We start from the raw sequence: 72,089 nt of genomic DNA, 5'->3' as shown, positions 1-72,089 counted from the left end.
ATGAATAAATTTGTTTTTGCCAATTTGTGTGTGTACTGAACCATGTAAGTATTATAAAGACTTTTTTTTTTTCTTTTTCCTCTTAGCTTTCTCTCTATATAACTAGTCCCTTTACACAAATAAAGCACTGTCTGGATGTGAAGCATGGACACCTTTTAATGCTACATTTTCTCAGATTGCTAATGGGTCTATTTTTTTTTTAATGTGTTCTATGTATTTTAGTCAGTTAGAAGTCACATCTTTAAATTTAACTGCTGTGACTTAAATCCTTTAATATTCAAATGGAAAACAGTGTATAAAAAGTAGTCCAAAATTCATAAGAAAATAAAGCGTTCTTAAAAATGAACGTTGTCTTTGGCTAGGGAGATGAAATACACGTGATGGAACAGAGCTCCTTTGCATCCTAACATTTCTGTGATTCTGTGCTGCAGGTTCTGCTCTGATTGAAATTAATGTTTTTCCTATCTAGGACTGTATTTGTAGAAATACTTCTGAGTAAGGGAATTAGTCTTCCATGATTATATTTGATTGATTCTTTCTTACCATCATCATCACCATCATCATCATCTTCACCATCATCATCACCTTCATTTAACTTGGATTCAGGAGGCTTTTGGCATTTTCTCTTTATTGAACAGAAACAGCTAATAAAGATGGAAAGCATTTCTGAAATATAAGTGGACATAAACAATAGTATCTAGGCAGATGGGAAAGCTGCAAGTCTATTGATAGTGGGCTGCAGCTGTCTAATGTAGGCAAAGTTGCCATAGATTAGCTTTAAAAGTTCTATTTGTATAATCCTGAACACTTTCAAAGGCATTGAACTAATGGATCAAGGTTTATCTAAATTAAACCAAACATATCTAAGAATATCCGTTGTCTTGTTTCTATTTAGCTACAGCTCAAAGATTTAGTGGTACATCCTTTACCTTTATCTTAATCCTAACTCAGATGTTTTTGTCTTTTCTTGTATTCTGACCTCTTTAAATCAAAGATTCTGAAAAAAACATTGTTCGCTTTGATTTAGGCAAAACACTGTATGGAGGTGTTTTCTTTGTGGAACTACTTGAAGTGAGAAGGGAAAGCCCTGATTTATTCCCTGCAATACACCACATTGAAGGTACTCTGCAAATGGTACGAGTTCATTGCTTCTGTCCCAGGAGCATCCAGGCAATATCCATGGAATGAATGCTCTAATACATCCATACTCTTGCCTTAAGAGGCAAATTCATTTATCATAAGAATTGAATACTGTTACAATGCTTTTTGCTCTGATTGAACTCAGTACTTTCATATTTCACCTTATAAGATTATTATGCCAGACCACTTTGGAACAAGTCTGTCAAGGTAACAAGGACCAGATCAGGTTAGTACTTAGCTAGAACTTTCATAAGGCCTTGTTGATTTAGATTTTAAGCTAGACCCTAAATTCCTATTTAGGCCTGATTCAAATTAAAACCAATCAGATTGAGTTCAGACCTCTAAGTAGCAATGATGGTGTTTTTGTAATTAGGATATAAAATCTGTAATCTGACAAGGTAGGTTTCAAGGGCCCTTTTACAGTGAGACAAATAAGACAATTATTTTTGTCCTTAAATTGATAATGGGGATCATCATAATGCAATGCTTTCATCTAATTACAAACTCAAATGCTCAATTCCAAGTCTAAATATAATAAGAATAATAGGTAAAATAATTTCTCTGTATAAATTTGCAAAATAAATCTAAATTTGAAAATCAAGTTTAGAAAAGCAGGGGTTTTTTAGGATCACTTGCTTTGCATGGACTGCAGTTTTGTTTTGGCCTTTCCCTCAGAATATTTTACTTGATACTAAACTAATTTGTATTTCTTTTTTTCTTCAAAACATAACTTTCATATTAGCTCTGGTGGCCTTTTAATGTCAGTAGTAAAAACTAATACTCTCTTCTTAGCTTCCATGCTCCATTACCTCCTGCACTAGACAGAAATATTACATAGCCTTATGTCAGTGTCTACCCAAGGAGCTGATCCCTGCTCAGCAGGGACTGCAACAGACACCTCTTTGGCAGAGGCTTTGGCAAGCTTCCACATGTGAAGGACCCAAGAAGCTGAAACTGCCCGTCCTGAAACTTGACTGACTCCTACTTCCCATAGCTGAGGATGTCCCATAGTTTGAGTGCCAGCATGCTCAAAAATACTCTCTTTTCCCTGGTTTACCTGTTGGTAAAATCATGAATTTCCTTTCCCAGAATCCAAATCACATTGCTTATCATCCTCTGCTTATCATTCTACCTCAAGGCAAGATATGAGTTTCAGTTATACCGGAGAGATGTATCCCCTATAATCTTTAAAAATCCCAGGTGGCTACACAGACTCCCAAGGAAATAAAACTCTATACTGCACATCCTCACCACTGAAAAGCAAACCTGTATCCTACGTGTTGTGTTTGATTTTAATATCCCTACAAAGGGGTCACTAGATTATAACATGGTATTTCAGATGAGCTTTCACCAGTGCCTTTTACATCATTAGTTCTTTTCTTTTGCTCCAAAGAACCTCTTTCTCAAATCATGTAACAGCACATGCCTCCCCCTTTCCATTGTTACTGTTTGTGCTCACAGTCCTCTTTAACCAAGCAAATATACAGGCCACTCTCATTCTTCTGTTTCTTCTTGCCTATTTCCACATTGCCTTTATTCACAGCTTCTCACATTTTATTGTCAGCATTGTCCATCGGGACTTTTTCTGATAATCTTGTTAATGGAAATAGTAAAGTCTGTCTAAATGCAAGCTCCTGAGTAACCCCTTTAGCAATTTCTTTCCAACTCTCATTTCCCTTTAAGGATCATTCAGTACTCTTTTTAAAATTCCATTCTAAACATTGTCTTTTGTAGTTAATTACATTTGTATGTGCTGCCATATCAGGTGCTTTCAAATTAATTACATGTTTAACTTAATTCAAAAAACACATCAGATTGTATTGCTTTACACTTAACTGCATGGTTTTCAGTATTCATGAAATCTTTACATATTATACATGTTTGATCAGGTGGTCTGTGATTTCTTGGATTTTTTTTTCCCTTTTCTGAAAAATTTATGGTACATTTCTTACCCGTCATAGGTTATCACCACAGACATGTTGAAAACCTCATATTATCATCCGTGGGCCAGTTCTATTTTGGAACAGATGTCACTCAGACTTTTAAAATTCTTTTAAATAACATTAAACTTTGAATAGTGCATCTGTTTCTAGTCTCCATGTCTTGATAAGGATATGACCGAATGAAAGAGGTTATGGAGTAGGCCCAAGAGCATGGAAAAATTAAAAAACCTCTGCATAGTCTCTGCAGGTTTCATAACCAAGCCTGCTCTATTTTTACTTCTTATTACAGCAAAATAGCTGGGTGTTCAGTTACACCTGTTCTTTCCTCTATTATTTTTAGAATATCTCTTTCCACATGGTGTTCCAGTAGTTCTGTTCCTGCACACTGTTGTGCAGGGCTCTGTTGTGCAATGCATCATTTATTTCTCACTGTTATCACACAATCTGTGCACTAAGCATAAACTCCTTTCACTTATTGCATTATCTGCCAGTCTGAATCTCTGTATCTGAACTTGCATTCATTTTCTCCTCCACACATCAGTCTCATGCTCTTCAATATCAAACTATCCTGATTTGTTTTTCCACCTCTGCTTTTCTATTAAAATGGCAGGAAACATTGAGCTATTGTCTCAACTTCTTCTCCCATTTTCTAGTCTGAATCTCTTTCTGAATTAGTCAGTGAAACTTGTTATCCTGATTAGCCATTGTGTGCTGTATCTATCTACTGAGAAATCTTTTTGGCTGAAAACACAGGTGGTAAAACATATCAAAGTTTTGTTTATCAGGTACTAGATAAGCCTCAGGCCAATCCTTTACTGAGCAATTTTGTAGAGGCAACGCCTTAAAGACACAGAGTTAATGATGATTAGTAATTCCATTTAGTCTTCTGCTTTCTTTAAAGCAATCTTGGATGAACAGAATTGATAAGTGCAAACATATCAGAACTTATTTCATATAATTTTGTATTAATTTTAATGCTTTTTGGCTTTTAAAATCCTGTTTTATGTTAAATAAAGCATGCTATTCCAGAACAAGTTAATTAAATATTTTGGCAATATGTGTTTGATCCACCATTAAATTTTACTTAACATAAGCAATGGAGTCACTTTCATGTCATCAAAACTTTTAAATATAATTTGTATGCTTTATATATATATTAATCATATGCAGCTGTGAGATTAATACAGTACAAAATGTCATGTTTCTTAGGCCTTCTCTGGAGAGACAATTTGATATGAGATGCTGTAGTAACTTAATGAAATATTTTTATTCTGCAGAGCTTGATTTCTGTGGTATTTTTAGTAGGCTAGATACTAAATAGTCAGTTCTAATTTGGTTTTCTTCACCTCTTTCTCACAGTATAGTGGTTATTTATATTACAGAAACATAGTAACTTGAAAGTTCAAAAGGAAAAGCATTATCCAAAGAATATTGAAATAGTCCTAAAAATCAAAAGAAAGTGCAAAATACTATTTAGTTTGTACAAGAACAAATTAGGACGTCTCCATTTTGGTTTGTGAGGTGTGATGTAGCAAGTGCATAAAATACGCTGTAAAGAGTATTTTGCTAAGATCTTTATACTTTCAATGTGAATATAGAGAAATAGTTTTCCATTAGTGAAAAGACTGAAACAATTTAACAGTTAGAGAAACTTTCCAGTAGCTGGCTAAATATGCTACTGGTCCTTACTTCAGATTCCCTTCTGTTTTTCATGCTTTCTGCTAGATAGCAAGCAGATGACACTTCTGAGAAATAGAGTTTTTATCCCATTGTAAGAAAAGTCTACCTTCCTACAATTAAATAAACTGAAAGTTCTGAAGAATTGACTAGAAATATGCCTATAATCTTCAATAAAAAGAGAAGAATTATTCCTTTGGTGCACAAGATGATGGATTTTCCAGACAGAAAGTTTGGAAAACGCTTTTAGTTACTGGTAAAGCTTTCTCTTTCCAATGAAGCCATCTTGGTCTGCCTGTACTACTGTATAGTAAAAGGAAAGGCTACATCACCTGCAGAGGACTCCTTCTCTCTTACATTTCATAACCTCTGAAACCCCTTCCATCAATAGCAGTGGCAAAAAATGCTCGGTGAGCTGCTAACAGCCACTGGGGATCCAGGGAATCCTGCCAGCCTCAACAAACAAAGATAACCCAAACCAAGTACTGAAAATCCTGCTGGAAGTTTGTGCAGCAGTGGCTATGATGTCAACATTGAGACAGGCAGAACCCACCAACAAGGGAAATGCCAACTCTACAAAAGGGAAGAAAGCCTTAAACACCTTTGCATACTGAATGCTAATGCTGTGACTTAAAGGTCTATCCCAAAGAAAGGCTACCATTGCCAGCTCAAAGTATGATTCAGGATAGTCATAACCAAGTAGCTCAAATCCTGCTTTTTTCTGCCAAGAGCATAATGCTGAGTCTGTCTTTTGGAATGAAGTCATTCTGCAGTCTGTGCAGACTTTGTCAAATGGCGTAACGTGAGCCAACAGGAGAAGATGATTTCATTCAGAACACTTGTTCTGCATCATACATGGATTTCTGGTTTGATGTATTAGTTTTGCACTACTTCTTAATAATGACGGGAGCTTAAATTCCAGCTTTGTCTTGTAATACTTACACAAGGAGCTGTAGAAGTATAGAAGTATAGAAATATAGAAGTAGATATAGAAGAATATTTAAAATATTACTGCATATAGGACATGTTATATTGTAATTGATGGAGATATCCCCTATATGTAAATGCAGTAAAAAGTGATGGAAAGTATGGTGTAAGAAATGGATGATGTATAAAATATATACAATTTTTTCATCCTCAACATAGAATGCTGAAGAAATTTCCTTTTTCAAATAAAGAAGCATTCTAAACATTTTGAATGTAAATATTATTTATTAATGCCACTTAAATTCCACATTTTTTCCTTTTTTTTTTTGGCCATAGTTGTATGCAGTAATGGAATTCACTGTCTTTGGTGCAACAGTGGTTTGACATATGTAGTAAGAAAGTGCTAACAACTGAGGGATTTTCACTCTTGCAATAGGTCTTATGTAAGTTGACGTAGTAATATTAATATTTTTAAAATGTGTACAGTTTGTTTTGTTTACATAAATAGAACACGTATGTTTTTAAGAAATAATGATTTATCATCATATTGGTAAAATATTTTAGGTCATACCACTTAGGACTACTTGATTTTTAAGGTCTTTAGAATATCTGCTAGGCTAATATTATTATACAAGTATTTGAATCACAAAGCTATTTGAATACAAAAGTAGAGGTATTTTGCATACTTAGTCCTTTGCTGACAGAGCTCAGTTCTCTCCACAAGGGCTGATGTAAGGAGCCTGTACTGGGGTTTTCATCCACCTGCCCATTCAGTCCTTGGTTAAGAGGATTAGAGTGAGCAGCTCACAGTGTACCTGAAAGGTCACAAATGATGCCATGTAGCCTCCGACGCAAAAACATCCTTAAGACTTTCTTTCAAGGTTAATTTCAATATCACTACTGACCAACTGTTAACTTCTTCCCAAAGAATGTAACATTCCACTTGGGTCAGTCATCTGTCCATCTTTAAGAGACCATGTTGAGCACAAGACTTTTGGTCTTACCTGAAGAAAACAGTCACACACCATGATACTTTTCTTGACACTCATCTTCTTTACTTTGTAAGACTGCTCAGAATTACTAAGCGGTTGACTCAATGCATTCCTTGTCATCATCATTCACCAAGGGCCTTATTTAAGTTGGTGTTCACTAGTGGCCTCATGTTTAAAATCCTATTTGTTTAGTATTCACAAATTGCTTAGTTTTTAATAAATATTACAGAGTTTGTAATCTTTTTCCACCTCTTTTCTTTTTTTTCCATCGAGTTCATATGTAACAATGAGCTAGGTGTGAAAGTCATTTGTGCTGGTTTTGGCTGGGGTAGAATTAATTTTCTTCACAGTGGCAGTTATGGGCCTATGTTGTAGATTTGTGCTGAAGGGTTGACAATATAGAGATGTTTTTGTTGTTGCTGAGCACGGTTTACACAGAGCCAAGATCTTCTCTGCTTTTTGTACTGCCATGCTGGGGAGGAGACTGGGAGTGCTTGGGAGATTGGGAGGAGACACAGCCAGGACAGCTGACCCCAACTGACCAAAGGGATGTTCCAGACTGTATGACATCATGCTCAGATATAAAGTGGGGGAAGAAGTGGGGGGGACATTTGGAGTGAATGGTGTTTGTGTTCCCAAGTCACCATTATGTGTGATGGGGCCCAGCTCTCCCGGAGATGGCTGAACAGCTGCCCGACCATGGGAAGGAGTGAATTAATTCCTTGTTTTGCTTTGCCTGTGCGTGTGGTTTTTGCTTTCCCTATTAAATTGTCTTTATCTCAACCCACATGTTTTCTAGCTTTTACTTTTCTGATTCTCTTCCTGATCCTGCTGGTGGGGCAGTGAGCACATGGCTGCACAGGCCTTGGTTGCTGGCTGGGGTGAAACCATGACACCATTTTCACCTCTTTGTCCAATCTGGAAAATGAGGTTTTCAGGTATTTGTTTTTTCAAGCACAAATATGGACCACAGAGGTAAACATGTGTCTTCAGAAACTCTACTCTGACAAAAGGACTAAAAAGAAATACTGTCCTACATCTAAGAAATAATTTCTCAATATGATGCATTATCTTAGGATACTATACTGTAAGATTCCCACTAATATCTTGTTAACGTGACACAGCCTGTCAAGCTCCAAAGATATCTCGATTTGAAGGATACCAAACTGAAAACAGTACATTTGAAAGTAACTACCTAGACTGTATTATTTGCCTTTCCGGTTTGAATTAAGTATATATGAAGTTTTGTGTATAACACATATGCAACTAAGGCACTTGGAAGAAAATGGAAAGCAGGCATCATTAGCATTCTCCAGAGTTACACTGTTAACTGCTCAAACATCAGTACAAATGGCATAACTAGCAGAATATATAAAATAGCTCTTTCTATGAAATGCCATTTGAAAATAAAGAGCTGGGAAAGAAGCTTACAAAATGTGTGGCAGTTAAGAAATTGAACTCTCTTTTACTGCAACCCTTAGAACGACTAAAGGCCACCTATTCCTAATTCTCTTGTGGTAACCAGCATTCAAGAGCCCACTGGGTTGTTAGGTTAGGCTGAAGCACTGCATGCCTACGTTATCTCCACGACTTCCCACTCACGACAGCATTAAATTAGCTAGCATTCATTTCAATTAGCAGTGGCTAACGCAACAGCACAATATGCAGTACTGCTTTTGTGAAAATACAGACTTTGATTTTGTTAAAACCTGTACCAATACAGTACACGGACCTTACTGTGGCAGGGATAGCAAACTACTTTGAGAATTACCCTCTAAAAGGGATGTAGCTTTTTAAGGAAATACCCACCCAGGTTAAGCAACATTTGGACATTTTTATAATTTGCCTTCCTTTACATCAGAAATGGAAAGCTCTGGTTGTCAGACGATTTCATCCATTAAAGGCATTTATAGATTTGCATCTATACTTTGAGGGACAATAACAAAGCTAATATATTTTTCCCTGGGGTATTATACACACCAGAATGTTGCATTTTTCTCCATGCACACATTTACAGATTTTAGCAGAGTATAGAAACAGTGGGATTTGGTCCTCCTGATAGGGGAAATTCACTTTGTTTCACAAAGTTTGCACACCTTTCAGGACTTACTGGAAAAAGTAAAGTAAATGATTATAAAGGTTTGTCTTTAATACTGCCTACTATGAACAAAGGCACTTTACACCAGGATTTGTGAATGTTCCCTCTCATTCACTGACCGTAGTCAAGTACAAAGACTTAATTACTTCTACCTGTGGAAGAAATCCTGATCTCAGTTAACAGTATTAACCCGGGTTTCTGAAATACTCTTGGTTTATGCTGAATTAGCCAAGAAAAGAATTTTTTCCTATTACTGATAATTTAATATTCCATATCATTATTTCCACTTCTCTGTAACTAATAGTTTGGAGTTTTCCTGCATTTCTTTTAAAGGCATATAAAATTAATAAATAAATAAATAACACACTAGGCTGTGCTTATTTTTTTGTCTGCTATGGAAGTTGTTTAATGTGACATTTCAACAGACTGAAAATTTTCATTTTCAGTGTGGTTGAGCCTAAATACATTTTCAAAGGAAAGAAGATTTTGGGAAGGAGTGGCAGTCATCTCAAAACTGAACAAGTTATGTACTTTCTGAACTAGTACTTACTTTAACCAAAAAGTGATGAAAAATTTGAATTCTTGGATAGTCAGAAAATAGTTTGTGATATTCAGTTCAGTGCTGTCTCCCCAGTTTGAGTTTGGTTTTTAGTGCAGCAGGAGGTAGTATTTTTGCAGAGAGAAACCCCGAGCTGACACAGGCTGTGAAGAAAACTCATTGCCTGATAAGGGGAATAAATGCAGCATTTAATTGGATTGCATTACATTCTTAAATAATGTGTGCCTTTAAAAGCCTCCTATGTATCACAAAGCTATCATAATTTAGGTATTAAAAGTTACTGTCAAAAGTCACATCAAATACTTTACAAGCACGACAGTACAGTTCCCCATTAGAAGAGGTGTTTTCCAAAGTGAGGGAACCTTTCATCATATCTTTTTCTTTCTTAGTTGTATTAAAGACTTTAATTCAGTGTCATTTGAACCTGGCTTTCAATTTTGCACTTCTGGAGATCATCCTGTCCAACACCTTGTTGAATGCAAGTTCAGCTACAGCAGGCTGCTAAGGGCTGTGTCCAGTCGCCATCCTCAAAGATGGAGACTCCAAAACATCTCTGGGCAACATCCTCCAGTATTCATTCACCTTTACTGTATGATTTTTTTTCATCACCAACTAGAATTTCCTGTATTTCAATTTGTGCCCAAATACTTTTCTCATTTACTTTTCTTATCATATTCTGTGAAAATCTATGTTTTTCTTTTTTTGAACATTCCTATTGTAATGCTCAGCTCATCTGTCTCTCATATTTCCTCTTTTTCCCCTTTTCCCTTTTAAAACTCACATAATATTTAAGTGAATATCAGCTGCTCCATTTTTGTGGCTTAAATGAGTAGTATAGAGAAGCCTACTGCACACTAACTGGGCAATTTTATAATTACCTGAAACCATCTAGAATGTAATCTCTTCAGGCACCTGCTTACCCAGGTTGGAAGACAAATTCATGTATAATGCACTCCTACAGAAACAGACTGTTTTGATTTCAACTGGGAAATAAGCAGAAGCAAGTGAAGCAGAAGCAGAAATCTCATATTCATGCCAATGCAGCTACATGTGAACATCTGAGAAGAATATTCATTATCCAAGCAACAGACCTTCGAATACAAAATTATTCATGAGCTATCAGTGTGTCTGGAAATACAGCTTTAATAGACACAACCCACCTGCAAAGCTGAAGGACTCCTCTTGTGCAGGATGAATAATCCTGTTTGCACTGAAGCAAAAACCAGCTGAGTATCTAGGCTTCAGTAGGGAAGACAATATTCTCTGGAGTTCAGTTCACTGGAAGTGATGCAGAAAGCTTTTGCCTTATTTTTTAAGGTTACATATGAACAGGTATATTACATAACCAAAGCGTAACATTTAGATTAGTACATGTGGCCACCACAGCAGTTCTGCAGTGGTTTTTTATTGCTTTGAGATTAAATTAGTTTAAAGGCAAATGGTTCCCAAATGCATTCCATAATGGCTAACTTTAAATATTTTAATTTCCACATTTTCATTATCAACTCCAATTACAAGAAAGTTTTAAGCCTGTCTGTGTGAAGTGACATTACGCATCAGGCTGCAAACGTCAGCACCCCAGCTCTGCTGCCAAAGGCCCACATGCTGCTTGGTCCAGTCACTGGCTGGAGTCTGGCTTTTGGGGTCTTTTGGTGTGTTTGCCTCTGTGCCTGTGTGGGGTTGCTGGTGGAATCACCGTGTGCTGGGATGGAGTTACTCTCCATAATAGGCAGTAGGGTGCTGTGGTTTAGACTTGTGACCAAAGCAATGCTGAGACACGTGTTTTGGCTGTTGCTGAATAGGGTGGGCACAGTGCCAAGGTCTTCTCTGCTTTTCACTCATCCCCTTCGAGTAGAACGGGGGCACTAAAGAGCTTGGCAGGGCTCACAACCAGCAGGTGACCTGAACTAAATAACCAAAGAGATGTTCCATGCCATATAGTGCTCTGCTCAGCAGTAAAAAGGAGAGGAACGAGGTTAAGTTGGCTATCTTTCGCTTGGGAACTGGCCATCCACTGGCCTGCCCATGGGAGGTGGTGAGTGACAGCCACTGCCACACTTCGTTTCTTCTTTCTTCTTTCCTGTCTCTCTTTATTGAATTCTTTTCACCTTGACCTGTGAGTTCTCTTGCTTTTACTCTTCCTTTCTTTTCCCTTGTTCCACTTGTGTGGGTAGCTGGGGCGTGAGTGGCTGTGGGGTGCTTAGCTCCCTACTGGGGCTATCCCACAGCACACTGTATACAAACTGGGCAAGACTGGCGAGATCTGCCCTGAAAGATCACTCAGCCCATGTCCCCATCTCAGAGATAACCAAAGAGCTCTCATGTGATAATACTACAGGACAAAGCTGAATGTGGCCAGTGATCTAAGCATAAAGAAGGTCAAAAACTCTGCATAACTTCTACATCACTCCATAAAAATAAAAAAAAATCTAAAAATATCTGAAGTTTGCTTCTCAAAAAAAAAAAAATCTCAAAATATAATCTCTTTAAGAAAACACCCACAGTGCTGAATGTCAAGATGAACATGCCTGGGCAATTTCACATGCAATTGAAAGGACCATCCTATTACTAGAGTAAAAATGGCACTAATACATTGGTACCAGGACTGAAAGACAGAAAAATATTTTTGTAAAAATGTGCAATAGAAAATATTTATAAAAGCTACACTACAAGCTAACCCTTTGATTTTGTACTCACTACTTCAACAAAAAGAACTGCCTAAGAGAGCAGAAATTCGCCTAGGAAATGGCATAAGGCTTAACAAGAGCCTTCAGTGAGGGAGAAGCAAAGTGTGACTAGTCTGAGGTGAGATTTCCAAAAACGGACTCATTATGGCCATACACTGAAAGACACAAACAGTGAGTTTCTCACCATTCACTGAAAACACACGCGTCTCTTAGAGACACCAAGCAGCCTACCCAGAAAGCCAATCCCACGCTGAGTTGCAAGTTCACCTTCCCTTCTCAAGTTTCATGGCTGATTCCTACATGGGTACTTCCACTTGTCTGAGAAGCCAGGCATGGAAGACCACTGGCACTCATGGCACTCTCTCAGAGCTGTGCAGACACTTGATTTCAGTAAGCAGAAGCCCATGTAGCCATGAGGCATGGGTCTGATTGACTTAGGAGTTAGCTTTCTGCCATATGACTACGATTCTTATAAAATGGATATATATACTTTATCGCAAGTTTTAGACAAAACATACATCCTTTACTCCCAAATAACTCACAGGGATAGAAATATGCTCAAAATAAGGACATGAGGTGATAACTGGGATCCACTGAAGTCACTGGCAAAAGTCCCTTAGTGTTCAGAAGCAGCAGAAAGTCTTATTTTGTATGGATGTAAAGCTGGTAACCAGGTTACACCACAGGAGAAATTAGCAAAGAGTAAGTGGGAATTTAAGCAACAGTCTTTTGGTTTCAGATATTGATTCATCAAATCTTCCCTCCAGCAAAAGCTTAAAAGCAAATCCATGTTTCTTGAGCCGCTGCCCTAACAGGTATTCAAAGCTGACATATTGTTGGATTTCGTGATAAACTAAACTAAAACTGAAATGAATTTAAGCAAAGGCTGTGGGTGGCTGAAGCAGGGAGATGTGATTCACCTCACATGTAGTCAGGCTCAGACTATGTACTAGAAATCCTCTGATGGATTCAAAGATGGAGTTTTAAACCTTTCACTTTAATAGAGTGTCACAGACCCTGTACACACTGCCAAACAAAATGCTGAGCCACGTTCAAACAAGGTGGCAGGAGCAGGGTCTAGGGAATGGTGCAGCTACTAACCAGCTCTCCTACCCACAATTTAGCAATGTGGAGCCACATCACTGAAGGCTTGTTTGGCTGCTGTAGCCCTCCCAAGCTGCACTTCTCCATATCCATTATGCATCACATTAATGATGCTCTGCGGTTACTTACCATCATTTCCACCAGCTTGGTGATGCCATATTATATCAAAGAGATATTTGTCCCTCTGATAAATTTATGTCTGAAATGAATATTAAGAATCAAATTTGTCTCAATAAATATCTATAGCAGCAGCTATGAGAGACCAGTTTCATAACACTGCTCCAAGTTGTCTTGGCTGTGGAGCAGGAGACAGGAGCACAAATAAAACTAAGATATGGAGCTGACCCACCTCTACATTACAGCAAATTTATGTTCATAAAAGAACACATGTTCTCTGAAAGCAAATTCTACTTCTCTTTTTTCCAAAACTGAGAATGTCAAAGTTATGTCATGTGCTATCTCTTGTCTGCCCCAATAAACTCAAAATAAGCAAAAAACCCCAAACCCAAAACAGAACCAAAAAAAAACACACAAGAAAACCCTCGTATAGTGAAACTGGAACAGAAATGTAATGTTTTAGCCATGGCACATGTATACAAGAAGAGAGGCAATGATACTTCAATCTGTAATGTCTATATAAAACATTTATTTTTAAGCTCTATAATGGTATTATAGAAATACATAGAATATTTTATAGTGTATTTTAGTGTACTCACTGTGAAAATAACACATTTAAGACAGGTATTCTTATGTCCAAACGTTTTAAATATATGCACTTCTTTGCTTTGCAGTATTATGTTACTCTGAAAAACAAAATATCAGTATTTTATTCTTTGCTCCTTGCCAGAATCTTCTCATTAGGATTTCCCTGGGTCATCTCGGGTGCTCTCTGCTGTGGGATATTTTATAAAAACCACGAGAAGTCCGTAGATATGTAGATTTCCTATATTTGCTTGCATTCATGTCTAGTGCACATCGCTTGCCGTTCAATCCTCCAAGTGCCTTCTTCGTAAGTACAGTGACATATAGTGCATTCATCAGTTTTCACCTCCCGGCCTGCTGGAATGACAAGGGTTTCTGCAAAGCAGTTCGGGCCTAAAAGAAGGAGAGAGTTCATTATGTGACACCCACAGCACACTGCAATCCATCCTAGCACAATCCTAGACCTGGGCATGGAAAACCTCCCACAGAGTGAGTAACGCTGGGCACACTGAACAAACATGGGCATCGTGTACGAGGCATAAAAGCAGCCAAGAATGCAAGGACCCTGCCCTCCAAAGTGGCTGGAGGTTTCTGGTATGGATTGTCCCTGCCTTCCACATGGGAAGGTGCAATAAAACCTTTTGCAACCTGCAACTGTGCCAGAGACCTGGGCACACACTGATGGTGCAGATGAACACAGATTGAAGCTAGAGAAAATGCCAGCTGTTGATAATTCAACAGTCCTACTGTAAGCTACTAGAGAACCACTTACACATTTTATTACTTTTTTCCCACAGGAAACAAGCATTTTAGTTTTTGTAGTAATCATAGTATCACATTAGCTCCCTTTCTTTTTCCAGCAGAGTGGAATAGCTTTAGCCTCTTCTGAGTGAGCACACTTTCCATGTATAAAATGAAATATTCCATTTTATGTAAGTCAGTAAGTCTACAAACGCCCCTTTTCATAGCACACTGAAATCACTTCATTTCCAAGGATGAGACAGGAGAAAAACCCACCAGCACAACATTCCGAAGACCAGTCTGGTTCTTTCAAAAAGCAGAAGGCTGTGAGGGCTGTTTTATCTATATTTATGTCAAAAAAGAAGTCTATTTCTGCCTTGAAAATCCACATGCACTTGCGGAGCAGCATTAAACCCTCCAACCATGTATCTATCTGCTGATATGCCCCCAGTGGAACTCAGCCCTTCCATTTAATGAGCACACACAGCAGCTGCTCAGGCACAGCCTAGCCACTCCACAGCACTTTGACACCACTGTCATCAGGGCAGGATTTGTAGCAGGGGCCAGGAGACACTGATCTGATACTGCTGAAATTCTTCAAGGCTATGGATGCACAAAGCACTTGTTGACTGCCTGCCTGTTTACCATACGAATAAATATATCCCACATAGGCTCAGTCTTCCACTGCTAAGGGTTTACTCCAAGACCAGCACCAAAGAGCATGGCTGCTTCTTCTACAGAAATGTAGCCCACCTCCTGGGCCACGCATTTTAAAGCACAAACCAAATAGTTCAGAAATCAGTTTCAATAGTTGTCTCTTTGAAACAGGTTATGTCTTTGTGTGCACACAACAGCCTGAGAATTAGATGCCAAATTTGCCATAAAGAAAGCCTTTCCTCACTGAAGAGTTATCTCTAGAAGAGACCTGCAAGACTTGCAGAAATTTGCTTCCCCAAGTGGTACCCCTTAATGCTCTGAATATTTAAGCCCATACTTTGTTTTCATAGAATCACAGACTGTACAATCATTAAGGTTGGAAAAGACCTCTAAGGGCATTGAGTCCAACTGTTAACCCAGCACCACCATGTTCACCACTAAACCATATCCCCATGTGCCACATCCACATACCTTTTCAACACTTCCAGGGATAGTGATTCCACCATTTCCCTGGGCAGACTATTCCAGTTTTGGAACTGACTTGACAATTATCTTCAACACGTGGCTTCTTGCACAATTTTGGGTGACTTCCTGCCCATTTGGATACAGAATGTGCAGCAAAATAGAGCATATCTCATGTAAAATCACCGACTTTACTGTCCTAATGTTACTGTGATACTACTGTGTTTTCAGTCCCTCCATCTGTCCATGCAAAGTATTACTGAGCTGGAAACACTGGAAGGAGGACTTTTGGGGTGGAAGCAATGCTCCTGAGTCCCCACTGCACACTGGGAGGTGCCCTGGGTTTCAACCAAGATAAAGCAGAGCTCACTATGCTGTCCTCAGTGTTTAAAATATTTGAATGTTGATCTGTATAGTTCTGTTTCAGTGAAATACATATTCTTCTTGCACCTAATAAAGTTTTATCCCAAGATGAGTTCACCTGCACATTAGGTAAAGATACCTGGATGTTTTGCATGCTGGACTGTAACAGCCCCATGATTTACAAAGCTGTATGATATAAAGAGTTAAAATATTAAAAGCAGAATCTACTTTCCATAGAAAATTTGTATGAAACCTGCAAGACCACTTGAAATTTAAACACTATTTGAAAGAAACCGGAGGAACAAAAGTGATGTCAATCTCCTGTACAGGATTTATTTCATTCTGGAAAAGCAAATGTTATAGGTTATACTTGGTTATAAAAACCAACCAGGGAATGAAGTAAAAAGGGTGCAACACACATAATATAATTCACTCGGATTCAGCATGTAAATGCCTCCAGTCACAATTAGCAACACTTTAATGTCATGCGTGACGAGTCCTTTTTACATCAGATAATTATTTAATATAAAGATTCAACAAGTTAGACCTCAACTGCTAAACTATTTTATATGGGGGAAAGTCATTGCTTTGGTAAATCCACAGAAGAGCAATAACCATCTACCTGGGAAAGGGACCTGAAAAAAATAAATGGCAGCAACAAATGCTGTTTTAGTACCATGGAACTTTTCCTTAGAAAATTGTCCATTTTCTGATTCTGCTTTTGCACCCATCATTACAGTAACTGCAAATCTTGCATCGTACTTAAGCTGACAACAGTCAAGTGGCATCCTTGCCCTCACCTTTTTCTCTGCAATATCATGCACAACATTGTGGGTAATGTTACAGAAAAGGTCATCAATGAAAAGGCTGAACTGACTGGATTACTGCAACATCATGCACATAAATGTCAGTGCAATATAGTGTCCAAACACGGGAAAATAATTCCACAACTCTCCTTTTATTATTTCTCCAAACTCTCAGACTTCTAGGGAAAATAGCTCTGAGGTTCACCCCAAACCCTCACTCAATTTTGAAGCTGCATGAGCTTGTCCTGGCTCTTGGTGTCCTGTGCCTCCCTTCCCACCAAGCAGGGAATGCTTGTCCCTTTCCTCTTCCTCTGAGGAGCAGTCACAGAACCCAGACTTACATGGCTGGACTGATGTGCAGTGATGGGGTATATGTGGGATAGCACTGGTGGGACCCTTGGTGAAGGGCTGCTCTGGCTCCCCTGTGCCTCCAGCAGCCCTGCCCTGGCCCCTGCCTGTCACACAGTCACAGAATACTCTCAGCTGGAAGAGACCCACAAGGATCATCAAGTCCAGTTGGAGGGACAGTGATGATGAAGCTGCTAATGATTCTCTGCCAGTCTAAAAGGACAGTAGGGAAACTGAGGAATGGATGATTTTGAACAGACAGTGGGAAGGCCAGGAGGCACAGCAGGCACACAAAGCCTGGTTCTAAAAGCCACTGAATGCCATTTCCTCAGTCTCCCTTAGAAGAGGGAGGCAGAAATGTGTTTCCTCCACATTCAGAGTGGACGAGTTGCCCCAATGGCAAGGCATTTGCTGAAACTACTGCTTTACTTAAAACTGGGCATTTTATATTGATATAGCAAGATTTTCAAAAGGTGAGCCATTTTTGAGTTTCCAAGTTTGCAAAATGACCTGGCTTAGCACATGAAAAGCATTTCCGAGTGAATCGTGGCTGTTCCAACCCCACAGCAGCAGTGGCCTTTCTCACTAGATGCTGCTGCTGCAGGAGCAGTGAATTTGTTCACCTTAGTCTACAAAGGAGGTTGCCTGCTTTCTGAGCTCCTTGACAACATCACTACTCTGCCCAACTTCAGCACCTGGTACTTGCTCAGTGCAGCACTGGCTTGTTTGCTGTGCAGTATAAACCTCCTGGCCCCATCCCCAACTGCGTACACTTATATAGCTCTAAGGCAGTCAGTGGTGCTGCACTTCTTCACAGCAGATGAAGATCTTGCTCTATCACTCTTAAACCTGGCAGAAAATTCATTATGACATATTGTATCAATTCTGAGTACAGCTTGAAATTTACCACGACATCGTTTGTTTTCCTGAAGTATACAGCTGGTGCTGTCAGACTCCACTCGAGCCATACCATGCTGGTATCAGCATAGATTTCTTTCCCAGGGCTAAGGCACAGTTGCTGCCATTGCAGCGATGTCTCAAAGCAGCAAGTTCAGTGTAAATCTTCGGTTCTCACACTGAGCACCAGACTGGCATGCAGCTCTTGGCTTCCCTGCATCTGAAACACTGAATCCTAGCTTCCAAAAGCAATGTTTTTACTGGGATCTAAAGAAGGAGGAAGGCAGATTGAATGGTTAATTCACTGAGCAATTATAAAGAGATCCTCATCTTAGAAACACTTAAAAAATGAAAAAAGTTTCAAAATATTATTGGGGTAAACACTGCTGTTGTAATTTTTTTTTTTTTAAATACTTACACTGGTCCTGTGGAAAGTTTCCAACAACTTATACACTATGCTTCAGTGTTGACAAAGGCAACAATCTAATTAAAATGCAAATTTTGTTATCTCAGAAGGAAACAGCTGATGCCAATTCTCAGTAGAGAATGCCCAAGCCACTCACCTACAGAAGCACCTGTAACCTTGACAACCTCAGAAGCGCCTCTCTGAAACTCCTCCTCCCCTCCTTCCACAAAATCACAGCTGTATGTCACGGAGCTGTTCCTGTTTCCTCTTCCTCCTGCCCTTGCTTTTGTATGGGCACATGTTCTAATCAGTTAAAAAAATATGAGATACAGCAATTTGGTAAATCACAATTTAATCAACTGTTTTCATCATGCGTTAAACCAAATCATGGACAAAGAAATCTGTTCAACTGCAAGTTAATGTGCTTGCCTGGAGAATAAGTCACAGCAGATTTTTGCCAATTAAAACTACAGTGACAACCTCTGTAATTCAACACTTTGATGTAAGACTGCTTTGGGCTCTAGTTTGTACTAAACTTCCTCACAGCTGCCCCTCTAATAGCTCCTTGCAGCAGTCAAACAGGCCACTTCCAAGGCACCTGACAGCAGCCCCATCTACCCTGACAGTTTTCTGGCACTCATCACTGGCATCACTCATTCTGGCATCATTCATGTGGTATTAGAGCACTTTGTAAACTGCATAACTTCAATATTTAGCTTACCCCCCTGGCTTTATTTACACTTTTTTTTCATTTTTCATGGAGACAGTTCCAACAGTTAAAATGTGGAAAGACAGATTTCCACTTTGCCCTGGAAGTGTTGAGAACCGTGACAATATACAAGAAGGAGCTGTGCTGGGTGAGATCAGAGGTCCACCTGCAACAGCAGCAGCCAGAAGGAGATGCAGGGGGAGGTATACAGGGACAGAGCAAGCACACATAACCAGCTTCCAGCACTGTCTGAATCAGAAATTTGGTAAACAGCTCCTCCTTGCTGAGTTAGTGGAGTTAATGGATGGAGTTAAAACGTTACTTTATGATTAACCTCTCCTGTACAGTAGCACAGTGATATTTCCTGTTTCCCTTCCTATTTTCCTCCTACTTCCTGACATTCACTTTTCTGTTGTGACCACAGATGAAAAAGTTGAGTTGATGTTTTCATTACAGTTACGAGTTTTACATCAGATAGAAATTTTATAGAAAAAAACGTATCACTGCACTCAAGTAAAATCTGCTGCTGCCTCTGTTACATAAAAGTTTCGCTGTCCAGAAATGCTACTTGACAGTCTTCCATGTACAGCAAGAGTGTTTCTGTTGCTCAGTAATTCCAGGAACATGCTGGGGAAAGCAAAGCCTTCCCTCCCATCTCTCAGATCTTTCTTCTTTCTGATGTTTCAAGACTTCCTCCATTGCAGATGCCAGGGAGACTAATGAAACACTGAGCTGGAAAACGTAGCCAAGCTACCTGCCTTCATTTCAAGCTGTCTACTGCTGCCAGTGACCTGGGATGCCACAATACAAAGCCAAGGACATTTTGGCAGTTACACTGGGGAGCTAGGACAGCCAAGGGCCAAACCATGGACAGATGTTGGCTGTGCCTGCTTCCCAGTGCACAGGGACACAAAGCCCCTTCTCACCTGCTTAGATATTTGAGATAGGTTTTTGAAACATTCTAACGTGGCATGGTGAGACACTAAAACAAGGCTGCTGTGCCACGTAGCACCACAACAGAAAGATTTTTGAGATACAGGCATTATCTCCTCGTCCCTCTCAAATCTAATCACTTTCTCCAGAGATGGTATCGGTACCTACTTTGTGTCCTGTCAATCTCTAATCTCTTCTAAAGAGTCTGTATCTCCCTGACTTGATTTTGTTTCCCTCTCACATGGATGTGTGTATATACATAATACATCTAGCTCCTGCGAAATGTCAGGTCAGAAGATAAAGCACAAAGAACAGCTGGCAAAAGGAGTCTGTGACCAGGATTACAGCAGACTCTCATTCTCTCACAAAAGTAAGTTCATCATCCCTGCTACTGTCATGATGCTGGTTTCTCCCAGTCTATCCCAAACTTTTACTTGCCTCAGTACCTCTGAACATAACTGAACCAAGTCCAGTTTCAATTTTCAATTACAGAAGAAGGATTCTGGTAGACCCAATTTTAAAAGCAATTTGAGACCCTGAAAAACCATGTAATATTTCCATAGTTTATCAATGCTTTAAGATACTGGCAGCCAAAGAACCATGGCAGATATCCTAACAGACTTCCAATAAATGTATGTGTATATGACAAGGAAAAGCAAAAGTATTCATCTGTTTTGTGATATTTCCTAGCTGCTTTGGGAAGTAACGAAAAAACAGTGGGTGCAATATGCAACCTTCCATGAAAGCATCATATTTTTCATTCTATACAGAACTTTGGTGATTTTAAGAATAATAAAACCCCTCCCTCTGTTAGGGCCATATTTTTTAGATGCATAGGGAGCTGACAGATTGGAAGAAACAATCAGCATTTTGCCATCTAATTTAGAAGGATGTGTATAGCAGTGTCTGCTGTGAGTGGACAGACAGAAGAGAGCCCAAGGAAGCTCTTCCGTAACTAAAGAGGGTGACCATGTCATCAGTGGCACTGCTGTGACAAAGTGGGTATCAAAGCTATGGCACTTGCTGTAGCCTACGTGTGCCTCTGTGCGTGCATGTGCTTTAATCCAGAACATAAACCAGCTCTAATCTACTTAAGAGCTGGGTTTTAATGTTCTGCTGATGAGACTCGCAAGCCCTGTTTACAACCATGTTCCGTTGTTTTACTTTTTCATTTACCATGTGTGACAGCAGTACTGATGAGTGTTTTATTCTGCCTCCAGTCCTAGAAATTGGAGTAGTGTCCAAAAAGACCCACAGAATATGAAACAATGCCACCACAGCCACTGGACTGGTCCTTTTCACTACTGCTTCTTCCCAGCTCTGATTCTCCATCACCTTGCACTTGGTGGTGATGTTAGCATCCCTGGAATGACAATGCCAAATTCTACCGAAACCACTGACAACGCCAGTGCTACCACTACCAAAAAGGGCTGCAGAGTTTTGCACAGATAGAAATGGCCTGCAGGAAGGGAACAGTCTGCAACCTGCCACTGCTGCTGTCTCCTTAGATTTTCAGGTGTATCCAGTGAGCTGCATTTCAGATATCTGCTTTTTGTGTACTGAATACAAAGAAGCAAAGGAGCATCGAACACTACACAATCCAATACCACATGAGCCAAACAGAAAGCCTTGAAGCATAAAGGGCTCAATTAAACATGAGGCTTGACTGCCATAAAAATAAACTGCATCAAACAACGTCCTTTATCAGAGAAAATACAGAAATACTCAAATAGGCTACTTAAAATGGTTTTCAAGGTTCCTGGGACTTGTAAAGGGACACTGTATTCTATCCAGAAATGGCAACAATTAGACATGAGCTGAACACTGTGGATATCTCACAGAAAATTACATAAGCACTTAGAAGCCAGCAAGCTGTGCATCGATTTTAGGCTCAGCTTTCTTGCAGATCTGTCACAACCCTGATGATTAGGAAATTAGAGACATCGGGCTTGAATGTATGGAGAAAAACCATGTCAGATGCCTGAGATAGCAAAGAATCACAGAATTTTTTATGTTGGAGAAGATCTTTAAGATCATTGAGTCCATACGTTAACCCAGTACTGCCAAGTCTGCAACTAAACCGTGTCCCCAAGTGCCACATCCACAGGCCTATTGAATGCTTTCAGGCATGGTGACTCCCCTGTTTCCCTGGGCAGCCTGTTCCAATGCCTGACCACCCTTTCATTAAGCAATTTTTCTTAATATCCAATCTAAACCCCCCCTTACACAACTTGAGGCCACTTCCTCTCATCCTGTCACTTGTTACTTGGGAGAAGTGACCCGCACCTGGCTACAGGCTCCTTTCAGGTAGTTTTAGAGAGTAATAAGGTCACCCCTGAGCCTCCTTCTCCCCAGACTAAGCAACCCCATCTCCCTCAGCTGCTCTTCATAGGACATGCACTCTATACACCAGCTCCATTGCCCTTCTCTGGACACACTCCAGCACATCAATGTCCTTGTAGTGAGGGGCCCAGAACTGGACACAGGATTTGAGGTGTGGCCCCAATGCTGAGCCCTGGGGAACACCAGTAGTGACCGGCTGCCAGCTGGATGGAACTCCATTCACCACCACTCACTGGGTCCAGTCATCCAGATGCTTTTTTACCAAGTGAACAGGGAACCAGTCCAAGCCATGAGCAGCCAATTTCTCCAGGAGAATGCTGTGGGAGAAACAGTAAATCTTGAGGGCTGGCACTCCTTACCCTGCTTAGCACCGTCCCTGCCTGCTGGGACCAGGTTACACTTGCAGAAAGCTGCCTGCCTGCACTCCCTGCAGCTCTCTCTCTGCTCCACCCTGCACCATCCAGACTGGACTGTGAACCAGCCTGGGCTAAAGCCAGTCTGGAAGAGAGCCTGGTGGTTTGGTCTGGGACATGACCTGTGTGCAGCATTCTGCAGAGGTGCTTGCAATGGAGTGGGGCCCAGGGAGTGCATGGGAGTAGCACTGGCTACTTGGAAATTACTTCTGAAGCCCAGAGAGGGCAGTCACATCTAAGAAAACAAACCGAATCATTGCTGGTTTTTCCCCCTGTTACAGAAACTGCAGAAGAACTGCCACGCACTGTGGTGACTGGCAACAGTGATGGGGCAGTCTGTGGCTGCAGCAGGGTGAGATGCCTGCCTGCCCCAGCACTTCTAGCATTGGAGCTTGAAAACCCTGCTGTTGAGGTTAATGGGGCTAATCCTTCCCTTTCTTAAGCTGTTTATTCATCCCAGTGACCCTGCTGTGCTTGGCAGGATAACTGCGGACCTGCTCAGCACTAAGACATCTTTGCACTGGGAACATCAGCTTACTCTTCAGATTAAGCAAGCCATGCCTTTGTTGAAAGATCCTCCACAAGTTATCCTAAAAAACTGTTATGCAAGTTTAAACAGATTCTGCTCTTCTAAAAGCACATGATACAGGCCAGTAACTGAATGCCTCAGAGATTTGCTGCAAACACTGTAACTAAAAGCACATTTTAATTAGCCAAAACACTGCAGCACTGGTGGGCTGTAGTGTCTATCAGACAGGTTAATTAGGTCGCTGAGAAGCGGTCAGTAACTTAGGCAAAAATGCACATACAGTCAGGATTTTATATGTCCTGAAACACAGGCTAAATGCAGGATAATGAAGGATAAGATTTAGAGAATTATTTTTGGAAAATCCCTAAAGACTTCAACTAAATCAAAAGCTAAAGTGGTACCAAAGTACAGTAGGAAGAAGAATCTAAATCAGTATATTTTTTAGTCACTATAAATCACTGGCTAGCAAGAATACAATATGAGAGGATGGCCAGTGGCTACCTACTACTACAAGGAATTATTCAATCAAACCAACAAAACATCATCAGTCAAGCATCAGCCATTTTTCACTACATTTTAGAATAAACACACTGAATACAGTTAAACCAGAGGTTATCTTTCTTACTGAGAATGATTTATAACAAAATCCTGAATGTAGTATCCTTCAAGTCCTGATACACTGTCACAGCAGACAGTGACAACTCTCCCAAATAAACAGTCCCCTTGCAAGTTTAGGTGTTGTATAAAAGCTTGGTTTGGCTTTTTTGTTGTTATTTTAGGTTTTGTGTCATCATTACTGATCCTTTCGGGCTTCTTTGTTTTAGTTGTGATCTTAGGGGCTTGTATGCACAGACAGATTTCTAGCCTCTCTTCACTAGAGCTGGTTTGCTCTGGTTGTAGGGGTACAGATGTACCTAACGTGCCTCCCTCTAGGTAATCTGCTGCTGAAGTGATACACGCCAACGAGCAAGAGGTGTCATCACTGAAGGAGCTGCAGTTTGGGATCTCAGACACCTGTGTAACCCTCTCATACAGGCGAGCTGTGAGCAAAGCTGACAGCTGCAGAAAGAGGAAGCAGAGGTTAAGACTCTTAAAGGGAATAAAGTTTGTGCAGTAACAGAAATAAGTGGTCTGTCCCATCTGAACTGCTCAGCTTTCTACTTGAAGACTTTGGCCCTGTGGCAGTTTCTTGACTGTATCTGTGATTTTTGTGCTTATTTTATCCATTTCCTTTAAGTTATAAAAGGTAAATACCCAGCCAAGATGAACCCCAGCACAACTGTTATTTAAAACATTAAAAAACCCAAACAGTTCCACAAAGGACTTTCTTCAGTATGGTCAGAAGACTGACCACCTTCTTTCCCCTCTTCTACCTTTCTCATTTAGAATGTTTCCAGTAATCTTCCTCCTAAAACCAGAAAAACAGTACCCTTTCTTACAGGAATAGAAGTGTCAGGGATTGGTGCCAAAGAATGAATTACAACTGTTGGCATGTCACGCATCATTTTAAAATACAATGAATTCTAACAATGTCCTTTGCTGTGCATTGTTAGCTCCATTGACTGAAATAAAAAGCTGTCCTTGTATAAAACAGCTGTAATGCATGGGAACCAGAACAGGAGAATGAAGAACCTGTTTAGTCACCAGTATTAACAAATTATTTCTCTCTTTGGGTGTGAAAATTTACAAAATATACAGTTGTACTTGCTAGTTGTTTTAATGTCATATTTTTACTGTGTGAATATACCTGTAAAGAACTGAGTTTTTAAGGAAAAATTCCGTATCGGCTAGTTTTAATATGTACCTAAGTTACTCGACAACAGAGAAAAATCACAGTATTTTTATGAGCAAAAGAAAGGTTATACTTTGCCCTCCATGCTACTCAATCAATAATTCTACCTTTTCATCCCCTGTAACGATTTTCCCCTGGTGGTTATGAAACACAGCCCTGACACAGCTTGCTTTGGAAAGACTGCATTTTGTACCTGTGGAGGAAGCTGAATTTAAAATCACAGGAAAATCTCTCTGTGAGAACACACTCTTCCTGCCCCTGGTAGCCCAAGCAGGGTACCCTGAGCAGCCCTGCTCCCACAGCTCCATGGCCCAGATGCGATCTGGGAAAAGTCTGGCAGTGGTCCCTGCTCCAGCACACTGCTTCTGGACAGACACAGTTCTGGGGATAGGGACCCAGCTTTGCCACCTAAAAACCAGGGATCTGGTGCAAGCCAGCCACCTACAGACCCCGTACATGGAGGAAAAGGAAGAGGCAAGTCCTTGCTCAATCCTGCAGACAGATGCTGCCATAGCTGCTCACTAGTCTGGTCTGCAGGTTGAGCCCTTCACCAGCACACAGGCATCCTCCTCACATTTCAGCCCCGTTTCTCACATGGGCTCCTAGTACCACTCCCTTACCTCATTAAGGTCTTGCACAGCATACTGAGTGAGATGCTAAAACACCACCATTTGGATGAAAGAAATACTCTGGATGGGAAGGGGTGCATTAAATAATAGTTATTTTTCTGTTGATCAGAAACTCAACAAGTCAGAGCTGAAAATTTGAGACGCCATTCCTGAGGAGATTTCACATACTCCACTTAGGACCGTGTCTAAAGCCAGCTTTTTAGAAGTACAACCAGGTACTATGCAAATCTAAATATATTAAGTTGCAACATGAAAATCCATCACTACCTGAAGTTGATTTCCTCTTATTTCCATTTGCATCACCCTCACACAACTCATCAATCAAAAACTAGCATACAGGGATGCTTTGGAGAAGGAAGAGTGGGAAACCAGAAGACGGAAGGGTGATTCATTGCAAAAGAAAAAGATTAGGAAGCCACTGGTGTTGAAGAAACCAAATTAGTGGGATTTCAAGCAGGAAGGAAAAAGGCAAGAAAGCAGGCAAGGTGACTGGCAAAATTATTTTAAGGAATCACCTTTTTATTGAGATGGAAAGACAGATGGTTTGAAGTGAGAGACATGAATCATAAAAGATATGAGAACCGGCTTTGTTAAATGTAAGGATTGCCTCTGTGAGTTATACAAATCCTTTCATCCAAGAGAAGTGCAGCCACACAGAAATTGCATGTCACTCACAGGGGCACGCATAAAAGGACACGTACTACCCAAAAGAAATCTTCCACGTAATATCACTCAACTTCTTCACTTTTAGAGTCTTAAAGAGCATTTATTTTCCCATGTGCTGCAAAGCCAGGAGCATCATTTGATAGTGCAGTACTCTTCTCCCATGATGATGTTAGTGCAGGCTCTTTCATTCCATTGCACAGATGTGAGAAATTGGGCAGAGCCCAGTGGAGAGCACAACCCCCTTGGAGCAGCCAGATCTGTGGCTACCTGGACAGATTACAGCTGGACCAGGGGCTAGTCAAAGAAACACAAAGTGAGGATAACAAGCTCATTCCCTTCAACATTCCCATGGCAACTTGTTAAGAGGTATCAATGGATCGAGTCTGCATATTTAGCCACCAACACTAACATCACAGGGTGAGCTATTTTGGCTAGGAAGATTCAGCAGTTCATCCCAGTCACACCGCAGGATACAGACACCTTCAAAAAACACCAGGGCTCATGTAGAGCCCTCTGGTTTTAGCCAGTGCAAACTCACAAATCTAAGAAGCCAAAATTCATATGATGGAGGTTGCAAAGATGTCTGCTCTTCTAAGGAGAGACAAGATATTCCCAGTGAGGGGCTGAGCTATGTAAATACCCTACCACTAAGTCAAGGCACTAAGCCCAAGAGGAGACAGGCACTACCAATATTACTGGAGCTCCTGTTCACAGAAGTAGCCATCAAGCTCCTGCAAAGATGCTCAGGGAAAAGTAAGAAATCAGATCAGGCCTTCCATTAAATTAGTAGTCCAGAAAACTCTGAAAAAAACCAAATTGTCTTCCAGAAACGGTCCCCAAGATGGCCAAGTTGGCACTGGGAAGCTGGGCTGCTTCCTAGAGCTTTCTTTTCCTTTTTTTCCCCCTAACATGTAAGACCTCTGGAGCAGTTACTGAGGCATGAAAACCAGTCTTTGTATTTACAGCAATAGAATTATTGTAAACCTATTCTTAAATATTTCCACATATTATATGCTTTTTCTTGTAAAATTATCTCCAAAAGCAATTATTATGGAAATAAAAGTTCTGGGGGAAAACAGCTGGAGCTTTTATGTTTATCTGAAAGTTACATTTGTTTTTTCCTAGGCAGAACCAAAGCATTATGAAACTGTAAATAATTCCCAAGATATTTTGAACTGATTTTCTTAAAACTCAGATTAGTGCAGTAGAAAAAGAGTAATAAAATAATACAAAAGTGGTGAAACTAAAAATTGAATTTTAGTTTCTAATGAAGTTATTACTCTAGAATGTCCTACAGCCAATTACAACCTACAACAATTAAACACTTGATGCATGATTACAGTGATAGCTACTCCATCTGTCTTTGGGGTATTCTTCTACTCTCTGGTGATAAAAATGATCACTGCTCACCTGCTGCGTACACAGCGTAAGTATAAAGAAGACTTGGGAAATTTGTGTTGAATAGAAGTTACTATTTTCAAGAACCTCCCTAGAAGACAAAACTAAATTAAAATGAGAAGCTCTTAATTACAGAGTAGATTGGAGTGTTGCAAAACATGTGAGATTCAGAGATGTGGAAAGGGGATGTTTCCTGCAGGAGAACTGATGTCCTAGCAAAGGGGGATATCAGCCCAAGTGGAAGAACGAGCAGATCCTCTAATTTGCTCCCTTTTGCAAGGTGAGGCTCATTCCTGTCTTGCTCTGGGGTTTACTTTGCAATTACTCCCTTTGCACTTGATACCATAACCATTAATAACACAATATGTACTTGTAAAGTCTACAACCATTACTGGATTAGTAATTTATTTTCTGATTCTTTATTCCAAGTCTATATGTAGGTTATGCGTGTGCAATTGCAATCCATGTATTAACGTGCATAAAGAATGAATACTGTAAGGAATCTTTGTGGATTGAAAGCTGTGGATGGGTTTTCAAGAGAGGAGAGACAATTGGTCAGAACAGAAGGAAAATCACAAAGTAACTCCAAACCAAAAACCAAAACCAAAACTCTGCAACGGTTTTTAAGGGAAGTCTTGACCACAACACTGAATAAGACCATGTAAATGCTTTAAAATAAACTAAAGCACTTTGGAATGGAAACTTTTATATAGAATTTGTATAATTCCAGGCACATTACATCAAGGAATAAAATACATCAAGGGGTCTCTTTCCTCAAGCATGATTGTCAGCTGATTTCTACTGTATTAGGAGCACTGCTCCAGGTAAAAGCATCTAGTACCAGGGCAAAATAATATAGTTGCAAACATGGGATTCCATGAGGGAATCATATGCAAACAGATCTCTTTCAAACATCTCTTCAAAATGCCAGCAATAAAAACCATGGTTAAACACATCTTCATCTTTGGCTAGGGCTGCAAACACCTGAAATGTCAAAGGATACTGGAACTAAATCAAAATACCCTAATCATGGTTAAATAATGAGATTGATACATTTAGATTTCAGATTTTAAGCCTTCTTGGCATATTATGCAATTTTTTCCTCTGGGCACAAAGTCTTAGCAAATAAAACACCTCTATACCTGTCATTATGAGACTCATCTTTCAGCTAATTATGGCATATTTATTCTTAGTGAATAAAATTGTGTGACTGAATACAGATGCTGACAAGCCAGAGAGGGGAAAAGTCTTAAAATAGGATGAAATTGCAGCTATAATGGAAGGCAAGAAGAAAAACTTTGCTTTTTGGCACTTCCTCTCCTTAACCTTCACTTCTTTTCAAAGTGGAACTCAGAAAAGCCGCACTAAGTCACTTATTTTTCCCCAGTAACTAATCTGTCGTGGGTTCTTCCTGCAGATAACATTGCTTTTAAAAGATCACTTCTAACACAGGTTTCTGGTTGAAGGACAGATTCCACTTCCAGGCTGTTAGAAAGTGAGAAAAAATGTCCAAAGGAGAGGGCTAGCCTGCCTAGCCATATCTGATCACATTTGACTCCCATTACAGACAGAATGCCTGTGGCTTTGTTTCTTACTCAATTGCTTAGTGTTCAGAGAAAGATTTTAAGAAAAGCTTCGACCCTCACCACATTTATTTTCCCCCGCTTAAGTTCTGCCCTATGTTCAGTTTCCAAATGTGAGCTGTGTGAAAAGATTGTAGGAAGATTGTGGAGGGCATTTAAGCATATAGACTTAGGAGAAGAGAGCACCTTGGCCATACTGCAGTAGAGGAGTAATAGGGATGATAAAAAAACAAACCAACCAAACAAAACAAACAAAAAAACCAAAAAGCAACAAACAAACAAATAAAAGTGAAAAATAAGAAAGTGAGGAAATGAAAGAATCTGCAAGGTTCCCATGCAGAAATGTGCAAGTAGTCTACATGTTAAGGAAACCAGGCCCAAGGCATTAAAAAGATTTTAAAAGCACTTTCTCCTCCTCCAGCTATCAGGGCATGAGCACCTCACATCTAAGCAAGTTTTCTCAAAACTACCCCACTGCCAAGTCTATAGGTGCTGCAGTCCCCAGCATTACCCTCAGCACATTACTTTTCTTACTACCTAAGTGCCTCACCTGCCATGTACACACAGGTAACATCTGTAAGAAATTTTCCTACCTTTTAAAAAAGTTTAGAGTTCTATAAAATAAAATTACTGTAAGCAAAGATCTCCAAGTTCTCATTTCATTTATCTTCCCTTGTCTTCGCCTCTAGTCTTTCCATCTCCTTCTGCTACAGTCAGATTTACCACCTTGCCTTCTTTCTTGCCCTTAACCCCTCCTGATTTCTGAGAACGCTGCAGGACCCCGTCTGCTGTGCAGTAGCAAGCACAGACAGCAGACTTGACCAGAAAGGTGCACTGCATCATGTTTTCACAGACAGGCACCACAAGTATTCTGAGCTGCACGTTCACTTCACCCTGGTGAGGGATTTGCTTTCTCCTCGCAAGTATTACGGCTTTCACTATAGTAATTCATGTTGCATGAATTCACCCATGTATCTCCTCAGCTCCTGCAGAATATGGATAAAAAAGCTGGTCCTGACATCTTGGCTGTCCCTAAAATTCTGAGGTATGTTCAAGGCAGATCAAAAATACTGCAATGACTTTGGTGCTTTTGAACAGCTACTGTAAGTTTGCATGTCTCAGAGGGGCATTTTTTGGACTTTTTTACCCAGCAGAAATCAAAGAGTTTGATTAAGATCCCAGTAGAAATCAATAAAAATAATTGCCTATTTTTTTTTTTTTATGACAGGCTCAGGTTCTTGAAAATTTCTCTGTTTCTAATTCAGGCTAGTCATTGGCTTCAGTTGATAGCACTGGGGTAATAAAGAGCTTCTTCATATAATTTCTTTTCAATCAGTAACATTTTCTTTTAAAGATTTACCCAATATTAGCATATTGAATACCTTAACAAAGTTCAAATTATTTCTTTTTCTCCATCCAGTATGCTGTGTCACTTCACAGTTGTGGGAGTCCCTTGCTGGATGACTTTTTGCCCTATGGTTATTACATTGCAAGTTTGAGCACTGAATGCTGCTGACCATCCACATCTTTTCTCATTTTTTTACTCTGCATTTTGATAGACTTTTCTAAACCATCCAAAACCTAAAGATTCCCCACAGAGTTTAAGAAAAAAAGTTGCACATGCAACTCCAGACAAAACTCTGATGTCACATTGCTGGAAACTGCTGTCTTCATGCACCTGTGCACACACTCATATAAACAATTGTCATGGGTTAGCGTAACTCCAGAAGTGATTTTCTTGCAAAGAGGTGCTTACAGCTTCCTCTGTGATCTGACAGAACCTATCAAGTGCCTAGTTTGAATATTGGCAATTTTTTAAGCCACTTAAAAGTTTGACCGCCTCTGTGGTCCACATTTAAGAATAGACAAACCTCGGGAAAGCCCTCTCTTGCTTCCGGCTGGGGGACAGGTCACTGGGCTGGGCCTGTACGGGGCCCCAGTGGGGCTGGGCTGGGCCCCACTTGGCCAGGCCCAGGTCGGGACACAGCCATCCTGGAGCTGATGGGCCCTGTTCCACCCGCAGCCCCCCCACATCCCTGCTACGTGCAGACAGCACAGCCCGGCTCCCCCCTCTCCAGTGCGGCCGAAGATTCAGCTGAAGCTGCCCCGCTGCCCGGCAAAGATGATGTGACCAACAGCGATAAGTGAAATTCCAGCTGCAAGGCCCAGGTGAGATTAACCCTTTTAGTGCTGTAAGTTTCTTCCAGAACAGATGGAGCCTGCAGACATCAAGTAAAGAAAGAAGAGCTGAAATCCTGAGGGAGGAGAAAGAGGAGATGCTTAAAGCTGAAATTCTGTTGTAAAGCTATAGTGGTGATGGACTATGATATATCAGAGTACCCGTTGTAATTTCATGACAGCATGGGGGGTGGAGCGTTCAACTTGTAAGCAAAAGCACCTGTGCTGTAATAAGCAAATGCTGAAGCAGCTGTAATTTGATGAGAAGTTTGAACAGGGAGAGATGGAAAGTGATAAGGACTCTGGCTCCAAATGGGAAGGAGAAAGACCTCTGTTCCTAGAGATGCTCCCAGAGATAATCCTAGAGATGAAGATGATGGGGACCCTTTTGCTCCCAGGGAAGGGGGAGGGCCTCTATTCCTAGAGATGAAGATGCTCCCAGAGATGGGTGAAGAGAACCTTTGTTTTTTGAACAGCTCAACCTTAAATGGTACCGCAGCAGCTCAAGATTGGACCCTCAAAAGCAGTTGTGGGAAAAGCTGTTAGTCGGGGAAAGGACTCTCACATGCGAGCAGAGAACCAACCCGGGCGGCTGGCTCGTTGTGATACCGAAGCCATGAGAGAACTTCTTGTGGAGATGTCTCCATAGCATGAGCAAGAGAGACTCCTCTCCCTAAGTGAACTGAACAAGGTTATTATGGAAGTGGTAAACAGACTGAACATCTCAAGGGTTGTCTTTTTACAGTGGGAGATAGGGGAAAGGTGTGGTATGATTTTTCTGATTTTTTTTTTCCCCTTCCTTTTAGGTCTGTTAATAAACTTCTTTATATTCTTTTAAGTTTTGTGCCTGCTTTGCTTTCTCCTAATTCTTATCTCACAGAAGGTAAATAAGTAAGTCATGAGTATTTTGGACCAAACCACTACAACGATTAACTCCAAAGAAGTTCAGCGATTTGAGGAGGACTCAAATCTCCTTTCCCAAAAAGAATGAAACTAAGGAGACACAGTGAATAATTATGGGCACTTGGACACTTATAATCTATGCTTTTAGTATATTATAAATATATGTATTTGGATGTTCCCTAATTCATGCTTTTAGAGTAATATACTTGCAGAAGTCACAGGCCAAGCAGACTGCAAAACACCTTTCAGAGCATTAATAGCAGCCTGTGAACTTTTAAGGAGGGGACCCTGTCATCTTCTGATAGATATACTTCAAGGTTTTTTTTGGTATAGATTTAATGCACATAAGAAATCAAAATACATGATCAGTCAGAGCCCCAAGACCACATGGCTAAAGCAGCCTATCCTCCTGCAGACCCTGGTGCAGCATGGGCAGTGCTGATCATTCCAAAGACCAAAAGAGATGTCAGACTGTCAGGCTTAGAAAGAATCTACACATTCAGCAAAATAAGACCCAGGACAAATGGAGGGAAGGTGTTTCTTTTAAAGAGCTTGGGAAGAAGGGGAGAACAGAATAAACTGGCTTCCCAAACTCCCATCATGAGTTTGGTCATTTTTACTTCACTAAAATGTTATACATGGCTAAGGTAATTCAAAGCCTCATCAATTTCAAATAGGAACACACACTGGTGCTTGTTATGATAATTTCTATATGCATTTGAAACTTTCATTTTCAATGAACATATCAAATCAATGAAATTCTACCAAGGCTTTGCAAAGTAAGAATATATTGGAGTAACAATCAAAGTGCCACTCTGAAGAAAGACCACCATCCTCCCTCCAACATCTGTTCAATAAATAGATTAGTTTTAGATAACACAAATAACTTCTGCTGTTGATTCTGTGTTCGGGTGGCACACACACAGACACACACGCTCAAATTACTATGAAATTTAGTATTACCTGTCTGTGCAATATGAAATGAAGCACCTATGCACACACATAAACAGAGGACCAGCATGGAAGGCAATGGAAGAGCAAGAACAGTTGCTTAAATGAAAATTATATAGAATAGTAATATTTAATGCTCCAGCAGAGACCCTAATCATGATACAATGTACTACTGTATAAGAAAACTTGTTCCGCTATAATTCATATTCAAGCAAGAAAGAGCAGATGAGGGAAGAGAGATTTTCATTCTCATAATTTTCAGCACAAGAAAGTTCTAAAATCTTTTTTTCAAGGTCATGAGGAAACTCTGTGGCAAAGCAAAGGTTTGTATGTATATGTTTAGTGGCGTTCACAGCATGTGAAAAATGAGCCAGATCCATGGCTGTTATACACCAGATTACCTCCATGGTCTTTGAAGTATGAGCTTGAATGACTTGCATCAACAGGGCCTTGCCGAGAAAGCAGACCAGTGCTACTTTGCTGCAGAGTAGTTAACTATGTGATTATGAATAAGGGCAAGAATTTAAGCATTTTCTTTTGAAGGCAAAACTAATGTTTCAGCATATAGCCAGCACCTTTGCAAATGGAAAGGAAGCAAAGCTGTGTCCAGCCTGAGGGAGATAAACCTACCTGGTGCAGTGATGCCTAACTGGTACAGGGAGTGCGGCACAGACACACAGCCTGGCACAGCGGGAAATGTCCGATGCAGAGAGACTTTCTGTGTTATGAGATAACTTTGGGAGAACAATTGGATGAGGCTTTGAAATGGATCAGGGTAAGACACATGGTGGCCAGGTCTGTGATTGAAAACATTTCTGGAATATCTTCTGAAATGGACTCAAACATGAATCTGCACCAGACCCAGCTGCAAGCTCTTCAGAGACCCGTGTGTGCCAAGAATGTGCTCCAGTCCTTCCCAGTGACCAGTGCTCTTGAAAGGGAAGAGCCAGAGTGGGACTCATGGTAGGCACACAGCTAGAGGAATCTGAACTAAAACATGGAAACATGCAGGGGCCTCAGAGAGCTCCCCCAGGGCAGAGGGGTGGTTGATGACACAGAGATTACACAGAGACCTGCTTTTGCACACCCCAGAAGAACAGCACAGGATAAGCACGGAGCCTTCCAAACCATCCTAGTGCTGGGGAAGCATTTGGACAATTTGGACCACCCACATAAACGAGCATGGCTTGCAGGCTGACTAACCTCAGCTCTGCCCTCAGCAGCTGTAGACAGGATTTGCAGATAATTCTTCTAGCATGTACAGCTGACAATTCTCATCTGAGATGTTTGTCTCACTAGTATATATGTTCCAAGATAGTAAACTCTGAGGCCCTGGTTTTATTATTAGAATAATTTTCTGCAAACCCCCCAAACATATACTAGTTGATTTTTTTAAGAAATCTCCCCAAAAATTACACCCCTCTCCCCATCAGACCTTTACATTGCCTGCAGAAATTACATTAATTCTACAAAGACAGACAAGAGTTTAGTGGAAAAGCAGTCATCACTCAGAACTTATCACTGGACATGTTGGACTAGGATTTGTCTCTCAGTTCCTGCTCCCTTGATAGATGATGCCAAGTCATTTTAGCAGTTGACTATAAAGAAAAAAAAAAGGCTTTTGAAAATATGTTTGTTTGAAGGATTTAAGGATTAGAAGACAAATAGTAGGAAGTCTGGAACAGTGTCACGTACCTTAAGCTGCATGAGTCCAGGTACAGGCCAGGGACTTTTAAAACTTGTGGGAAGTTTTACCCAGCTAGAGGTGTAATTAAACACAGCTGGAGAGCACACTTAAAAAGCGCTGCAAGGACTGCTGTTGGATGTATGTGTTTTGTCCATCTTGCTCACAACATGGAACTTGTCCAAGCACTTTGAGGAAAACACAACCAGGGATCATGCTGCTCCTCAGGCCCAGCTGGCACTCCTCGGTCTCCTCAGCGCGCCAGCTTGTAACTCCTCGAATTGCTGCTCTGTGCTGATCATGCTCTCACAACAACAATAGACAGAATGAAGTGCCTTGCAATGGAAAAGAATTGTACTGAGAGCCAGTGTCCTTCGGACTCATGCTCTTCTACTGATACCTAGGGACTTGCTAAAAAAGAAGGATTTTGTGCTATAAAGGAAAAAAAAAAGAGCTGCTTGAAGTGTGTCACATATTATTCCACAGCTACATTCTCAATAAAGTTTTCCAAACATGTGGGACGCTACAAGAAGACCCAAGTTTCAGCTCATCACAGGACATAAATTCATGGAATATTCTTAAGTAAGTTGCACAGATCTGCATGCAAAGTGCAATTCCAGCTCCTGACAATACTTTGAATTAAGGTGACATACTAGTGAATAAGAATGCTGGTATCGCTTTGGGAATTTACACAGATATGCCACAGTTTTTTGGCAGTCAAAGCACTTGCCAAAGACTGCTGTGGGACACGTTGCACTGAACAATCCAAAGCACAGATGCATATTGGCCCTATATTTAATATATGAAAAGATCACTGAGATGCTGATTTTCATTACTATTATTATTCTTTCTTCTTATTATTTTACTTTATTTCAATTATTAAACTCTTTTAATCTCAACCTACAGGTTTTACCTTTTTTTTCTGATTCTCCTCCCCATCCCACTGGGGGCAGGGAGGGAAGGAAGTCAGTGAGCAGCTGCATGGTACTTACTACCAGCTGGGTTAAACTATGACAGAAGCAAACAGCTGCAGCTTACAACAGCAGAGGTCAAAAACTATCATCTCATCAACATTAACTGAAGGCTCATGAACCTTCAAGGAAAGTTAGCTCAACCTATCTAACAACAGAGAGGAGCTGCAAAAAATGTTTCTCCATGTCTTTGATGAGTTCTTCTTCCAGCTAATCAAAGACAAAAGAATCCTTCTCAAAACCCCTGTACACCACAAAAGACTTGCTTGTGCTTCATCCTACACCTAGCAGACCCAATTCAGTCCCCATATTAGTGCACACAGTGCTTGGGCTCCTTGGTGATCTAAAATGTCCACGATACCAGAAATTCAGAACATGCAACACAAATTAACTGAAAATTAATCATGTTAATACATGGGCTCAAAATCTTCACAGCACTGACAGATCAAAATGCCTTTTTGGTATGATAATCAATTAGTGCACTTGCAGGCAAAGAAAACTGGGCAATCTACACATTTGGACAAATATTTGTTGGGGAATGTAGTCCTTTCTATATGTGTGAAAAGTTCCTGTTCATGAACAGTGCTTCTACTGTTCTCTTGAAGAAATCAGCAATTCATGTGCCACCTCCACATCCCTAAAAGCACAATGACTGTTACCAATTTACACTGCTGCAAACTCCCCTGCCAAAAGAAAACCTGATTCACTATCTACTGGCCCAGCAGATAGGAGAACAAAGTAGCAGCCGGAGAGAGCTCCTGCAAGGCAAAAACTTCCTGGCAGCACCAACAAAGTATATGGATGGAGCCCAGGGCTTTTGAAATGAATTTCCATCCTTTCTTACAAAATCAGTCATAGGAATAATTTAGTTCACATTTGGTACTTCAGGGTTTTCCATGGATACTTATATTAAACTTACTCTTTTTTTTTTTATAATTAATTTAAGTAAGGTTGTCTCTAGCAAGCATATATATACACACATATCTCTCTATATATATTTGTAAGTATGCCATCAGTAAGAATGTATTCATCACTTCTAGGCTACCACTGAGACGTGGTCATCAGGGCCAAATCAGAACCTACAAACAGCCACAATCCAAAAAACACCCCAAAAATTTATCACTCCAGGCTGTAACAAGCTGAAATTTCTCAGTACAGCTCAATGACTAAAACAGATTGGTGGAGACACCTGCCCTGTTAGAAGCATGGACTGAAATATATTTTCCATGTACTATGGCAGCCTTTCAGTGGCATTTTCTGCTCAGGAAAGCTAGGAGAGAGACCAGTTAAAGCAATTACAGAATATGTACCAGGGGACATTCACTAATGGGACTAAGATGTGATCCTGCCATTAACTTATTGTAAGTGGGTGATTCTATACACAACTCTCTCCTGCTCAATGAGATGCTGTAATTACACCTAAACCCAGTACTCCTGCAGGAGCAGGGTTTTCAAAATTAAGAATACATGTGTGCACACATACACCTATGTATACACACACACAGAGAATTAACTGTATGTTGTGTGTACTATATAGTACATTACTGTGGCATGTACTGTACATATAATTATTATATACTACACCATCTGTATGCATTGCATAAAGTGTAAAAGGAAAGATAGTATTCTACTTCGCATTGTAAATCAGAGAAAAAAATGCCATGTATTTGGTTAAAATATTAAAATATAGCAGCAAACACAAGACTGTCCGTGACAATAATTTCTTCTTTTGTAAGATCTGGACTTCCTGAACCATGCTGCTTTAGAAACAACTGATTTTTTTTCTAACACTAAAGTAGCATACAAAGTGCAGGGATATGCACGTGCTTTAGCTGCCTGCCAACCAGCTCCAGAAGAGGAACACCAGACTCTGTGGGAAGGGTGCTGAGGCCACTGGCTCAGCATGATTCATTTAAAGCTGTTGCTGAAGAGAGCTCAGCTCTGTCAGCGTTCACCTGCCCACAGTGCAAGATGAACTGATCCTGGGAGTAAACAGCTTTGGTTCATCTGGCATGAAAACTCAGAGCAAAGGAAAGCACAAAAAGACTGACAAAGTCTTTGTTCTGCAAGATGAAATTTGAAACTGTAGGCTTAATTGTGAATCATTGTTTGTTTGTTTGTTTTTTAAAACCAAGACTATGCTATCCAAAAACCACAAAAACTGTGCTCAGCCTCCCTTAGCAAATATAAATGAGTGCACAAGAACAGACTTCTTTCTCCACACAGCTAGCACAGCCCTCTCATCCACACTGTGAGAGGTGCCTCTGTTTTGAGTGCTGTGCTGGAACAAAAAACAACAGCACACAAGGGAAGTAATTCAGATGAACTCGGTCTTAGTTCTTTTGCCACTTCTCTTGAACCTTTGCCTAAAGGAGAAACTGCAGTTGTTTTACGGAGCTGGTTCAAGAGAATATCTTAAAGGTGGGATCAAGGCTCAGGACTTAGGCTGTTGTGCCAGGAAGCCAAGAGCAGCAGCAGAGTCTGATCCCTGCAGTGAACAGAGCTGGTTGCTCCACAAAGCTCAAAAACAGGGGTAAATTACTTCAGAGTATAATTACTATTAGGCATGTAATTATGTAATTATTACAGAGGTGGTATCTGTAATATCACCTGTCCAGAATCACTATCATCCCCAAAAGATTATTAGCAGATCCTGTGCTCATCATCCATCAACTGTACTATAACCATTTTAATTCCTTCCTCCACTTTTAAGGAAGTACTTAAAACTCTAATAATAAAATAAAAGAAAACAAAGAATAGTGCAACTGTGACAGCATACTGTATAGGAAAACACCAGTTTGTGGTTCCTCACCTCTGAAAGACTCAAACTCTTCACTGATGTTGAAAACATCCTCAACCACGACACCCATGCAGGATTTGAACATAATAAGGCCATTCAGAGAAAACAGCAAGGAAAGAAAGAATTACTCGCAGGCTTCCAATTTTGATTAATGTTTTGTAATGTAGATGGAATAGGGTATGATTAAAGGGTGCCCAGCCAATGGAATTTCAGACCGTGTGCCTATTTCTTACAATAGCTTTTACCAAGTTGTAAAACTGAAATCATTAATTTAAACCCTTAAAATATCGACATGAAGTGTTTACTACCAAGTCTTAAAAATAATTAGATCATTATCATTAAAAGCTCCTAAACTGACTGCAACTTGAAAGTGCTGGCAGTGGTAGAGATATGATGTATAAAACAAGCATGTTTTTAATCTTGTTTTTAATCTAATTTTTAATGCTATGTGATCTAAACAACCAAGACATCAAAGACTGCATTTTCTAACAGGTTGGGGTTTTTTTTTAGTTAAATGACATCCAGTTTTCCTTTGCACTTTCCTCTTTGTGTCACGCCTTTCAATTTTCCCATTTATTTAAAATCACATTAAACCTACAGCAAAGAAGAGATGTGCAATCCTAAATGCCTGGCTGCATGATTCTCACAGTGGCAACCCCCAGTTCAGAGCAGTCAGCACCACCTCTCTCAGAGGTCACTTTATTTCCTCTTCAAATAATTGTCAGCTTCACAGCACAGGCAAATGAGCCAAGATATCCTCTAATTATCAGTAATCCAAAGATGACTTGAAGAGATCATGACTGACAACTCTGACGCACCAACTCTCTGCTGCTGGTTTTGTCCTGATTTCTACTGCTTAACAGAGTTGCTCTGACCATGTGAGAGGACATCTGACTATGACACTGCCACATACTAAAGCATATCCTTTAAACAACAAGGTGGTTTAGAGATGATTCGCTTCTATCCTGTCCTGAATGACAGCAGCTTCCTGGTGCCACAGAAGTTCCTTCCTGAGCACTGCTGGCCAGCTCAGCTTCCCGAGGCACTGCAGCACTCATTCCTTCAGCTTCAGCCATATGTGCAACCTCCCTCTGCAGTCACACTAGAAAATCTCTTGGTCTCTCCACTGCCAGTTGTTTGATGCTACATGAGCTGCTGAGTCTCAGGTTTAACCCTCTCTTGCTTGCTGGGACACCTGGAAGCCAGAAGACGACGTAGCAGCAATCCACATGTGAAGAGCTGAGGGGGAAGGGGTTCCTGCCCCTTTGCAGGTGAGCAGGAACTTGAAAAGTGCAGAAAACTGCTGGCCAAAGATAGCAGAAACAGAGAGGCCTAAATGTCTTGGAGAAGACTAGGAAGCACTGCAGGTAACCTGAAACCTTGATCAAAGGAAGAGTGGAGAGACCTCTCCTCAGTCAAACCTTTCCAAGCCATCCACATCACAGCTTGAGAGACACAGGAATGCCGTGGACAGTCTCCTATGGTCAGACACACTCCAAGTCATCTGTTGACACAGAGGTCAACAGCTCAAGAGAGAGTTAAACTCACGGGCTGCAGAGGGGAAAAAGAGATCTGAATAGTTCAACACCTTGAACACTTTCAGCACTGAGAAGTACTGGGTTACAGGAAATCTTCACACACCATGACGGTGTGTGCACAAACTCACCCTCCTCCTTCTCCTGCTCTCCTCATGCTTCCACAATCATTTATTTAAGACGTAAATTGTTCAGAGGAAGGACCATCTGCTTTCTCACCTCACAACTGCTCTTCTGTTATCAAAAATCTTAAAATAACCAAATTCTGACTTTACCGTAAAGCACATGTAATATAGATACGAGGGTCACTTGATTGGTTTTCTTTCTGTGGTGAAACTCAACTGTTGGTGTTTATTACAGGGAGCAACAAAAGACCTTGTCCTAGATCAGGATGCTGCTGAAGTGCTGTCATCCTATTATTTTCTTCTTTGGTTTTTCTCTTTTGTTTGTTTGTTTCCTTTTTCTCCAGAGATAAGGTTAGAGCACAGTGTATCCTAGTTTCAGTCTGTTAGGACTGCATGACCACAAGCCCTGCAACACAGCCAAATCAGACTGGGTAACTCAAAGGGCTCAGTCACTGTTTCTAGGTGCCTGTATCTAGGACAAGGAACTCCTTCCTTGCAGTTGTGCTAAATAAAATCTGTAAAATTGTTGCAATGGCAATTTGAATTCTCCTGTTTTGCACAACTGCAAACAGCAGAAGCTCATAGGAAACACTCATAAGAGGGCACACAAATCAATACCTGCACTATTTTGAAAACACTATAAATAGGCAATGACCCGAATGTGACCTGGCTATGGTCCAAACCAGTGAATCTGAAGGTTGGCAATTGTATTAATCCAAGAAAACTACCTGAGGGACACTACACCTATCTAAGAATGCCTCTTATACTTTTTTTTTCCAAATGAACTGGGCAACATGGCAGTATTGATGGCACTAATAAACACCTGAGTACACATACTCTTAATAAATGGTTGGAATGTGGAAGTGGAAAGTTCCCCATTTACTTAGACATGTACACCTTCTTTGTGGTTTAATAAAAGCAATTAAAGAAACTGAAGTCAGGGTTAAACAAACAAGCTTATTAAACTGGAACAAGCATGTTTATGAATAATAATTACTTTTAAAGGTGTCCTGAAGGTTCCTTGCTTCCTTCAATGGCCAAGCTTTGAAATCAATGACTGACACCATTTTCTGTTTTTTCAATACTTTCAAACTTCACGTTGGCACAGGTTTATCAGTCCAATGTACTGAATTGTTCCACTCATTAGTAATAATAATGATCAGATTTTTTTCCCTCCATACTTATTACATATTCTTCAGTTCTGTCCAAATCCCCTATGTTGTGTGGCTATAATAGATGATGTGTCAGGGTGAGGAAACCACCCTGTGTATAGGATAGGCAATTGATAGTTAAAGAAATGATAGTGTGGGGACTATGGCATTAAGAACTGTATTAATGAAAATAACAACATACTCCTTACAAGAAATGTACATTTAGACTGTATACTGGTTAAAGCAGGGATTTACTTATTATTTTCCACTCATACAAATGCTCAGGGATTTAGAACCTTTACTGCTATTTCCAAGATAAGCCAACTGCAAATGTAGTGAATGCTGCCCCAAGACTAGAAGCCTCTCTAAGCAAGAGACTTTTCTGATCATGTGGTGTGAGGAAGGAGGCATTGAGATGCTGAGACACATTGCTTGATCCGGTCAAGAAATCTGTGCTAGAAATCCTTTCTGAGTTATGCAAGTAAACATAAAACCACCCGAAGGCAGCTGAGAAGGAGTAATTTTATCCAAGTAACGAATTCATTACCATCACCAAAAAAGTCACGTGAGCTGCAGGTGTCACCAGACATCAGAAATGCTTATTTCCGAACTTCCTGTTTGAAACAGATGGCATGTTCTTAAAATGAAAGGGGAAGAAAAAGCAAGTCATTCCCCAAACCTCAAATATTTTTTTCCAGCCGACACCAGCTTTGATGGCTACAAGCAGAATTGGGCCTCATGGGCTTCCCTCAAACAACACAGCAGAGGGACATCATGAACTCATACTGAATGAGGTCCCCATTCCGAGTTTCTCATGCTCAGGATGCTTGCCCTAGACACTGAAAATCTGGGAGTCCCTAAAGTATCTAACACAGAATTTGCATAGGATATTGACCTTAGAACAAAGGGGGACCTTCTCATCTTTCCTACACTCTCTTAAAAGACCCAAAACAATTTCCTTGTGATTTTTGTACTTGAAAAAGACAAAATGGTATCTTACAATCTGCAGCACTGAAAGATTTTGCCAACAAGGAAAAGCATCATGCCTGTTCACCCAGAAAAAAAAAAAACAACTCAGAAGTGAAATCATTCAATCTTTCCTCAAGTTCCTCTGTTGTTCACAATTACTTTCAAGGTCATGAAAAATCTATTGTGACTAAAGGCAGTAACTAATTAAAAAAATCAAATCACCAACAGAAAAACCCTATCAATTTTTTTGAACACCCCAGTGCCTCTACTGACTACAGATCTCTACCACCACATTCCCTTTTATTTTTAATAAGCATTTATCTGTGCCAAGGTCCTGCTATGTTTCATACATTTAAAAAAAAAAAAGAAAAAGAAAAAAATCTCCTGCCAAAGCAACAGAACTGTGCTTTGATGAAAGCCACACTGTCAGACACATAAAATCTCAATAATCTCATCAGTAAAATGGCTGCTTAGCTCCTATGCTGGGAGGAAAGTTTTAAGATGGTGATGGATGACTTTGTTGAAGATGATTACAACAATGAAATAAATCTGGTGCTGGTGACGGATGGATTCAGGGAAGACAGAGACACATGCACCACACAGTTTGCTCCCGTCTGCCTTGCAGGGTTATGACCAGCCAAGCAGATGCAAGCTGGGTCTGTGCAGAATATATGGCCACCACAGCTCTGCTTTCTATGCCTCACACTCCCTAATTCTTCACTAGACAAACATTTGGACTTGACCCTATGGCTGGGTATATTCTTCTTCCCCAAACACAGATAATAACGTACACCAGACTGCAATAAAAGCACCTCTTGCCTACCTCACTATGGCTACACAATCTTTTTCTTAAGTGTGTGTGCCTAATTCTCCCTCTCTTGTCTTCTTTGACTCCTTCTCTGCCCTTTCTTCCTCTTCATTCTTCTCTCTCATTTTTTCCTCATTCCCATACCTTCCATCTCCTTTCCATAAATCACTTAAGCACTATTTGAACAGAGATGTTGGCAGAATTAAAGACCAGCTTAGAGGACCAAGAAATATTCACACCAGACAGGTGTCACAGAATAACTTCCTCAGGAAAAGAAAAAAATATTACTTTGTTCCATATTGCCAAGGTACCCCAGCCTTCTTCTGAGCTATATTCCAAACAAATGAATGATAAGCTTTTCATTGAAGCATTTCACATTTCAATGATTATATCAGAAAAAGTGCCCACATTTTCACTACAACACCAGAAGAGATGAGTTTACTCTCTTTACAAGTCTGCACATGTACGAGGACATAACAAGGGCTAGCACACTCTTGTTTTATTCATTTTTTAAATTCTTCTGACAGAGGTGGGGGAAAAAAAAAAAAAGGCAAGCTTTCCCTCCCTTATTACATATTTTTCAAACCTCCTCATATCAGCGTGTTCCTGGGATACAATAATATTTTGTATCCTTTTATCATTCCTATGCACATAATCTTTATCACAGTTTGGCACGGCTTTGCTCTGTGCCTCTGCAAATAGGTATAGCTCATACCATGGGAAAATGGCCAGTGACAGAATTGAAGCTGCAAACCTCATAGCTACAGACCTATCTCAATCCTGCCAGCGGTCTCAAGGCTCACAGAGAAACTACATAGACTGCACACCTGTTTCTGGTTAAACAAAGAAAATTGGATTTTTATCAGTTTCACTGCCACCTTTTACACAGCACAGTTTTGTCAAGAGCCACTAATGAAAGAGCTTAGCAGCAGATAAAGAACATACAGTTTTTACTGAATTCATGGATTTGTCTAAAACATTTTCCAGCCAGAATTATATTACATTCTTTTCAGATGTGAAATAGGATTACAAAGCATGGAAATTAATGTCTTAAAACATATATCTATATTATTGCATATGACTGGGCAGCTTCATTAATAAAGATGTCTCTAAGGATTTTGTGTTTGCACAAAGTCTTGGTGAAGGTTTAAATATAGCGACAGTATATGTCAGTAATCTATATTCATTTCAGCTGGCATTTTGAATGGATGCCCTAGGAAAGAACAGAGGGATTTAACAGTTCATAGGCTAAGACATAACCCAAGAGTTAACATGTAATTTCCTTTTTCATCCATGTCTCATGTGCCCATGACCAATGATGTGGTACTTGCCCCACCAGGATTCTTCTCCAACACTCGTTCTGTTTGTTACAGAGGCTGTTACAGGTGTTACTGTGAGGCTGAACTGCCCTGGAGATGGTTGGGCTGACTACATCCTGTGCTTGCAGAAGTCTGTATCAACACTTAAAATAGACAATGCTAGCTGTAAGATGATGCAGCTTGAAGACCTGGAGATCCTTCTGTAAAGTCCACTTAATGTTTCATGGTGCAAGAAGAATGAAAGAAACTTCTGAAACACTGAAGAGAAGTTCTGAACCAACACACAGCTTTTAACTGAGACCAATAAAACAATGTGTTAAAAAAAATAAATTACGGGATCAAAGCGAAGAGCAGTAGAGCAAGCTCTCCCGATAAAACTGGAGAGGCAAAGTCTTTTCCAGAGTCACATGTAAGGCTACCCTGGGCAAGGCAGCTGCCAGCAGACACCTTCCTGTGCAGCCAAAGAGTCAGAGCTGACTAAATAACGTGGTAACCACAGCATTTCTTTGTGCACACAAACTGCAGGAAACTTGTGTGCCTCAAGCGCACTCGCCAGATGGGATAATTAGGCTCAGACAGCTCACTGACCTTCCTAATAAAAATAACCCAGAAATAGAGGTTGACTGAAGAAATCTGTGTCATGTTACCAAACTCCTAAATAGTCCGTGGAAAGCCATCTATACTGACTCACCCAGCAGCTTAGTGCATCTTGTGAGGGCACAAATCATTTGGTTTGGTGCATTCCTAAGTATTTCTTGAATCTTCTTTATGGAAAACATGCACCGAGATTTCACTGCTGGGAACTACTCAGTTGTCTTTCTATGAAAATGATGAAAGCACATACACATGCATTTATGCTAAGCTATTCTCTCTGTAATTATCACTGAGGCTGGTTTCTCACACTAAAGCAATTTTGGAGAAGTCAAGGCTTTCAAACAGCTCAGAATGCAAATGCCATTTTCACCTTCCATAAATGGAAGGCATGACACCCATTTAAATAACATCATTTTATCTGGAATTAGAAATGTAAATATAATCAAATAATCTGATGCTTGAAAATAAATTCATTAGAGTTTCAAAGGCCATATGAGACACCACACTCTCCCTGAAGTCAGGGAGGTTTCCATCCTTCCCCCATCAAGTCTATTTTCCCTTCCTTGATGTGTACCACTACGTTTAAACCCATGTTGATGAGTAACCACATTCACACAAGGCTACTCTCTTATTTTCCAGGCATTGTCATGTCATCTAATTCTCTTCCATGTCCTAAACCAGAAAGGATTAGACACAGTGCCAATTATTGCTAAGCACAATCTTCTATGACCAAAGCACACAGTGCAAGCCCAAACACAAGCAATTTTGCAAGTTCACGGGCAGAAGATAACTGCAACTCCTCAAGAGGCCCATCACTCCCATGGAGATTAGGGCTGGCTCAGTGAGCTGCAGCAACTGGAAGCATCTTTTCTTGTACACCCATGGCCTGGCATTCTCAAGCAGCCAAAAATTTAATGTATCCAGAAGCTTTCTATGGGCACAGCCTACAAACAACACATTTCATACCCCAACACAGACAGGCAGCTCCTCTTGGCCATGTCCTGGACGTCTTGGCACGGATGGATCATTGTGCTGTTTTAGACTTAGATCTGTATATATTATTTCCACAAGGAAAAATTAGGCATCAATGGCTAGTCCTCATTTTAATAAAACACATATATTCAAAAAATCAAAATAACTAAATATTCTAATTCAACTCAGAGCAGCATCTGCCTTTTACAAACAGTGCTTCTTTGTCTGGGGTATTTAGACGAGACTGAAGGGACCTACACCGAAGTTAGAGGCAGGGCTTTGGTAAGCAAGTTTTATGTCTCTGATTCCAAACAAGATGCACTCATACACATGGACACCACTTCCTATATATATATATATATATCCAGCTACTGATGTGCAAAAACCAGGGAATTACAACAGAATTGTAACAGGATCTGTACATTTAACTTCTGATTCCAACCCCTGACTGAAAATTATGTTAACAGCTAAATAGATTTGAACTCTGCTAAAGAAATAACCCACAAATTTGAAAAGGAACATGGATTTTTTTATTATAAAGCAGGCAAGTAAGCAGGGATGGGAAAAGAGAAGATAAGATAGTAAGTAAAATCATCTTGTTACTTATCTTGAGGTAAATAAGCAGTCACTCCATCAAAACAAGAGATAACAAGAATGTATGAAATGACTCAACCCAACTATTTAAGCTCCATATTTTACTCATTTTATGCACGTCCCACCTGTGTCACAATCATCCACAGCTCGAATTTACAGATGATTCGCTACATGGTAAGAAGAGATTTGATCTTAAAATTACTTTAACGCTGACCTCTAGCGACAACTGATGGGAATTTACCTTTTTATGGGCCTGCCCATTTGGGAACGCATCTTTGGGCTTCTCTCTAAGGACAGAGCTTGCCCCACTGCAAGGTGTGTGCAGTCAAGAAGAGATCTTGAACTCACATTTATTAGCTACAGTCACAGGTGAATTAAGGGTAATTCACCACAGAGTGTAGAAATTTTATAATTAAATCCAAACCTCTGTTTTCACTTATTAAAAAGAGGAAAAGGCAATGAAATACAAATGCTAGATTTTGAGCCTCATAATTGTAACAAATGCATTACAGTATAAGCTAGGCACAACTAATGACAGACAACTGCCCACATCTTCAGGCAGCCAACCAAAATGTCATCTTTCATCTCAGGGATCATAATAACAAGGCAACCTCTTGTCCTCTAGTGCTCTGTAGCAAAAGCAGCCCTGCAGCTTCAGCAGTACTGCTGCAGCTCTCTCTGCAAAACAAGGGTGTGATGCTCTGTGGGCCCTTGGGGGCAGGCATTTCGCCCACACACCCATTGCAACATAGTCCAGATGGAAGAACATGCAGATTATAGCAAGTTACCAACCACCTCATCTCATGAAAGCAGGGAGGAAATGACAACTGCCACTCCAGAATGCAGCCCATCTTACTGTCTTTGCATGCAGAATCATAGAATAGTTTGGGTTGGAAGGAACCTTTAATACTCATCTAGACTAATCCCCCTGCTATGGACATCTTAACTAGGTCAGGTCGCTCATAGCCCCATCCAACCTGACCTTGAACGCTTCCAGTGATGGAGCATCAACAACATCCTCATCATAAAAAATTTCTTCTTTATATCGAGTCTAAATCTATCTTCTTTTAGTTTAAAACCATTACCCCTTGTCCTATCAAAAGAGCCCCAAGTAAAAAGTTTGCCCCAGTGTCTGGAAGGCAAAGTAAGAGGGTGAGGCCCATGGACCACTGTAGACAACTGTTTCGAGAGGGTTTCAAAAGTGGGAAATGCTTTCATTAAGAATGGTGTTTGATGACCCTTGCAGCACGTGTTTGCGTATATATATCTGTGTATACACACACACACTTTGAAAGAGCATGCTTAGCCAGGAGGCTAGAAATCTGCCAGCTGGACCTCAGAGGATGAGGAACCCCCTTTGGAGCTGATCCCTGCTTGGGATGAATATAAGTGGGTTTTATCTTATCTGAAGCTATGAAGTTCCCTTTCACATTGTCCAGATGTTGTAACCTGTGTATGTCATTGATATCGACATGACTGGTGTCAGAGGAGATTTTCACATTCTGTCAGCTGTCTGTCCCAAATATTTGTCTCTGGTAGAGTCCTCAAAACCAGAGTTGAGAAAACTTCTGCCTTCCTGAAAGCTTGCTTAAAGGACTGTAAAAAGTTTCCAGACTGCCCCTCCACTTAGCTGATAACACAGGGATTTTTATGGAAGCATCTTCTGGTGCACAGCCATGGCCAGGTGACAGCACAGACAGCAGCACAGTCAGGGAGAAAGCCCCATGGTCCTGAGGGAGGGTGCATCACAACAGAATGTGGAGCCAAAGACTAATCAGTCATACCTAGGCACAAATACAAACCCATGTATTTCAAGATAATTGACTTGACTCTTCAGTCATTTTGACTGGAAAGAATCAGCTGTCACAACAAACTTAACTAAGAAGACTGAAGATTAAACACTCAGCTGATGTGAAATTAAAAAGTCCTCTCATGCTGACAAATACATCACCTTCTCATAATGAAGACTGCACGATGGTTAAAACCTCTCTGCTGAACAAGCTGCCAGCAAGAAAATCCAAAGAAGTATTTATTTTTCAGCTCCACAGGCATATAAACAGTACACTCAACACCTGCTTGCCAGCAAGCCAGGCAGCCTTTGGCAGCCAACCTAGATCTTCCTTCCCCCAACACTTGGACCTCATGATTCTTCCATGTCTTAGCAGCTTATCTCATCACAGCAAAACACAACAGTCACATGGGAAGGAAAGCATACCTTATTTAAACACACTGAAATCAAACCCTAACTTGCAGATTTAATGTTGAGGTTACAAACTAAATAAATGAAGCTTCCTCATGTATTCCAGCTGCATGTAGGAGTGCTTAAAGATGTACATGTATAATTAGATTTAATTATCTAAGGGGGTTGGGGTGGAAGAGTGGAGGGGAGAGAGAAAGGGGGGCAGGGGCTAAATAATGGATACAGAATTGTCTCTAAGTTGTCATAATCACCATCTAGCTTGGGCATCAGCACAAAGTGGTCTTAAAAACAATCATTCGCTCATGTTAGTGGCTGTCAAAGCTCCATCTAATCAATTCATTAATAAAATACCAGGTTAGCAAGCTGTCATGGCCAGAAGATAATTAGTTTTCATTGTGGGGTGGCACATTCTGTATCACATTGACATAATAAATAATTCCATAAACTGCTATAATTTATTTGCTTCTGAGCCTTTTTTTTCCCCCATTAGTTCTTCAGCAGATTGTATTAAACACGCACAAACTATAAATACAGAGAGTCCTTTAACCAGGCTCAGAAACCTTAGGAAGCATGGATAGCTATTATACAAGCAGTTCATGGGTGACTTGCCTTTAGGTCATTTAAAGAAAGGTTGACAGAAGAGCTGAAAGCAGACCATGCCAAAAGGCACCCTCATTAGATCTCATCTCCATCACCTACATGTACTGAGTAAGGTGCTACTGTGGCCCAGCACGCAACACCAGGGTTGCGCAAGGGTTGTGTGGGAAAAGGATTGCTGCTGTTTTAACATCCCTTCACTAGGTCTGTCTTCTTGCCTTAACATGGAAGTACCCATCCAGGATGGGTTTGGCTGGGCTGAAGTCAAGATAGCCCAATTCTTTTTCTGCAAAGTACTCTAAAAACAAGTAGTTCAAAAAGTGATGCCTTAAGAGGCCTCCTAGAAACAGAGACTAGACAGGAGTAAAGGATCAAAAGAGGTATTTATTTAAAAGGCCTTCAAAGGTACCCCCTGGGGACTCTGAAGGTATTCTCAAAAATGGACCCCAAGATGGACCCCAGGTCACAAGTCCTTCACTTTTTTATAGGTTTGGTTCATTTGCATATCAGGGTTAACTCTCCAATTAAAGCTTCAGTTTTCCCCTCAGCTTGCTCCCCCTTAGAGGCTCTTTGGTTTATACTTTTGGCCTAGGACAGTCTTGGGGTCCTTGGAAAGCAGGGCCGGAAAGGCTTTGTTATGTCTACCTAGCATGAGAGAGCAGAAATTAACAGGCTACAAGAAACTTCAGAGTTACACACCAAGCAGTACAGAATTTGAAAAATAAAGAAGTTAAAACCTAAGGCATCAAAAGGGAATTGTAAGATGTGGACAGTAGAAAACAATGTTACCTTTCTGTTCATGTGAAAATGAGGTTTCTGGGAGGCTCTACAGCATGTCACCCCAGGCAGTTTCACTGCAGCTAGGTTAAGGTACTTTTATTCCTTCTATCAAAGACAACATCTTTATTCTAATCCTAGGAAACTGTGTTTCAGCACTATCTTCTGCAGTGAGTTCATGGGTTAATCACATGGTGCTTTAAAGACCTTATGCACAATGCCTTTGGTTTTCTTGCTTCTCCCTTGACTTGTGATCACAGGGAAGATTTTCATTGGTGCTATCCCTCTCCCCTGGTACCACACTTTATCACATGATTTTTAATTCATGTGCTATCACTACTAGAGACCTTATCTGTTCTCACAAGGGAATATTCAGCTTTCCTGCTGCTCTTCTCTGTACTTCTGCAAGCTCTTCTTGCTGAGTGCTCAGCAAACACACATTATACAAACCAGGTGGGAGGAACCAGTCTTTAAATAATAGCGTACTTTTAATAAATGCAAGCCTTTCTTAATGAAGCCTGACAGATTTCACAGATATGCAAATAAAACCACTTGGCAGAAATCTTAAAAAAAGGTCATCAAAATACCCCAAAAAATTCTTTCACTACTTAACATGGTTTTGCCGAATTTCATTTGCTATTGTGCTGCCTCGTTGCTTGGCTCTGTAAGATATTATTCATGGTCACTACTCCTTCTTTCTTTTCTGTCTTTAACAGGACTCATTATTTGCATATCTCCCCCCAAACTGTCCAGCTTAACCTGTGATTTCCCTTTTGAATTCAGAATGTTTGAGAAGGTCTGACATCATACTATCAGAAAGGAATGGGAACTGTTTTTGGAGCATAACAAGCAACAACATCACTTTTTCTGGAAAAAGGAATAAACATCACACTTCAGTGAAACTACTTCTGAGAAAGGAGATAACGCTGCAAGTATTTGAAACACAGGAGGCCCAAAAGCAATTGTTTGGATATGGATCTTCTTTATTCAATGCTATTCACCAAACAGTGTTTTGAATCCTGTTACAATGCATTGCTTGTTCTTTTCTTCTTGCCACTGCCCCATCTGATCAATTCCACTTAAAAAGCAAAAAAAAATTAAATAACTCGTTGGGTGAGCACACAGTGAAGATACAGTTATCTTTTCCATGGGTAATAAAAATTATGTGTGACTTGCTGCTTGCAAGTGCTTCACAGAAAGGTGGTCAGTAACCAGTGTGCAATAGTGAGAAGAAATGATGCAGGAGGAGAAAAACTCATCATCTACAAGACTGTAAGGTAAGTAGAATTTATGCATGCAGTTTTTTAATGGGCCCCTATCCAAGGGCTAGCAGCACAGAATTAAGCAAACAGAGCTGAAGACTCAGCAAAAGAACAGGGCATTTAGAAAAAAGTGATGTTTACCAGTAGAAAGTCATTCCTCTAATGAAAATTTAACAAGCACTAGTGTAGGCAGAAAAAAAAAAAAAAATACAGTTTTCCTAAATGAAAACAGCAATCAAAGTTTTTGATTGCCTATCAGCTTTGAAATGCTAATCATTATGGTAGCTGTGTTGGTGAAGGTAAGGAATTACTTAAAGTGTGTTATTTTCTTTTTTAGTTTTGGGGTTTTTTTTTGTTTTTGTGGGGTTTTTTTGTTGTTTTGTTTTTTTTTTAATCACTGCTCCTCTACAGCTGCACATGCTCAAGGAAACAAAACTGTATGGTTAATTACCCCTATGGAAGCAATCCAAACATTCACAAAGTAAAAGCTCCTTCCACCTTAAAGATCAAGGTTTTAAATTAGGAAAGTACTTAAGTCTCCAGCTGATAAAGATGTTTGACCTGCTGGGCAAAGGTAATCGCCAGGGATCTAATTCAGGACTCTCAGAGCACACAGCGCAGGGGGGATCCCCAGTGCAGAAGTTTGAAACAGTAAGATGCTACTTAGAGCAACAAGAAAAACAAGCACCGCAATTTTACAAACATTAATAAAAAATAACAGAAGCTTTTAGCCTTTTCCCTAAGAACTTATCATTCCTTTTCCTTCAAAACCCCTTTCCAAACACTGGCAGAGGTGTCCAAGTCAGCCCCTGGTCAAACTCATGTCAGGAAAGGAAACAGGTTTTCCTGTTCTTGATCAGATTTTGAGTTCATTTACAAATACAGTTTAAGCAGGACTAGAAGAAAACTTCTGAGACTGCTGTCATGCTCATGGTAAGACCAACAACAGACTGAAAAGCAAGAGGAGTTATGTTCAGCTAAGACAAACCTGGCATTAGCAATCCTGCACTGCGTGGAAAGGCCATTGCCATTGCAAAGCTCAACCACAGAAAAGGAAAGTGGTAAGGAAATCAAATTTAATGAAACCAGCTAATTCCTCGTTTCCATCAACCAGTAAGTCACTTGGATCAATTCACATCTTCCTTAATGCCTAAACCTCAACTTCCTATGAAAAAATAAGCAAAGAAAATTACACTGCACTTAGAAGTAAAGGAGATTTTGATTTTATCATTTATCATCAGAGGGAGAGTGTTCTTATATGAGAAAGATATACTAACATGCCACAGCACTTTAATATAAGCCTCCATTTCCCCTCAAAGCCGAGCAAACTCTTGGATGCCTCACTGAACATAATGAAATAGCAATGAAAAAATGCAAAAGAACGTAAAGTAAAATGCACAAGGTGTGTATCGTTCTTCATTGCTCCTTTTGATCACACCACAAAATACTAATCAGCCATGCAGACCTACTACTGTAGCACCTAGCTAGTAAACAGCTTGTATTTACAAGCAGGATTATCTGCAAAGAACACAACTAAGAGCTCACATGGACAGTGACAGTAGCTCAGCTAATGCTGGATAATGAATTAAATGATAGTAACTCAGTCTGGGCCAAGACAGGGTTTCAGAATCTAAGAGCTCACAATTTAATCAAATAGTTTTGTGTTCTACTCATAGGAAATATTATTCCAACGATGTAGGATACAGCAAGATGCACACAAGTATTTCAGACCTTGGAATCCTACATGCCCTCCAAATGTTTGCCACAATTTCAGCTAGAGACACATACAAAATTAAAACAGACATCCAATACCAGAATGGAGGAGCAGAATTAACACTGGGAATATTTTCTCTAAGGAACAGCATATAAAGACATACTGGATGTAGGATAAAAAGCAACTCCCTTAATGTTTGTTTTCTTTGAACAGCAAAGGAATAGCACTGGGGGCAGTGTACAGAACAGGAGTGGGCCACAAGGTGAGATCGGGGATCTAATTTTTTCTTTTCACATCTTACCTATCTGTGTGTGTGTAAATAAAACTGCAATATAAACTCAGAAAATTCTTATATGAAGAACTTAAAAATACAAAATAAACAGGCAAACAAAACCCCAAAGCAATTGGTGACTTCATTTTGGGGAGCATGAGCTAGCTGTTCTGTAGAAACCAAGCAAATGCCCAAATGCAGCTCTGTGTAACAGGGAAAGTGTCAGTAAAGACAAATCAAGCAATAGCCCACTCCTTACTCTAATTTCTTATGGCTATTGTCATGAAGGCACTTTCCTGTCTGAACCCTAACCAGCATCCAGAACTACACAGGATGACAGATACATGAAACTGCCATCACAAACACTATAAGGTACATCAGACACATGAAAGTTGCTAGAAAATTATTTTCTCTTCCCATCCCAGGATTTCAGTGTTTGTTCTTTTTCTATCAGCACAAGTAAGCCTTTTCATTTTTCTGCTCCTGAGGCTGACACAAAACACCCTTTAAGAAGCCAGGTAGCTGTGACACATGGAAGTTCTGACCACCATGAGGAACTGGTGGCTTGTTTCCCACACTCACCTGGGAGTATCACCACTAAACAACAGTTTGGGGCACATCATAATTGACTTTTGCTTCAACCTACAGTAAAATGACAATCCCTGCAAGTAGCTGCCATGAAAGTAGACTGATACAGCAGAATTTAGCTTTGATATATGACTTAAGCCTGCAGTATCCGGTAAGAGGCAAAAAACTGACTGCTGAATGCTTTTTAGACTCACTGTAGCAGCCTACAATGAAAAAATATTGCAAAGTGAGTTCTGAAAACCTTATAGGATACACTGCTTTTATAGCTTAATAGGCTTTTCTACATCCTTCTACTTAAGTATAAAGTACCACTTTAAATACCAAGGCTAGTAAAATTTCGGATTATCCTCATGTGTCTGAACAAAATGATGGGACATTATATACTCGGGGGCAGTTACAGCTGCCTCTTGACAGCAGAACTCCCAACTGAGAGCATTTTGGCCTCTGGGTGCAAAAAAAATGCACACAATATTTATTTGCAACAGATACACTATATAAACTGATTTATCCTTGTAACTGACCTAGGCTTAGTATAACTGGGTACTTTTGCCATGTCTTCAGACAGATCCTTTTCATCCTCTGATGGGTTTCTATAGTTAGGAAAATAATTGTATACCCTGGAAGCCAACATAACTTGTATGCTAAAGAAACACCCTTAGAGGAGATAACAGCACCTACCACTGCTTAGCCAGCTGAACAGGAACAATGCCAACAGTGGATCACATATCCGCGTGCATGCGTGCACGCACATGGATGTGAGCTGGAAACAACAAGGCCTGTATGGTTGTGGCAGAAGGTTTTGCTCAGCCCACTCTGCAGTGCTGATCCATGTGCATTTAAGCAGCTTTGGATCTAAGTGGAAAAAATGGCACAAGAATAAAATTCTGTGATTTCTGCCCAGGAAGCACACATGGCTTATGGAGCCACCAACTTTCCCACAGTAGAGAGAGAAAGTGAGCAGAGAGATTAAAGGAGTTTAAAGGAATTCCTTGAATTAAGACAATATAGACCAAACTTATTCTCAACTTCATCAACAGCAGAAACAAAAAATAAAAACTACTGCAACTAGTTTACCAGCTTCACCTACCAGATTTGGAAGCCACTTTCAATGCCCAATGCAGACAAAAAGAAGCACGTCTGTTGTTTTCAATACATGGCTGCCAAAATATCTGCTACAGTTTCTCAATCTACCTGCATAATCTCTAGGCAATTTTAATCACATACAGCTGTTCGTGCAATTTTAATGGTGTTTTTCTCCCTGAAACATTCATCCCCCCTAGAACATTAATATTTCTTGGTTAAGAGTCCCACATTAAAAATCATTTTGTGAAATACAGTCTACTAAAGTGGAGAGTCTATGCAGAAGTTTTTGCTAAGCGACTTATGTGCACAGAAACATGGAGCAAATGTTACCCTGCATACACAAGCATTCAAATGCCTGAAGTAAACACATTAGAAGGGAGCAAATCACATTGGTGCATACTATGTGGGTGGAACTGGGAATAGTTTGAAAAGATTTCTTGTTCATTCGGTTATTACTTTTTAATGTACATTTCATTTTTTAAATAAATGGAATACTGTTTCAATCTTATCAACTAGAATTTACAATCATTTTATGGTACCTACATTTTACATCTAGAAGAGACCACCTTGACCATCTGATTTGATCCCCTCCTTAAAATGCAGAGTGAAGCAACCACTCTGGCTTTAAAACTTCTGGATCTCATTTGCTATATATAAATCAGGTGCCAAAGCATGACTGAAAAAGTATTTAAAGTGGCAATAGAAAGAGGAAGAGAGGACAATCAAAGGCACTGCTTACTTAAATTTTACAGTGTGACACTCCTGATGTTTGTGATAGTCCTGCCTTGACCTCTACCTGGACAGCAGCATGATGATACTTCCTTCATTGCTGAGATTAAGGTATTTATGGTCAGGGCCATATCATATTTTATTTAAACACACTGCAGAAGGACATGAAATTTTACAGTTCAGATTCTCCATGGTACTTGAGCTAAGCTTGGGCTTCAGGGAAGAGCAAACAGCCAGCTCACGTGAGAGCTGCCAAGGTGCAGCTTCCCTTTATCAGCCCAGAATAAACATCTTCCTCTTTCTTATGGCCAGACAGGCCTCTCAGCCCAACCACTCTCCAAGCCCTCTCTCCACCTGGATTTTTAGAGGGATGACAGGGGCAACAGTACTGCATCAACCAGCACCATTTTTTAACAGATTTGAGTCCTGAAGTGAGACAAATTCCTGTTGTATGAACGGTAGCAAAAGGGGACAGCAGCTCTGCCAGCCATGACCAGGGTTTTGCTCCCTTGAGAGCCCCTTCTCACAGATGGAGGTCCCACTTGCCATTCAGCAGCAGTCTCCGGTCACCTTGGGCCTAAATCCTGCAACTGTACACAAAGGTCCTAAAGCAAGTTTCAGCGAGTCAACCTCACAGCACAGAGATACAAAACCATCACCACTCACCCTCCCCAGCCACAGCACATTAGGCCTGCACTTCACTAGCAGCAATCATTTCAACCAAATGATGCATGTATTTCAACCATAACTATGAATACAAATACCAAGTAAGGTCCTGACTCATTCCACCCAATGTACCTGAAATGACTGCAATCAGAGTAAAGTCTCCCTAGTGCACAGCCAGTAAGAATAGACATCTTCTGCAAATGTTACAGCCCTGAGAACAGACTTGATCCTCCAGGCATCAATGTTTTTATTTTTGACTGTACAGCTATGAGCCTTTGCCGAAAGGAGAAGCTCAGTTCTTCCTGCTGTAGACAGAGAAACTACACTGACACAGAGATAGATAAATGATAGGAAGACAACAGGATCCGCTTCATTTTATCTGGGGCAATCTTTCAGCCATATAATGAAATAAAAATCTCTTGGGGACCTTAGATCAAAACGTTTTTTGGTCTAGCAACCGCAACTCCCCCTCAGGCTCCACGTGGGTTACAGGTTTAATCTCATCTTCCTGCAAAGGCACTGGCAGGAGTGGGGCCACCCTTGACTCCATCGGCTGCTCCATGGCTGCAGGCTTCAGGCAAAACAGACAGACTTCAGCTGTGTATGCCTATTAGGGCTCTAATGCTGGGAATAGCAGCAGAACACACAACCAAGGCAATTCAATCTAGAGCAAGATAATTCACTACCAGTCTTACCCCCCACCCCTTTCCACAGCACCAAATGCATCAGTGACAAGTACCCCACCTTTTCTCAATGTAAGGGCAATCGTATGCCCATTATCTCTACCCTTAACTCTGCACAAACTGTAGAAGTGACTGTACCTGAATCTGAGGTTATTGAGATCACTGTGAACAGGGATGGCTTCTGCAAAAGTAACCACAATGCTAATACTGTAAAGCAGGATGGAGGTCTGAACTAGGCACCTGTTAGCTAAAGCAACTTTCTGAAATCAGATTAAACTTTCTGGATGTTTTTTCTTGTGGCTGGTGCTGATGTTTAGCAAAAGCATGGAACTCAATGTGTCAATCCACATGGGAAGGAAGCCTCTTCTCCATCCCACTCTGTCCTCACCCTGTTTCCTTTCAGGGCATTTATAAACACAAAACAGCTCCCACAGTTACAGTGACTTGAGACATAAAAAGCAGAAAAATTCCCATAACCCCAAGATCTTCTCAGTGAGGTGTTATCTTTTGTCCCTTCTATATGCTACTTTTCAGAGTAAATGTTCTTTTAAAGCACCTTGCTGTCCCTGCCCACAAAGGAGGAAATAATATCTTCAGCTATGGAAGTATCCAGGCTTCTTTTTGAAAGTCAGGATGCGATATAGATTATTAAATACTACACATACAACTATTCTTTAATTCCACAAGTCTTCCATTTACCACTTCTTACATTCAAAGCAAGTCTGCACCTACACGTGCACAGTTGTGTAAGCCCTACGTGCAGTTACACATCCACCCCTCCTCGTAAGGGTTGCCAGCAATTTTGTGAAAATAGGTCAGAGAGGTCAGCTACATACCCTCCTTCCCACAAGAGATAAGGTGCAGTGTCTCACACCTGTCAAGACAGTGAATTCATTAATTTCTAACAATCACAGGCTTCTTAACTGGGCATTTGTGCATATTCTTACCAGTGAGAGGTAGTTGCTCAGTTCTCACTGTCGGGTCACTGCTAGCAATCTGCAGACCAGGCAAGTTGGGAAGGTGTTGTATGTTAAGAAGTGTCAGGAAAAGGAGAGAAATCAGTTTGATTGTGTGCATTTTTAACACAAAAATGCTAGTAAATGTAGTGAACCCAAACGTCACCTCCCAGCCCTTCTTGCTCTACTGCAGATCATGACAGCAGTTACCTCACTAGGATCCTTTCTGTGGTTCCAACTTTCCCACCGTTCAGGTTATATGGCTGAGCTCCCTGTACATCTCCCAGAGCTCTTTTGTGTCACTAACATGATGTCACTGATGTCATCGCTGTAACAATCAACCCTGAAGCACAACATGATGATTGTTTCTTCAACTCACATTCACAGCACATTTGTTCCAGCAGGCTTGAAAATGAGAGGATGAGGCAGGCTAGGTTTTCCTGCTCAGTAGGTTTTTGCTCCAATCTAATTAAAAACATTCCGCAATTCACTGAAGTTCCTAGAGAACTGCACATGTACCACACTTTAAAATAAGCTCTAAGTCCTTTATTTTTTTAAATGCACTCCCCAGATGGAGACGTTTCCTCAGAAGTTTTTTTGTGATATTATACTGAAGCTGCTGAACCAGAGAAGTTAAGCTGCTTCTGAGCTATCTTGGTCTTCTTGTTATTGCTAATGGTTTTCTTCTTCATCTAAAAGCTAACAAGGAAAGCCACTGTTGGTTCTCTGACATGCAGAGAAGTGACAGTACAGCTCACTAGAAACAGGCAGCTGTGGTCACCTTGGTCTGAAACTGGGTCAGAGATGCCAGCTCATGGTTATACGGGAGAAATATGCAAGTAATATTAGGGATTCAGAGGCTGAGGACAAGACCATCCTTTTCTTGCTGGCAGAAGTCAAGCAGGTTTAACAGCTCTGAGAAAAGGCAGCTTCCTCACAACAAAAGGTATGTTTCATGTACAATTTTTGGTAACTTTTCCTCATTTCTGGAAAAAGTGTCAAGGAATCTATGTGAACAGCCTGTCAGAGACTGAAATATTACAGTTTATGACTTAAACATTTTCATGAAGGATTTTTAAAGCTGTATTACAAAAGCTGTAGTGAAGACTGCCGAACCCTGGATGGGGCCCTGACTGAGGCCTTACACCGCTTGCTGATGAAGATAAAGTAGCAACTCAGGGCTGGGGACATTCATGGAGCACAGGCTTAACACCTCCAAAGGTGGAGACCACAGCCCCAGGGCTATCAGCTGCCAGGCTTGATCAGACCCTCCACCTGTTGGGGGGGTGGAGGGAGGAGAGACTTTGGGTATCTGGGAAAAGCCTCTTGTCAGAGGCACAGTGACTGCCCATCCTCTACTGTGCAGAGGAGCCCAGCTGAGGGGTCCTCACCAGGGGGGAGGAAGCTTATCCACAGCAGAAGGGGGTGACATGGCCCATCACAGGGGCCCCCCTCAAAGGGGTCCCCAGACCCTGCACCAGAGCCCCAGAGATGATGCAACAGACCCTCAGTGTTGCAGGGGACAGTGTCAAGCCAGCCCCTGCAAGGGAGATGTGGGCATTCCCACCTGGCCCAAAGTGTACATTAATCCACGGGATTCTGCACTCTTCGGCGTTCGCGGCATGGTGTAGCATGTGGTGGCCACGGTGGCGACGGGGGACCCTCACCACCATCAGACCAGATTGAGGGGAGCAATGAGACGTCGTTGGGACCCTCAGATGGGTGATATGCTTCCACCTTAACCCCTGTCACCTCTCCCTGTTCCCCCACCCACACTTCTTTTTCTTTCTTTTCTCTTTCTTTCTCTTTGCCTCTTTTATTATTAAATACAACACATCAATTTTTTGGCACCAACATCTAACTTCATTTGGTTTTAATCTCGTTTTGGGGTATATTTTGAACCTTCTAAGTTCTTCCCGAGACATAATTTTCTTTACTCTTCTGGGTTTAAACAGGATTGTAACACAGCCAAGCCAAGCCCTGCACTGCTACACCACCTTAAGCCAAAAGAGAGCCATCACTGGGAGACTGCCACTACTGTGCTTTATGTTGCTGCTTGTGGGAGAATGTGTGCTGATGGAAAGTCCATCCAGCTCCAAACACTGTTAAGATAACTGGACAAATTCAGTAGGAAAGACTACAGCGTCTTGACGTATTCTGCTTATAACTCCATCCCTGATACTGGAAACAGACCTTTTGCCAGCTAAAGTCACTTCGACCTGGGGAACTGTAGCATGTCACATACAACGCCAGCAACATTCTTGCCATCAAACAAGTGCTAAAGGATCCTTCTGACTAGCTAGCTATGATATCACCAGCTTCCAAATTCAGACTTTCTCAGGAACTGTCCCTAAATGCCTCAAAAAATGCCTGTCCTCATCTCCAGAAACAAGAGTGCCCTTAAGCTGTACAGCCAAGAACAAATTCCTTCAGGGTTGTAACAACCAATTAAGGGATGTGAAGCAATTACTTTTATATCCATACAAATGAAACTCCTCCAATGCAATTAAGAATCCCTTATCATCTACTATTGAATTTGCGGAAACCATATGCTGTACGTTCACTCCTCCCCCAACTTTTCCACAATTTTAATCAGTTTGTTTTAGCTAATGTAATGAAACCTACCTATTCAAGAGAAATAATGGATGTCTGCACATTATCTGAGTATTTCTAAATGTCCTTTTTAATTTTAAATATAATTTCATTTGAGATTTTTCAGCTTTCATTTCTATTAATAAATTATCATTTCTTCTATATAAGTGAAGAGCTAGTATGTCATGTAATTTTTTTCCTCTAAATAGACTAAGACTTTGATCTAATGCAAGCCCTTGCTGGGAGTAGAGAGACTTTCTGTCTAATTTAGTTATGAAAAATATTCAATTAAACTTCGGAGTTTAATTCATTTAGTTATGAAAATTAGATGAGCTCAATAAGGTACATTTGATTTGCCTTAAGAAAAAAAACCAAACCAAAAAAAGGAGAAGAATATCTGAAAGGGAAACAAATATGAATGGAGAACAAAAGTAGCTTTCCCTGTTCATGTTGAAAGGTGGATAACATGAAGAGTCTGAGTTCCATTTTTGTGCCTACATAAAACACAGCCACAATGAGTTCATGCAAATTTTATATCCAAGAGATACATGAACAGCTGGTATTAACATCTTAATTGTCTCTTGGGTAACAAAAATCCCCATAGATCATAACTGAGTCCATCCCAGTCAAGGGAGATCTGTTTCCTCACAACAGGATTACACCATCCACACAAAACTCTTCTCCATCTCCACTCGAGGAAAAAGAAAAATATCTGAATTATTTTTCAAAACCAGAACAGAACAATATGTGTCACAGTATCCCGCAGTGGTAGGGAGGAGAAGAGAGATCCAGCAGGCAAGAACTGTGCAGCAAGATTGATTTATTTAATTATTTTACAAACTCTTTTATAGACTTTTTTCTTCATAGTCTAATTGGTCAAAGGATCAGCCACCCCTTGGGGTGATTGGCTAAAATCCTAAACATCCATTGTCAAAATATTTTTCTACTGTACCATAAACAAAGGTTTGCAAGGTCGCAGGTGTTCATAGTTTATAGAACTCTACAAGTATCTTCCGTGAGAGAGAAAAGTATCTCACGGGACTGGGAAGAAGCAAGAAAAATTCTTGCTAGCAGCAATATTTGTATCCACAAACATGGATCTCTCCGACAGAGGCCTCCTCCTACTTTTGCAGCCATCACTCACCATTTTTGCAGATGGGACAGCACTGGTCGGGCTCATACACTGGATCCACACACTCGGTCTGGGGACAGGCTGAGACCGTGCACAGCACTTCACCATTGCCTTCACAGCGACACCTTTCACACGGAGAAACCTGAAACACAAACCCAGTCACCCTTTAACTCCTTCACTTAATGCACTCCTGGAGTGTGCAATGCCCACCTTCTCATCTGCAATGTTCTTTCCTTCACATCTTTTTCCTCCCCACTCTAAAACAAACGGGTTTTGTGGCCTAAATAATGCAGAGAGCAAGACTGGGCTCCTGCAAAATTACAGAACTACAGCAGGAAAAAACCCCAAAACAAGCAGGTTCTTCTCTGTACCTACACAGCAAATGGGAAAGTCAGAGGGATGTTGAAAACAAGAACAGTGAAGACTTTTAATACAAATAAAACAACAATTACCTTATTGAATCTCTAATGAACTTCCTGAAAATTAAGTTCATAATCTGGTTTAGTTCTATTAGAGGTTCAAAATATACTTTGGAGAAAAATATTCTATTTTAAGAAGAAAAGTTTTGCTAAATGAAGTTAGAAGCTTCATTTAATGGAAAACCTTATCAATTTTTTCAGGTTTGAAAGTATTGTGATAGCAGGAAGTTAAATTTTATTGAAAACTATATTTTTCAAAGAGAATTCAGGAAAAAACCACATCCTTTTGAATTCAGGTGTTTCCCATAGGTTAACTGTATTTGGACCACTCTTCTAATACTTGTAACTTTCTGAAAGGAAGTTGAAATTCAAAGAAAGGGGTGAAGGAAAATACCGGAAATCCTTTATACCTAGTGAAATGTTACTGGCTTTGAAGAACTCTTACAGAATAGGAATACCATGAAATAGTTACTTGAAAGACCTACTTCAAAGAAATTAATTCTGAACAAAACAGTAGCAAGACTCTCTTTAGTAAAAAATGGACTTTGAAATGTCTGCAGTTCCCACATATACAATTCCAGCTGTCCTCTTCAGCATTCCTGACCAGGCGCATCACACTGCACTGCTGACATCCTCATACCACACAAGATAGAGGGAAGCAAGGATGTGAAGAGCAACAAATGCCATACTGTAAATCTCATTGCTGCACTCCAAAAAACCACATGGGTACCCATGCTCAGAACACAGGATGAAAACGCAGCTGAACGTTATTAGTGATCCTCTAAATCTATAATCTGTGCAGATTACTGGTTTACTTAAGGAGGAGGTTGTTCTTTTTATGCACCCTTTTTCATTCCAGATTCTAGCTGATGCAGACAACCCCCTCTGCATTTCTCCAATAAGAGCAGAAAAAAATAAAATCTAAAAAAGAAAATAATTATTTGCTATGAAGAATCACCCAGATGCCTGACTTGCAGATCATCTGCTTCTTCTCCCTATTTTTTAGGCAGCCTATCACATTTTTTCCTCAAATCCATTCTCTTCTTATTTGCCTCTCACATCCTTCTCACTTCCAAAGTTCAAACATGTGGATGCTTGCACAGCATCATCTCCAACTAAATGCTCATTCATGCCTTGCTACTTCCCTTCCCACCTGCCAAAGCTGCTATTTGCTTATGCACATCTTTCACGCCCTCCCCTCTGCTTAGAAAGCCTAAATAGGGTCTCTTGCTGTGTTGCTTTCTGCTTTTATTACTATTATTTATTTCAGATTTCCTTTGCTACCTACTCACTTTGTGTTTTCTCTTTGCTTTACACTCTACCAAGCATAACACCACAGTGTATGTTTATAAAATCCTACACAGAGGCTGACAGCCCAGTGCAGCAGATCTTTGTTACAGACTTTGGGACAACTTTGTCCTGTAATTGGTTTTAAACTGCCACATTCACTTCCAGAGCTGGAGTGTCAGCAGATGAGGAGGTTCCTGATCCAGTGCTCAGAGTTGAAAGGCTCAGGTATTTTAAGTAATCACTTGAACCACATGTGAAGTTTTGAGTGTCAGCAAACCTGAGATCCTAAGTATTAAGTCAACAATAAGACTCCTTCCTTCTAGAGTTACATCCAGAAACAATACTTACTAAATTATAAAAACATAGTTTTTAAGGAGGACTCATTTTTTTTTATATTATTTTTAAGTAATCCTACTTGATCAAAGATACCAGAACTCAGTTCCAAGGATCAGGATCAACAAGCCAAACCTACAGCTTTCAATCGATTTTAACACTTTTTGCCATGACTTGGAAAAGATGCAAATTCACCAACCATCAAAAGTTCAATAAGACCAGTAGCTACGACAACAGAGGTTCCTTAGCCCAGGACACTGCTTAGTAGCTGTGTCATTCAATACTGGAAGTGGTGTAAAAACTAAAGTATCTGATCGCAATCAGGAAACAAGACAAGCACACAGATGCTATTCCTAAAATCTCTCCTCTGTAAAATTTAAGCATGTTCTAATTAAATAGGTTTGCTAGATTTCCAAATTTGAGAAAGGCTGAAATTCTCAGAAAAGTAAGTCACTTGATGAAGCACTGAAAATACTATTGATTGAAAAATAAAGCTGATCTAATTCTTATCTAATAATTATGAGTTTTAATACACATTTCTGTCCTATACAGCACATACACCTGAAAACTATATCTTTCATGAACAGAGTGCACTGTTAATGTGATACTGCCATAATGAAGACACTTCTAGTGCCATAGATCATGGGATTTCAGGGGAATACTTACATTACACCCTTGGTAAGTACGGTCATCTGCACAACCCACCAATCTGAGTAATGGCAGCAGTGATAAGGAAGGTCCCCACGAGCTTATTTCTAGAGAGATCTTTTCAGGCATGTAAGTAAAGCACAGTGGCTGCTAAAATGGTATCAGTGTCAGCCATTATCTGTTCATCTTTGGACTAAACAGTGCATTCTTTTTATAGATGATCAGGATATAGCAGGAACTGTAGAAAACCCCCACTTTCCGCAACTTAATGGCAGCTCAGTACTTGGAGATGTAATCATCATTAGAGAGAGAGAGAGAGACAGTAAGACAGCATGTGTATGTAACAGCAGCTAAATAAATCAGAATGAAAAGACCCATTTGGTCCTTCATTTCCCCTCTCTACTCACGCAATGCAAGCACCCTCCCTGCTGCACAGTTCCTAGTGGCAGTCAACACAAGGAGCATCCCACTTGTTCCAGTGGGAAACGACCAGCCCAGCAGCACTCAACACTCAGCACTTCTGACATAACCAGGCCGGACTGGAAATAATATCACCTATCAACCTCTCTCTGAAGACTAATGATACCATGTCTCCATGGTCTACAGATGAAGCTGTTAACTCGATAGCAGCAGCAGTTCTGCCGCTGAAAAAACTGCAGGAAGGCAACAAGAGGCAACAGAAGTCTTGTGTATTCACCATGCAGCCATAAAACCTGTAGAAAATAGAGTGCAGATGGCAAAAAAACCTACTTCTTTAGAATTGTCTAAAGGGAAGTTTATGAGGAGAGGTACAAATGGAGTTGCAGACATTGTAAAAGAGCAAATGCACTATGGTATAAACCGCTAAGTTTTCCACTAGTGGGGTGTGAAGAAAGCTCTAGCTTAGTAGGTTTATCCAACAGCTTAGTGCAAATTTTCATAATTAGGAAGTGACAAATCATTCGTAGTCCAAGGGAATTTGAGGCTTTCCCCTACTCCCTTCCACATGTCAAACTTTAATTAGAAAATAAAAAGACATCTAAACCAAACCAACAAAAAAGCTGAATTAAAAATATATATACAACCTACAATCGGTTCCTTGAGCCTTGAAAACACCTAAATTAAAAAACAAATGCCCAAAACAATCATAATCCCAAACTTCCTTGCTTTTGCACTGGAATTTTTACTAATATTTTCTTGCCACTTACACAACTCAGGAGAACATGAATGGGGTTACACTGACAATAAACATACCAGCCATGCTTTTACTCCTCTCTGTCTTCAAAGTACCTCAGTTCTTTCAAAACTCTTTTGGGCTTGTTGACTTCCAGATTTCCAAGTAATTTACCCACAAAAAACCCCTATTTGCTTCCTCATGGTAGCAAGAAAATTCTAAAAGACACAAAGCAACAACTTTCAAAAATATAGATCTTTTCCAAAACATTGCACTTCTGAAGATAATTTATGGCTCTGGTAAGACTTTCTATGCCAGCCCTCATTTTCAAATTTTACTTGAAAGATTTGGACCATGTGCTTTAGAAATCTCCAGCTTCAGTGCAGAACTTTATGCCCATTGCGTTTCACCAAACAGAGGTTTTGCTACCAGTTCCACTCATATAGATGCTGTGATCACACTGCTATTCTGCCTCACAAAACCCACAGGGGACCAGAGTGGTGCTGATGGAAACAGCTTTATGAGACCTTATCCTTTCCCTACACCCAAGTTGTGTTTTGTGTTGACATCCATGTCCTTTTTGAAAACAGAAAAATGCATGCATACGTGCACACACAAGAAGAACAGACTGCAAATCAAAGAAGAAACACATGAAACCTCAAATTCCCTGGCACACTCAGCTTCTGGCTTCAGTCAGGGCAATTCTTTGCCATGCCAAGCCACATAGGAATTTTATATAAGCAGACTCACAAACTTGCACACATAATTACACATCTATACATAAATGTTTGTGCAAATAATGTCACTTAAATTCTAGGAGGTCACCTTTTTCTTCCTTCAGTGATGGCTGGCACTCTTTGCCACTAATAGTAGGTGCAGACACGGAGAAAAATCACACCGCTATCCATTTACAACTCCTTCCCTGACCTTGATCAAGAGATAGCATATTAGTAACCTCTCTAAGACCATCAACTTTAAACTCACGAAATTACCTTTGAAGCTGTGTGCAATTGCATTTTGCAATTGCTTCCACTGAGCAGCAGCAACCTGACTACATCTGCACCTCGTGTTGCCAGACAACTCCACTGATTGCCGTGGCCTGGGCAAACAGCTGCATTTACAGCTTGTGCTCACAATATTGGAACCAACACTGAAGCTCAACTAAAAAACAAGGTTCTCACATAGGAAAATAATCAGGCTGCAGTTCCACTGCCTAATTGCATCAATAACTTGCTTGTCCTGAGCAGACATCCCTTCTCATTCGTGTTTCCAAAGCTGAGTAAAAGAAGGCGGTAAGGGAACCGAAGTTTTGTTAGAGGAGGATACGAAGACAAGGGCCGAAAGCTGAATGGGGTTGAAAAGAAATCCGATAGCCAAGATCTTTTCAGAAAATTTCTGTAAATGTCACTGTTCAAAACTCCATTTTTACCAAGGCTGCCAGCCATATTCAAATGTACCAGGGAACATTAAGGTTCTACGCTCACTACACATTTAACACAGTATTTTAGGCTTGCTTTATAGCCATTAATACAACACCACTACATAAACAGGCTAGGAAATAGAACTCTGTAGAAGAGTGTGAATGAAGAGCAGGGAGGAGCCTTTAAAATTCTTTAAGACTCATTAGTCTTTAAAACTCTGAGCTATGAAGAAGGTGTGGAGAAGCTTCATCTTTTGGCCATCCCCAAAGAATTAAGTACGCTGGGAAAGGAAGGATCTCACAAGCCATCTCTGAAAAGGTCACACCAACTAGCTGCTGTTAGGGCAGCTGCTCCCTCTTAAGTAGAAAACTGCCACCCTGAAGTTCAATGCAGTCCTTGAGGGTGACATGGAAAAAAGGAGGATGATACAAGTTTTCTGCCGTACCATGCAATTCACCAGTGCTCTGCGCATCGCTGCCTAAAAAGGGTAAAGGGCAACACTGTTATTCATTATGGAGAAAGTAGTTCTGCTCCGTTATTTAGTTTCCCTTAAATTGAAGAACATGGAAAGACATTATGAACCAAAGTTAAGTTTTCAGGAATATGCAAATACCACAGACAGCAAATGAGGCAACTTACTTTCAGCATTCACAAATACATTTTCTTTTTCTCCATCCTGAGAGGGGCTCAGCTTCCAGAACCTTGAACTGTATTTCATATTCCCCTCAACATATTCAGCATGAAACTCTCTGGCGTATTCAGAAATGGGTTTTGCACCAGCTCTGTATCTACCAGTCTTTCACAAGCAAATTCACAAGTCATTCTTAGAGCCTGGTCAGCCACAATAAAATACAAAATGGAAAAAGACAAGGTAAACAACCAGAAAACTGGGCCCAACTCCACAACTTTTGAGTGCACTGTAACATCTTGCATTTTCAATGATAATGACTTTGCACAACAATGCTTAAAAAGACCCTACTCTAAAAGGATTTCCCTGAACATAAAGCTTCTCAAGTCCTTTCTTTAAGTATCACTCCAACCTAGACTGCAGACCACGCTGTTATTAAAAAGAAGGCCCATTCTCAGAAAGCAAACATTATGCAACCTTGGCAGCACCACTTAAATAGTTAAAAAGGAAAAAGAAACAACTGTTAGAAAGTAAGGGATCATCGCAGAGTGATTACTAGGAATAGAAGACAGCCCACAAAACCCTGCTTGATCCCTGCAGGGCAGAAGTTTAGCAGTTAATAGTTAAATAAGGAAACAAATGTACTGCTGAAATTTTTCATAAAATCCATAACACCACCGAGTAGCATCCTTCCAAGTAGCATTTTTTACTGTAAATACCAAAGGAATTAATAAAGATCAGCACCCTCATTCAAAAATGTTAGAGTATCATAGAGCAAGAAAGGTCATGTTTAAGGGGAATATTTTACAGGACTGCAGAAGTAATATTAACACAAAAATGAAAAAGAGGAGGGGGAGACCCAGAACACCCTCAGAGAAAGCAGTTAAAGAACATAATACCACTTTAAACAAGAGAAGAATTCACAAAATGACTTTTGGCTTCAGTCCTTACCATGAACTCCTCTAGGGTCTGGTAGGTTTTCCCTCGGAACTCGCAGTAGTTCTTCCTCTCCTTGCACTGCGGGCAGCACTGCGTGGTGTCCACATGGATGCAACGAGGGTGGAGCCTGGGGCACTCGGGCTGGATACATAGCGGGCCCTCCTCAGTGCAGAGGCAGGGGCAGGCAGAAGGGCCCGGCGCAAACTTCTCCCCGATGGCATAGACGAAGCCGCTCTCGTCCACGCAGCCTTTCCCACGGTAGTCCGGATAGGCGTACTCCTCTGGAGGCTCGGGAGTGACACTCGCAACAGATGCTGGGAGAGATGAATCTTCAGCCACCTGAGGTTCCTCAGGAGCAGCATCCCTTTGCTCCTGCACTTGAATGCTCCCAGATTTACTGCTTGTCCCCTGGCTGTTCCAAGCCTGCTTTTGCTTAGTCCAAGACTCCTTGTTCGAGTAGTTCCTGTTTCCTTTGCTCTTCCAGTCCCTGCCACCCTCCTCCCTCCCGCTCCTGCCGATCTCATTCATTTTCCCTGGACCTGTCTGGCTGTCCCTTGTAGATGTGTGATCCCTCTTTTCCTGGCTCGCCTTTATCTCCTGTTTGTCTTGAGCCTTGGCCAGTTTTTGTACAGGTACGGTGGAGCTACAGAGGGCAACCATGAGGCAGCAGGTTACGAGAAGAGAACTAGAGAGAGCTCCAATTGCCATTGCAGTAGAGCTGGGCATCACCTACTGCATCCCACAGGGGACACTGCATTCACATCGGAGGGAAGCACTTCATAGATCCACAATCCCTAGAAAAAGAAGGATTAGGAATACTTCAGCTTCTGCACTTCTTCCCCCCAGCACCCCGCCTCGCCTCCACCGATGCAACATCTCAAACAATGTGCAACCTGCCTCGGTAGTTTATGCAAAAGGCAAACAGCCTGCTGCTGCATCCCTCCTCCCCCGCTCTGCCAAGTCTTATAAATAGCAGGGCTCTGGACACGGACCGGGCGTCTTCGTCTCCAAGAGAGCACCACGCAGAACTCCGGGGAGTCAGCGTTTGCAGAGGCAGGTGCAGGCAAAACCCGGAGCACTTGGGAGTTATTTTTAACTTTCAGATGACAACATGTGAAGAGGACGGACGCCCGATGAATTAAACGGAGCTCCCCAAAATCCAGCAGGGTGCGGAATAGAAATTACCCAGTTGAGTGCTATTCACTACATATACACACGATGATTTTCATTAACCTCTTATTCAGTCTGAAGTACGCTAGTTGGGGTTTTGTTTAAATACCTACCAGTGAGCACGTTTCTGTTGCAGACAACTAAAACCAAGCACACTAAAGCGAGCAAACTACCTGCCTTCCGAACTACCCAAACCAGCACGCAAAACCTCCTCTTCCTCGCCCGTGTTCGACAGGCAAGGGAGAGCCGCTCCGAGTTTCCGCAGCCGAGGCTCATTTAACACACATCCTCCAGGAGTTAACAGCGCTCCCGGCTCCTCTCCCTGAAACACTGCACGCCAAATCGGAAAAAAAACCCCAAACCAAAATACGTACACTACTCCGGCCACTCAAGCACTGCCGCTGCAGCCTGCCGGCACGACCCCACCTCCGCGGTACCGCTTCCCAAAGCCATTCAAAAGCCTCTCTCTCTGCCCGCCCGCCTCCCCGGCCCTCGGCGGTGCCACCGCGGGGCACCGCGCTCCGCCCGCCCGGCAGCGCTACCCGGCCCGGCCCGGCCCGGCCGCCGCGGGGACCCGGGGGCTCCGCGCTGCCCGCCCAAACTTTCCGGAGGGCCGGGCAGCGCCGCCCGATCCTCTCCCGGTGGGGCTGGGCGGGAGCCGGGCCAGCCCCTTCCCCAGCCCGGCCGCCTCCTCCGTGGCCCGGCGCGACGCCTCCCTCCCTGCCTGCCTCCCGCCGTCCGTACCTGCGCTGACGCCGCGCTCAGCCCCGGCGGCGGCTCGGGGCGGCGAGCCTCGCCCCGCGCCCGGCCCCCATGGCGGGGCCGCGGGCGGGCGGCCGGCGGCGGCTTGTTGCTGCCCCGCTCGCCTCCGCAGACCTGCCGAGCCCGCAGCGCGGCGCGGCGGCCACAGGCGGTCCGGCCCCGCCGCCCCGGGGACGGGCTCCGCCGCGGGCCCCGCTGCTCTCACATGGCGGCCGTGCGCCCCCGTCCCCGGGGGCGGCGGGGCAGGACGGGGCGCTCCCTGCCTCGCTCCCCGCCTCCCTCGGCGCCGCGGGTGCGGGCAGGGCGCGGCGCGGGGAGGGGACTCTGTGCCCGCCGGGGGGCGGCAGTGCCGCGGCCCTGCCCGCCCCTGCCGCCGCCGGAGGGTGTGCGGGGCGGGGGGGAGCCCGCTCCTGCCTCAGGGCCCCGCCGCGGCCGCGCTCCGGGGACGGCGAGCGGCTGTCGGGAGATAAAGCGGGGCAAGACGGGCGTGGGGGGGTCGGCCCCGCACGCCGGCGGCTGAAACTTTGGCGGTGTGAGGAGCGTCGGTTCGGGACGCGAGCTGCGCGCTGCGGCGCGGTGCGGCGCGGCGGGGATGGGCGCTCTCCCCGCGGTGCGGGACGCGCCCCCGCTGCCGGGGCCGGGCGGGCACCGCCGCGCACACCTGCGCATCCTGTGGCGGACCCGCCCCGGGGCGCGGACAGGGGCGGCTGAGCAGCGTTTAGTCGGGACGGGCGGGCTGTGCCCGTCTCTAGCTGCCCGCGCCGCAGCATCCCGCAGGACTCTGCGTTAGCGCTAGCCTGCCATAGCAGCGAAGTGCTCCGTGGTTTACTAGTTGAAATACTTATACTTTTACATGGCTGATGGACAGTTCTGAAGTTAAATATAGTTGCATTTTTCTCCTTTATACTTTCTTGATACCAAAAAAAAAAAAAAAAGGACGGAATGGTCTGTTAATGAAATGACTGCTGAAGGAGTGTCGGGGCACAAACGTACAAGGAAAGCTAGAGGTACTCTTGTT

The 72,089-nt window shown here is 41.3% G+C and overlaps 1 protein-coding gene across 3 annotated transcripts; it reads right to left on the bottom strand.

The window, feature by feature from the left end:
- Positions 1–13,672: 13,672 nt before the first annotated feature.
- VWC2 (von Willebrand factor C domain containing 2) lies at positions 13,673–71,132 on the bottom strand. Of its 3 annotated transcripts, none has more exons than XM_039549864.1 (4): positions 71,054–71,132; positions 69,152–69,933; positions 62,321–62,450; positions 13,673–14,222 (listed from the first exon to the last, which is right to left on the bottom strand). In XM_039549864.1, exons 2-4 carry the CDS (start codon positions 69,863–69,865, stop codon positions 14,071–14,073), a joined length of 996 nt encoding a protein of 331 aa, XP_039405798.1. In that variant the 5' UTR covers positions 69,866–69,933; positions 71,054–71,132; the 3' UTR covers positions 13,673–14,070. The 3 variants fall into 3 exon arrangements, with proteins under 3 accessions (XP_039405798.1, XP_019138155.1, XP_010392254.1); XM_019282610.3 differs by lacking the exon at positions 71,054–71,132 and adding an exon at positions 70,684–70,778; XM_010393952.4 differs by lacking the exon at positions 71,054–71,132 and adding an exon at positions 70,132–70,377.
- Between the last annotated feature and the right edge of the window lie 957 nt (positions 71,133–72,089).

The sequence above is a fragment of the Corvus cornix genome, chromosome 2 (assembly GCF_000738735.6).
Source record: "Corvus cornix cornix isolate S_Up_H32 chromosome 2, ASM73873v5, whole genome shotgun sequence".
NCBI lineage: Eukaryota > Metazoa > Chordata > Aves > Passeriformes > Corvidae > Corvus > Corvus cornix.
The sequence above is the reverse complement of the archived record's forward strand: the minus strand, read 5'-3'. Positions and strand labels throughout refer to the sequence as shown.

Bases quoted from the DNA above. Each gene is read 5' to 3' on its own strand.
- VWC2 (XM_039549864.1), bottom strand. From the start codon at position 69,865: ATGCCCAGCTCTACTGCAATGGCAATTGGAGCTCTCTCTAGTTCTCTT. The intron at 62,451-69,151 runs GTAAGGACTGAA...TTTGTGTTTCAG, and splicing joins AGACCCTAGAGGAGTTCATG to GTTTCTCCGTGTGAAAGGTG. The intron at 14,223-62,320 runs GTGAGTGATGGC...TCCTTCTTTTAG, and splicing joins CTGTCCCATCTGCAAAAATG to GCCCGAACTGCTTTGCAGAA.